The sequence below is a fragment of the Nyctibius grandis genome, chromosome 7 (assembly GCF_013368605.1).
Source record: "Nyctibius grandis isolate bNycGra1 chromosome 7, bNycGra1.pri, whole genome shotgun sequence".
NCBI lineage: Eukaryota > Metazoa > Chordata > Aves > Nyctibiiformes > Nyctibiidae > Nyctibius > Nyctibius grandis.
The window spans coordinates 23,704,201-23,776,289 of NC_090664.1; the positions used below are offsets into that span (position 1 = coordinate 23,704,201).

At 39.2% G+C, this 72,089-nt stretch overlaps 1 protein-coding gene across 1 annotated transcript; it reads right to left on the minus strand.

Moving 5' to 3' along the window:
- Positions 1–987: 987 nt before the first annotated feature.
- On the minus strand, positions 988–44,696 carry ITGB8 (integrin subunit beta 8). The gene is made up of 14 exons (XM_068405226.1): positions 44,567–44,696; positions 28,582–28,667; positions 26,120–26,294; positions 23,130–23,376; positions 21,145–21,310; positions 18,220–18,378; positions 13,144–13,239; positions 12,960–13,049; positions 10,191–10,325; positions 6,777–7,182; positions 4,317–4,542; positions 2,599–2,702; positions 1,302–1,465; positions 988–1,210 (listed from the first exon to the last, which is right to left on the minus strand). The coding sequence occupies exons 1-14, from the start codon at positions 44,694–44,696 to the stop codon at positions 1,088–1,090; spliced, it is 2,307 nt and encodes a 768-aa protein (XP_068261327.1). The 3' UTR covers positions 988–1,087.
- Positions 44,697–72,089: the final 27,393 nt, after the last annotated feature.

Here is a 72,089-nt window from a genome sequence, read left to right on the forward strand (position 1 = left end):
CATATTTCTCAATGCATAGTCACAAAAATTGAAGTGGTTACGTAAGGATTCATGAAATCTAATCCTGTCAACTAATTTACATAGAAAAAAAGAGCACGTGTGTAAAATCAGACTTACGTCTGACATCATACAAAAAGAACAAAGACCATATTTGGCAAAACTCTGACATGTAGCTAGCAAACCAAACTCAGCTTTGCTGTAATTTATCTGCTTGCAATGGAGTTGATGTTGCTGACTCCAAAGGTGAAGTCAACTGGCAGTGATCATCATGTAGACTATGCTGTTGGACAGAGGAACTCTCTCGTTTTGTGTAGCCAGTTTCCAAATACCTTAAAATTCATATATAAATTTTTATGTGGAAACAAGTAAAAAAGCTAAAAATTACTCTTTATTGGATATAAATTATCTTTAAGTCACATAATAACATATAAAAAACTATATATATAAAATTTATCTGTGTGCGTGTGCGTGCGTGTGCACGCGTGTGTATATACACACACAACTATACATCCACATCAGCAACTAAGCACTCATTTAATCCAGTCATTTTTATTAAGTAATAAGGAAAAGCTAAGAGGCTAAAGCAGGCAAATCAGTGGAATTTAGTCAACTGAGAGAACTAGAAAAGTACCATTTACTCTATTTAAGAGCATTTGAATAGTTTTACCTATTGCTATAATATACAGCAATGTTAATATTTCAATCACAGCTTTTGTCCATTCCCACAGAGCACACCAGTACCAGCTACATGTAGAGTGAGATCAGTGCTTTGTCAGACCGGTTCATGACTACATTCTAGGCCATAACTAAATAAATTAGAATATGCTAAAGTGCTACATCAACACTAACATTCCTGAACAGTAGTAACGCACATTTCTCTTTCAAAAATAAAAAAAAATACAGCAGCTATAGTTTCAAACATAGTCACATTATGTGAATATGCTTACATGTCACTTTGTTACAGTATTCAACAAAATGCACGACACAAAACCATATGGCAACAGTCAAGACTCTGACAAAGTACAAAAGGTAACTTTTTAAAAGTCGAGCATGATGGAAATAGACATTTGCAGAACACACACTGTCTTCAGAATTCACACTTGAAAGTTTCATTTAATCGTGATTTGCTGATGTCGATATTTATTTCCTCTGGTTTGTCATGTCTGTATGTTACTGTTCTTGTACAAACAGTAGGCAAAAACATCTTATCCTTGAAGGAGAAGATACAATTTTTGTCAACAATTAGCTACTTTTATGTGCAAGAAAAAGATTACTGAATATGATGGCTTTGAATCAATTACCTTCTTTGTTGAAGATACTCTGTAATCAGCTGAGGATTTAACTTTATTGCTACTCCCCTGCAGAATTATCTGCCTGATGATAAGGACAACAAGCAACCCAATCAGAAAGGTAACTATAAAGATTATGGAAAAGACTCTGAAGTAGCTTCGTCCAGAGAAACATTCTGCAATGAAAGGAAAACACAAGTGTAAAGCCTAATGTATGAAATAGGCACATCCCTCAAACACAGTTATATCTACCACTGCATAGTAATGTTGCATAAATGCAACACGAGCCTCATAAAAGTTAAGGGAAAATAACTTAAGGGAAGTTAAGGGCAAAACCTGCCATATGCCAGCTTTTGAAGTGGGGCATAGCAAAAAAGGCAATTCCAGTTAAGATTCACTGTAGAAAACTAGTGGAGATATTATTACTTTCATCGACAGAACTAAGACTTCACTGTGTTGGCCACTGTAAATTCTCTGTAAGCCGGTGAGTTTATAGCTGAAATAGAGAGGATGAATTCTTAGAGATGTATGGGGCCAAGACAGTTTAATCTTCACAAGATTACAGTGCAGATCATTGGCAAAATATGAAAGAAAATGTGGTTTCTTGAATCTTTGATCAGTTCTCTCCTCACTAGTAAACCTCTGTCACACAGCAAGCTTCCCTTTAATTAATACTAAAGTTATGAGAAAAGTATTCATGGTTAGTTTTCTCATTTATGAACAACTGTAAGATAAAAAGATGTACAAAAATATGAAGTGACAAAAGGTAACCATTTACCTACATTTTTGTTGCAGCGTGGACTGATTAAGATTTACTAGATTTTATTCAAAAAGATTTTATTCTTCCACAGCCCTCACAACTGTGCAGTTTTTTGTACTTCAGAGGAATATCTAAACATTACTGAACGTGAGGTAAGGATTCTACTTCATTCTTCCTCGTTTCTGGTAATGTCAAATAATGTAAGCACATCCAAAGTAATACAACATACAGATGACATAGCAGATTTTTATAAATATTCCTTTAAGCGTTGCTCAGGCAGGATTCATTATTATTAGATGTGACTTCTCAAGGAGCTAGGAAATCTGATTTAGCAATGCTTGCCAATCACATTTCCTGTTATTATTTATCTTTTACATTCCCTGAGGCTATGAGTGATTTTTCTCTTATTCCTGCTTGCTTTCTTTGTTATTGTGATAATAACAAAGAAATTGTGTCACTTTTGAAAGACACTGTAACAGTGGTGACTTCAATTATTAATCCCAACAGGTTTTCATCCCTTACTAAAATTACGTAAAAAATGTCACATACCTGAAGTTTGGTCAATATAATGCCGCAGGTAAGCGCATGAGGTCGTGCACTGATCAAGTTTAGCTTGAGATGCATTGTTAGAATGGCGGCACTGAACACAATTCCTGTAAAATAAACAAGTAATTAAAAGCCTATGTCTTTCTCTGCACTCCCCTTGAAGACATTGTATCAACAGGCTGACCATCACTTGCACATAATGTTTTCCTGTTGTTAGTAAAAACATTGCAACATTTATTTATTTTTTTCTGAAATGCGATGTCTCTCAGCATTTTATCCCTGTGAACCAAGTAGTCAAAAGTCATAAAGTAAAACATGTCTTTGGCTTTGAGCCACCTTCATTAGGCCCCTGCTCTGCATTGTATGATGTGTGCTGTTCAGGGGGTTTAGCTAAGGATCCAGCACCCTTTCTTCAGCTATCAGCCTCCAGTTCAGTCCTAGTCTTTTCCTTACCTATCAGTCTCATTGGGATGCATGCTGGAACTGAAGGGAAGAGATAGGTGTAGGAAGCACAGCTTTGTTAATAATTTTTTGGATGCTATGTTAAGACAAAGCCACCTAAGTTCCCACTGCTGGGCAGCTCAGAGGGTCAGCAGTGCAGAGGGAGGCAGCACTGTCAGTCTTGCCATCTTCACTTTTCAGCTTCCCAGAAGATGGATGTCACAAGTGATCCTGAAAAAGCCCTGACTGAATTTTTAATGAAGCTATGCCATCTTCTGAGTTTATTAAAGGCATGCATTTCACAGTGACTTTGAACAATTGTAAGCCAGCAAGGCTAACTGCATTTTATCTAGTAAAATCTTAGCAGTCACCTTTTCAGACACAGTCCGTCTTGTCTCTCCAGTATATTCACCAGCTGAGCTCTAATTCAAACGAATACAAATAAACAAAAATTCTGTTTTGATGACAATTCCCTTTCCAACTAAAGGCTGATGTCTCATCCCCTCAGCCACAGTGGGATGCAGAAGATTACATGTGCTGACGAGAGGGCGTAGAAAAGCTGTGCCCAAACACAGGGCTTCATTGACTTTTTAAGCCAGCACCAGTCAGTGTGCCACTGACAGCTTGGTCTAGCTTCGCTCCTCCTCTGGCTGCTGGTTTTGACCTTCACACTGTCCCTTCCTTTACATGAGTAAGTAAAAATGACATGCTTTAAAACTAGCACAGCAAAGACTAAGTGGTTTAAAACTTAGTAACAGAGAATGTTGTTCTCTGGGTAAGACCAGCTCTGCTGACCAATGGCAGTGATAATGCACAGGTGCTGCTCTTGTTCCACATCTCCTTCTTTCAGCCGAGAAGCACAAGGAGTGTGCAAAAACAAATTTGGAGAATATTATTGGACTTGGTGGCATTCAAGAGTAGGATCTACTGACCATTTTTAAAACTCCAAATTTATGGGCTTTATTTCCTACCCAGAAGATTTCATATGAAGAACCATCCTTTAATAAACATATGAAAAAACTATACTCATAGGACACACCTCCTTTGACTTCAGAAAGCTGCAAGTTGGACACAGACTGGTGAACACATATACGGACATGCAATCCTCTTAATTGCCAGTGTGAACCTCTCAGCTACATAGAGAAGTCTCAATACGAATTCTTTCAGTTTCCTAAGTCTAAATATACAAGAAATATAGCAGACATCTAGCCAAGCAGAAATATTTCTCCTTGTTTCAATGCTACAAAGTTAAAAAGTCAAGTCTAGCACATGAAACGTACCAGTTTTCTTCACAGTCTTTGTTACAAGTAGGGCAATATTCACACAAACGGCCAAAGCTTCTTGGATCTGTGCACTCACACTTTCCACATACACATCTTCCTCTTCCGCTGCAAATCTGGCCCTTTGAATTCAGGCAGTGCTTCGCTGATTGTAACGAGCACTGGCAACGGTCACCTTCCCAGCCAGCAAAGCATTTGCATTTACCAGCTTCACATTCACCGTTACCTAGAACATCAGATAGCCTTGAGTCATATGCCTTTATGAAAACATAGAAAGTCAATTTTTATATGCATACATTTGTATTGCTGGTGCTTTATGTTAAACAGAGCTAATTTAGACCTTGGCTCGCTAATTAGTTTTTCAGTTAATAATTCGGGCTGAAATTACCAGCATGATACATATTTATGGCTGCTGTTTGTTGTTAAGTTGAGCAAAAGTTGCTACCTTGATGTCATCCTAAAACCTTCTACTAGAATTTTTCCCTGTTGCCTTGGATCAAAGCAGTGGGGATTAAAAATTACACAACGATCAGGAAAACAGTCTTCAGGCAAACTAAACAAACTTCTCTTTAGAAAGCATTCAATTCAAATAAACAGCAAGATTCGGCGGAGGAAGGAGTAGCAAGGTTGCCAGGTTGGTGTTTTTCTTTTGTTTTCAGAAGCATGCATGACAGCACTGCTTTCCTGCCTTTCCAAAGGACAGACGACTGAGCTGGACCGGTGGGTATGCTGAGCTTTTGAACTGTAGGTTGTTTCATAAGAACTTAAAATGCACAGCCTCAAGGATTCAAAGGCTATGAAGAATCTCTGGTGGCTTTTACAATTTTCCAGGCAAAGGAGTGGGAGCCTTAGGACAAAACCCGTATGTTTTCCATGCTGTAGCACATTTAGGCAGGGGTACAACTGACATGCTGATAATGTTTAGCCACATTTTTACAGCGTGGGAGAGCATCTTTAGGAAATATAGAAATAGAAAGCTCATGAAACACAGGCAGGTCTAGCAAATCTCATGACGTCTCCTCAACTATGCCCCGGCAGTACCTAAATTTCACACAGACTGCGATGGCCCTTCTTGTGCTCCAAGGATCCACAGAGCAGATGCAGGGAGACAGTCCCATCTAACAGATGGGATACCCTAAATGTGAGTGACGCCAAGGTATAGGCTGCCTCTTTTTTTTCCCCTGGGCTGGGCAAAATGGAAGGGGGAAGGGAATCACAGGACACCAGAGCAAGGCTCTGCACTGGAAAACATCCCACAAAGAGGGATACTGCTCAGCCATGGCAGCTTATGGTACCCTAGGGCAGGATTCCCATCACGTGTGACAATCATCTCCAACACCTCTTAGACAAAGATCTCCCTGTCTCCTCTGCTGACCAGGGCACCATATCTCAGGCTTTAGGAGCTTATGAGTTTGAAAGGTCTGCTCATAGTTGAAAAATAGTAAATTTTCAAAGTGGGTTAGGAAGAAGAGTGAGAAGATGAACTGTAATTCGTTTGTTGGAGTGAAGTATTTAAAAGATTAGGTAACATGATTTCTCTTCATTTTATGTAAAGTTCACAGTCACCAGCAGAGCAAAATCAAAATAACTCTACTAAAGTCCATAGTATTACTCTCAAATTATCCCACTGCAGTCGAAAAAATTGGTCCCACAATTCACTTATTGGTCAGTATTCAGTGAAATGAAAAGATGCAGGACAGCAGTACGGATTTTAAAATATTTAATTACTTCTGAGAGGGAAAAATATTCTGGTAGAGATACAGTAATGATATTGATTCAATTCCATTTTTGCTTAATAACTTAAAAGTACATGTTTTGTACTTGGTCCATATACAATTTTCATTTGCATGCTTTCTTTAAAAACATAAAGCAGGCCACAAAAAGAATAAGAATGTCTAACAACTCCCCCTGTTCATGTTTCACTTCCACTGTCCTTTCTGAAGCAGGTGTTCTGAACAGTGTTAGCGTATATGTATGTCAGTATTTGAAATCAAGTGTCACTGTATCTCTGAAAAGACTGATTTAGGGTGTTAGAAAATCAGAACCTCATCTGGAAGTTATGGTTCCTCCTAATCTCTTAGTATCTCACATTCCTATTAGATTGCAAAGTATCAATTTACTTTCTGGAATAATGTTTCTGTCTTGTCTGACATATCAGTATAATTATCTCTGAAGAAGTTTGAAATTTAAATCTTAAAATAGCCGAACTTAGAAAAAACTCAATAAACTCCCTGAAATGCAGTGCTGAAGTTTAGAAGACAGTGTATACCTCTGTGGTGAAGAAAGCCCTGGAGTGTGCATTCCTACGAGGCTCTTCAGGACATTTCACACACTAATTCTGCACACAAAAGTCTTGTACTTGACAGCCTTATATCATTGTTTTCAGCTGCAGCATGCATATAAGTTTCAGAAAACAAAACAAAACAAAAAACCAAAACAGACATAAACGCTGCACCTTACCAGAACATAAGTTTCCCTGGTGATACGGGCAGGAAAAATCATCCATTTCACAGTACTTGCCATACACTGTGCCTAGCTTGTTTGTGTAGCAGAAACATTTTCCATCTATGCAATTTCCTTGACCACTGCAGATGGGCTGGTCCTGGTGTTGTCTGCACCTCTCAGAAGGAAGCATATCTCTATCAGAGCCACAGTTATTGTCACTGCAATGGGACTGCTTGCCATCAGAAGAGGTTTCATCAGCCCACACTCTTTTGTGCCTTGCACTGGCTCCATACTGACAGGCACAGCTTTTCTGCACATTAACGATGGCGGTTTCATTGAAACCAATAGGCCTAAGTATTGCATATTTTCTTCCTTCGGTTGTATCACATCCATTCATTGTAACTGATACATTGAAAAGTACCTAAGAAGAAATAAAGACAGATTTTACATCATTATTATTTCCCATAAATTGCTTAAAATTTTTAACACATAAATAAAGCAGAATCTTACATTGTACGTGAATGTGCACTAGCTAATAATAACAAAAAACACAGTGGCCATTTGTCAAATATGATATATTAATAACGACAGGCATCACAAATACAGTCAAAATCCTAACAATACAAGATTGACAACAGTCTACTTTTCAAGTTAAGAAAGCATAGTTGCAGAAGACAAGTTTAATACAAGTTAAATAGTAATAAAATTACCATCATCATCCTCCTGTTATTATTTGATGTGTATATTCTGTTAGGTTATAGAAACACTCAGATGAGAATTGGGACTAGATTGAGCAAGACAATACACAAACAGAAACAAAGATACTCTTCATAAAAAGAACCTATAATGAATGTTCTTGCTGCAGAAATGTTCTGTGCAAATAGAAACCACACAGGTTTTTTGGATGGCCCTACCTACTCCTACTTAAACACAGAAATGGCTCACACTTTAGTATCAGCTTATTCGGGTTTCCAACCTAAACCATTCTATGATTGTATGATTTTTCCCAACTCCTACAATGGGGATGGAGCAAGAGAGTCTTGCTGCTCTTGCTGTGCTCCTGGGCAGACCAAGTGCTGCTTCAGAGTGGACCCAGTGCCTCGCTCCTGGCCGTGTCATGGAAATTACCACCATGCCCCAGGTCCCCACCCCAGTAGTGCCCACCGCAGCAGCAGCCCCCGTGGCTTTCCAGAGTCCTGGCACAGGATGCTGGACCATTTTGGTGATTAAGGGACAGCCATAGCCCTTGCATCAATCACTACCAAAACTCTTTGACAGCTCTTGATGTCTGTGATACATTCACTGGATAGCAATCTTATATTTCACGATTGGTTTTTGTTTTTTTTTCTGACTGGGGGGCTTCTGACAGGGTATTCTCACTAACGCTATTTAGCCTGCTGACAGAAAACAACTCTTCCTCACCTCCTCACAGAGAAAATACAACCAAGAGGAAAAGGTGAGAAAGGAGACCAAGAGAAGCAAATACGTTTACTCTTTATCACCAAAGATTTCCAAGTAAAAAAAGAGAAAACCTAAGAAACTGGTTACATACAAGATTGAAACTACCCGCAAAGACTAAGACCATTCATTTCTCATCGCCATCTCCCCCTCCCGCTGCGCCCCCACACGAGAACAGCCGAGCCCTTGGGGACAATGGTGGCTTTGTGTCGAGTGGGGCTGCGGCTGCCTACACGGACAACAGGAGAAGAATGCTGTGCAGAAGCATGCACTTCTTAATGTCATATTGAGGGGGCACACAGGCTTTGTCTTGTCCTTTGCTTTTCTTCTTGTTTTTCCAATGTGTCACTACACACATAACCACTCAGTTGCCTACACTCTCCATGCATGAGACTTCTTCCCTCTGGTTATGGGGCAAAAGTGTGGCTACGCACGAATTCATATGTCAGGTGCGTATCACGTGGTGAGGACAGGCTGCAGTTAGAGAATGTGCTTTTTATTCAACACAGAGCCCTGCTAGAAAACATCATTTTCAAGTACAACACAGTACTGGAGGAATGGCAGGGAGATGGGAGGAAAGAGGAAATCACGTCTTGCGTATGAGTCGTGAAATTTGAAGGGTCTGAACACAGCAGCAGAAAGATTAAACATACTGCAACTAAATAATTACAACACTGTGAACACTGATGCTCGCTAATAGCCAAAGTTAGTTTTGCACCCTGAAGAGGCCGTAGGATTCTTCCAGAATATAACACTCTTTGTGTTTTGGTAAGAAAAGGAAGGAAGAAGGATTAGACAATGAAAGGAATGTGAGAATTAAGGAAAAGCATTTTGCCTGTAAACAAATACTGAAAGGAGGATTTATAGTTAAAATAAATTAATCTCTTGAGGATGGCTCATTTTCAACAGCAGTAGATGTTTAGGACCACATGCAATCTTTTATAATCAGCTGGCTTGGCTTTTTACTAAAAAGAAACAGATATAAATATTTGTCTTTTCATTAACCAGAACAAATTCCAGTCCTATGTCTTATGACATGCACAGGGAACAACACTGGAGAAGAGATGAGTTAAAAAGAAAAACATAGCAGATCTCCCTTAAACTGATCAGCAGCAAGTCATGCAGACAAAATTCAGAAGAGCATAAAACACATCTAAAGGAGCATATTTAAAATTCACTCATTTAATGTACTGATTTGTTTTGCTATTTCTACACACAGACACAAGTAAAATCACACAAGCTGAGACATGTGTACATGTCAAGAAGGAAAGAACTCCTTGACCCTGCTCTCCAGAAACACAGACCTCTTCCTGGCAAGCTAAATGAATTACTCTACTAGTCCAAGCAATTAAATAAATATATCAAGGCACAGAGAAGTTGTTCTGGGAAGAAAACCATGTTCTTTATATTAGCCAGACATCTTCCCCCGCATTTTCATGGTGCATGATGCTCCAGTTTTACAATCCATTTCATTCAGTAGGTGGCACTGATCCAAACAGGGATAAATGATTTTATTAATTTGATTTATAAAATAAACTAATTATCCACAACCCTGAGTGTGCATGAAGGCTACTGGAGCAAGGAGAGGGAAAGGTGGCATCTCGTACAGACTCAACAAACACAAATTCCAGTGATTCCTTTCCACCGGGTGATTATCTTTCAACCTCTTATGTACAGATTTCACCACAATGATGAACATGGCCATTGTGCCCAGTGGAGGACAAAGGAGGAGAGTTTTAATGGACGTCAGCTTTCAGGAAAAGCTTTGAGCCTTAGTTCCACGAGATTAGTGAGAATTAAAATAAGATTCAGGAAAATAAAACCAGAGAATAATAGAGAGTCTGTGATCATTAATCACATAAATCCATTTTCAGTTTAAGTAAATCCCTAGAAGATTTCACACCATTGAAACCCAACAAAACAGAAAAATAAGTATTCCAGTTCCTTGAAGAATGAGAACTATCAACATACTTCTTCATTATATCCCACATTTTTACATCCTTCCATGCCAGTTTTTTTACTTCCATCAGGACAGATTGCAGTGATATTGAAATGAAGACCTCGGATCCGGTTATCCACTTGAATTTTCACTTCAGAGATTAGTTTCTGTAACCAGAAAACAAGTTTTAGTCACATTGCATCTCAAGATACAGTGTGCGTTAGTGACTAACACCAACTACGGCTACTATGTCTGACTGAAAATGAAGCAAGCTTGTCTGTGTGAATAAAGGAATGAATCAAAGCATTGTTTCTCATATAAAGACCTGATTACGTTCCAAATATACACAACCAGTGAACTGGTAATTCTGATAAGGAAGATTACGTTTTCCAGATAAAAATGTTTTCAGCTTTTCTAAAATGGTTTTGAGATGGTATTTTTGGCAATTTGAAAATCTATTCTAACAATCGTGCACAACAAAACCTGCTTATTCTTTGAGAGACTATACTGCCTTTTAGCCACATATTTAAAATAAAACAGTAAACATACATACAATTATTGTTATCCAGCAGAAAAAGTTCTTAATTGACTTGACACTTTGTAAACTTCTGATATTTTGCATCTGTCTTGGAAAAGTTTCCTCTGAACAAACCTTAGCGTGATCTAAAGGCTATCAGGATTATTCTTACTGATTTATTTGGGTCAGCTAGGACTATATAAGTCAACAATTTTTTGATTCTCATTAGGCCTTTTTGCAATATAAAATAATAAAAAAGCCAGCTACTTTGTAACTTGTATTTACTGCATGCTCTAAAATTCTACTTCCTTCCAAGAGGAATATTGCTTCTTGACGTTTTAAAAATTTATTAAAGCTCTGTACAAACCTATGAGCTGAAAATTGCACAAAGAGATTATTAAAATTCCTGGCATACTACTATTTAAAAAATTAGTTTAGTGGGATATTTTTACTGCTACAAATGTAAATTTAATTACATGAATCTGAACACATGTTTATCTCAGTAACTTTTTGAAAATTAGTGACTCATCATTGGCTTTTTAGCCAGGGATTTTCAGCCAGGGTTTTCCACAACTAAGCCTAAGGTTTCCCTGCCCAGAACAAGAGTGCAGGAGGCCCACTGTCATCAAACATCAACACTAAATTTATTTTATCTAAGCACTTTTGCTTTCAGGAAAGCAAAACATTCAAGCCCTGTTCACTGTGTGTTTGTATATTACAAGCCCCTACAACTATGATAAAAATCTCAAAGTATCAAATCCGATGAAGTTTAGGATGGGAGGGAAGATACTGTCTGAAAAATGAAAATAAGGCAAGAGCAAACTAGGGGTGGCTGCAGCAGGAAAGTCCCACAGAATCTTCCATTGAACTAAATTATTGTTTTGTAAATTTTCATTTCCTCTCCTTGAATGTTTGCCCTGCATTTTGCTTTAGAAACTGGCATACAATTGAGGATGGACAATGTAAAAGTGGCATACAAAAGGACCAATATCTTCAATATTTATTGCCAGCAATTTCCTGCAAACCTTCATATTCAAAATGAGACTTCTCAATTGTATATGAGAAAGTACAATTATCAGTGAGAACTTCTCTGCCATTTGATTATACCTAACGTCCTCTGCTTTTTGCGTGTCTTTGCCTTCTGCACAATGTTTTCAACATGACAGTGAGAAAAATGTGTACAAACCCACATATTCTATTGCCTAGGAATAGACACGGGACTTGGCTCTTCATTATAGCCAGTTTGCTGAAAGCAAATGGCCTGATTTAGATGGTTAACCTAGTACAATGGATAATTTCAGCCTCCCATGTCCAATTAACTAAAAAGAATGTGATACACGTTGATACCTTGCATATAGCTTTGTAACCGATGTTTCAACTTTTGGGACTTGCATGTTTGTGTAACATGCACACCTTAACAGCATTCAACCATCTAACCCATCATGTTCATTTTGCTGCTGTTGTATGGGCTCCCTTTGTTCTATTACATCAAATGTATACTACTTGGCTTCATTTTCAAAGCTGTTTATGCCCTCTCTTACCAGGCTATCTTTCATTCATTATGAAGATGTCAATTTCCACTTTCTAGCTGCATTCACTGTCAACCATTTGTGAAAAACAACTTTACCCTCTTTCCCACACTATTACTTTCTCTTTCCCATACTGTTACTTTCACTTGAGAACTCCAGGCAAGAGTTCACAAAGCCATTTCATTGTTCTCTCCCAAATCCCTATCAAAACTCTTCTTCACTGCCATGCCTCAAACCCCCGAGTTATTACACTGCTTTGGGCAGTGTAAATCTTACTTTCCACAATATCCACTGTTGTCAAACTACCTCCTCGTAAATTCCCACCTGTTGTCCATTTTCTAAGAATTATGCTGCAAAACCCTCTAGACACAGCACTATCTTTTTGCTCTTAATTTATATGGTGCCTAGGCAGTGGTGTCTGGTCTGTAACTAAAGATCAGAGATGCTCAAATTCAAATAAGTCAGACATTTCTTTTGAAGTCACATGGCAACAGGTGCAGAGAACCAAACAGCATATTTAGGAGCATCCTCAGAAAAGAAAAAGTGCTAGCTCTTGGCTTTGAGACCCCAACAGCCCAGGAATTTGAGAGCTATCATGGGATAGTGTCACCCACCAACCTGGACATTCAGAAAAGTGGGGAACTTATCCTTGTGGACTTCAGATAGGAGCCAAGATCTGGGAAATTCCAACACTAGGCTACGAAAGGTGAAAAATCCCTGTACAAATATGGCATGCATCGTTACTCTGATCATACCTGATAGGCTTCTACCACCAAATCATTGAGATTTGCTGCTTGTGATTCTATCTGTCTTGCAACAGTACCAGGCAACAGAGGTAACAGATCCTATGAAAAATACAATAATTTATGCACATTTTTAATTTTTAGTATAAATATTGTGCTTTCAAAATTGGAAAAAGAAATCAGGTTTCTAACCTACTTTATACCAATGGAACTGGCTTCCTTGAACTGCAAAAATAACATTGATGTTATTGTCAATCAGTTTTTCAGACAGCTGCCCAAGAGATGGATGCTCCTGTAAAATACAACAGAGAAGACTGCAGATTAGTAAGGAAAAACCTTATATTTCATATATGACACAATACAGGATTGCAAAACCACCCCAATCCTTATTTCTAAATGTATAGAGGAATGCTAGGCCTACATCCAAAAGAAGGCGGGACCAACCAAATGAACAGATCGTGACAGAAAAAAATCATCAGGGCATCAGCCAGGCTGTGACAGGCTTATCTGTTTTCAGCTATGCAGTGGTGCTGCACAGTGGGAGGACTAACTCATACAGTAACATTGTGTTGGTTTGAATCTGGCACTTATATAACATGGATATGATGTTTTCCATGGTCTGTCCAGAAGAACAACAGGATTCTTGAGAATGATAGGGGGGTTCTTGTGCAAAAGTCAGGGAGAAAGTACAACATGAGGGCACTGAGATAGGGTGTGCTTTTGGGAACAGCAAAGTGAGTAATTAAAAGTTTGTTTCTCAGAAATGTATTTTGGCACCAGGGATCAGACACATCAGCTAAATGCAGCCACTGGGTCAGGTTCTAGCAATGTCAATATTCTGTACATATCTTACTTACAGCTGACAGCTTTCTCCTTCTCCGTATGTCCAAGACCTGCCTTCGGAGTTATGCCTCCAGTCCTCACTGCAACGACCTACTACATTTTATTAACCATGCTTGTGCTTAAGAAGGTAGCACGAGTTTCATGCCTCTGCCCAGTAACAGCATTGCTCTGTTTGGTGAAGCACCTACAACAACATGTCCTATGCCAGTGACCTGCCCTTCTACACTTCTCGTTGAGAGATCTGACACTGATTAGAGAACAAGAGGTGCGCTGCTATCCCTTCATCCAAGATCTGGGGAAGCACAAGATCGTCTGTGCGGTCCCAGTACACTTGGGCTATGTGAGATCCCTCCAGCTCCAGTACTCTAAAACAAACTGTATCTGAAAGTTACCATACATCTGTGAATACTTCTCAAGAAGCAAATTCAACATTTAAAATTAATGACTAAACATAGAGAAGTGACTGGGGCCTTGGCCTGTGTTTCCCCTTACAGAGGTTTCATCTGGACACCTCCACTTGTGTCAGGTCCTTCAACCTCTTTCCCCTATACACTTCTGCTGTCTTTCTCTTCCTGATATTTTTCACCATCTGCTCCATATTGTCTCTCTCTTGCAGAACACACTGTTTCCCTGCACAATTGATTTCTCCTCAGAGTGCCACTTGTTACTGAAGGCACCTTACAAGTCAACTGCTCTCCTAACAGTAATCTGAATGCCAAAACAGCTGAGACAAAGTTATGCAAGGGGGCAAAATCCATTTTCCATCGTATTGCACCATTATAAAGAGCCTCGCATAGAAAGAACAAAGGAGTTTCTTGCTGCAGTTTGATCTTAGCCAGGGTCCACGCCTCTCCACTTTTCTACCCTGTGGTAAGAGATTATATTGCTTAAGATAAGTGATGAAAGGTAGATAACACAGCAATAAATGGGTCTTCTTACAGCTCCGGCTGGGGAGTGTGCCATACGCGAGGGTTCAGCAAACATGCATTCCTACCACACAGCACAGCTGTAGGTGACCTGCAGCAGCAGTGGCCTTGTTGCCATTCTCAGTAGCCTGCAACACAGTACTACAGTCTCTTGCCTTCTCCATGACCACAGACCATAGCAGTGGGGCCTCCACTGTGCGTGTGGACCCTACAGTCCACACGCAACTGTCTGACAGATCACAGACACGCCAAGTGGTCCCAGGACACGGGCGAGTGAAGCCAGGTGATCTGCAAGTACCTCCAGCACTGTAAATGTGTGAAAGATAGGGGCAGTGTTGAGAGATCATGAGATGGTCAAATAAGTCAGTCTTCTGCTTAATACATGACACTAGACTAGTCCAAATTCCAACAAAGTGGCCCTTCAGCATCTGTGCAACTAATGGCAAAACTCTGGGATCAGGGGTATCAGAAATGGGTTTCCAAGCTCTCATGAAACAAAAACTTATTCAGATGGAGCTTACTGAAGTCAACAGACAACATGCATAGACACACGAGGGTTGCAGGGACTGGATCCCCAAATGACCTAGTCTGCTGACAAGTAAAGCTGAACTTTCTTCTACTTGTCAGCTTTGCCTCACTAGGGTGCCCAGCTTGGTTAGTAGCACATTAAAGTCTCACTTCAGACTCGAAAGAAAAAAGTTCTTTTTATTGGAAGAGATTTTTTTTAAAAAAAGGATCAACAGACCCACACTATCTTTTTCATTTTAAGCATGTAAAGAGATGACATAAGGAACTGTTGGTCACTCATGGAGCCTCGCTTTACATTCTGTAAAAACCTCTCTGTACTTCATGTACTTTTATCTTATCTTTTCCCACTACTGCTCAGGCAAACGTACTTTCATTTTAGATCATCTTTCTTGTTCCAATTACATCATTCATTTTATTATTTTAACCTACTGTGTTAAGCTGAGAAGATAACTACTACAGATGTTAAGTATTTCAGAAAGGGAGTTAACCAAGCACAGATCTAATTAAAACGGACTAGATTTCTTTCCTGTCTGAGGCTTTTTTGCTGACCTCCGCGAGACAGCTTAGCAAAAGTTAGAAAGAAACATGCAGAAAAGTGACTAATTGGAAACACTTCTGATGTAAAAGTTAAGCTTATGCAAATAAATAAAGCAAAGTCCTCTTAAGTGGCACAAGGAGGAAACAAAAACATGCCAAACTGCAATCTTCTCAAGACTACCAGAAGCTAAGAATCAAAGTAGGAAAACAATGTGATTATAGACAGCTCTTTAATTTAGCATAGCACAACAAAACTGCACTGATAAGGAAAAAAAAGCAAAAATATGTTTCATATGATGTATTTTTTAAAAAGATGACAGCCTTTCATGACATTTCATTTAAATATCAAATAGTCTTTTTTTCTCCCCCCAATTTTACTTGTTCATTTGAAATTTCATTATGGGTCTCTAAGACTAAAATAATCACAGGCTATATACCACTGAGAAGAAAAAAATGCAGGAAACCAGTACACCTACCCTTACAGACACTATTGTGTTATCACGTCAGATCTACTCCGGAAAATATCTAATACTGAGAAAGATTTACATTCAACCCCTTTTCTAGTACTAAATGCATGCCAACTATAACACCTGGAAATGCAAGAATTAGCCCGTGGTTGAAAAAGATATGGGCTATCAGCCAGAAAACACATGGGCCAAAATGTGCCACCACAGATCTAAGCATCTTTCAAGGTCATTTCATTTGGGTGACTGAAAAGACTACCTCATTTCACAAAAGGCATCACTAGCAGTAATCATGGAGATATCTTATTCTGTATGGGACAGTAAAATCATACTCTTTCAGCCCAGAATCCAGAAAACACTTTCTTCAGTCAGTCACCAATCTGTCATAGTTCCTTAGAAAGAGATTAATTAATTTTGTCTGTATTTTATATTGGTGAGGTTTTCCAGCTGAAACAGAAGTCGATTTCTCAAGTTGGACAGAAAATAAATATAGTTGGTTTTTTTTTCCCAAAACAGACAATATCTTTATTACCAAAGGAATCCTCAACACCAGAATAAGACTTGTACCTTCAGCAATTGTTAATAAGTAAAGCAAAATTCCCCTCATTTACAGCACTGAAATTAGGAAAAAAAAAAAGAAAGAAAAATAGAGATAGGGACACCATAAGCTGTAAGTATGCTCTGCTTTGGGAAAGGAAAGTTTTGGGATTATTTGCTTTACGTAGAATAAAGGAAAGGGTTGTTTTTATCTCAGGGACACTGTAGAAATACTGAAACTGAACAGACTGGCTAGAGGGAAATAAATAATCCTGACATCTGTGAGGGAATATCCAAGAGGTGACAGAGGGAGTATATGAATGCAAGAACATCAGATAACCAGAAATCCAAACAACCTCCCTGTTAGCACACGCTCAGCTCCCTCCTCCGCTCAGCAAGGTCCCGAACACCCACCGATTCCCAGAAACCTCCCTTACTTCATGATCACACACCATACGGCGGCTGCTTCCTGCTGCCCCATCATCCTTGCAAACACCAGTTGCTGGGATTAAACTCAGGTCTAGCCTAACTTACACGTAGCCCTCACTGACTTCACTAGCACATTGCTGGCTTGGGCTGAACACATGCTATATACTTTAACTAAGTGCAGCTAGCATTGAGAAAAAAACTTTAATGTGCTCTAACAACAGCACAGTTCATATTTCTGTTTTCTGATGATTACAGGGCAATTAAGTAGTGATTCATGTTTCTCAAATAAATGATTCATATTTCTTTAAGGAAATAGCCAAAGCAATTAAAAACTACAAATCTTAGAAAAAAAATGCCTGTCTCCAATCACTCGTGACTACTTTATACATTCTTGAAGAAAATATTTTGAAAGCTAAAAATATCTGCTGAGGGGTATTATTTCACTACAGCAGATTTGATGCAACTTTTTGCACAGGTATGTATTACCACACATTGGTTTTATACTGTGAGATTCAAATGCATTTAATGCTACATTACCACAGCAAAGCTTTGTGGCACAAGAATATTTTCTAGTCCATCATGGTTCAATTAGCTCATTGCTGTTGTACGTCTTCTGTTTTACTCTTACCAAGCCTTTTCAATCAATGCCAACTATGCATCTTCTGACCATAAAGCACAACCATTACCTTTGTCTCATTAGCAGGATCATGCAATTCTTACATATGCATGTAAGAATTGCTCATCATTATGAAATGGCAATAAAAAACCACACCAAACCCAGTAACATGTTCTCCTCTGCTATGTCTCAGACTGCAAAATATTTTATCTCAGACAAAAATAGTGTCAATATTTCCCAGTGACTGATTCTTCATTTCACGTCTGGCCTAGCTGGGAAAATACTATTCTAATAACTGAATTAAAAGCAATGCTTTGGCAGAAATCTAAAAACCTCATTTATGCAGTTTTACACCGCTTCTCTGAAGGCAGAGTGTATGACATATACCTTACCATACTCGTAGCTTTGATGTACACATTATCTTTCAAATGACAGTTTCCGTCATGGGGAATTACGATCCCCGCTAATTTACTATCAAGGGCCAGATGGGAAGTTTGATCTGTCATCACAAGAAGCAGTCGCTTTGCTTCTTTGCGCCATCCAATATGGCTCTAAAAAGAAAACAAAATTAAGCATAAGAAAGCAGTAACTACCTATTTTCTAAAATAATAAATAACAAAATGAAAAATGAATGTGAAAGTCTACTTTCAGATACTACACTGCTTAGCAGCACTGAGTTTAAACCAGGCTATTTAAAGCATTTTGTGTGGAAACATATTTCATGTCCTACATCTGAAAACTACTACTGTGAGTCAGAGATCCACTTACCACTTTCTTTGCTTTTTGAAGAAAGATCTCTCTAAAATATATACAAGTTATGCATTACATACTGGGCTTGGTTAACAGCTGTGGCCATCGTGTGTGTCACTATTACATACAAATGCAAATGCATAGCATTTGTGTAATTCTCTGGGATCCAAAAAGCATTACAACCAATAAATATGCATTCATTAATATTGGTACTTGGTGCCCTCTTCTATTTTTACTTTATATTTATTTACTTTATATTCTCATCATTCTATAATTTCCTTTTCCTACACAGCTTTCCAGAAAGGACATTGGCGTCTGATCAACTAATAAACTAAAGTTTGAGTGTCTTCATGCACCTGCAAATTGAGGAATTCCTTACTATGCAGCAAAATACTACATCTATCTGCCATCTTAAGGGATTAATAGCAAAGTAGCATCCACAAGGGTGAACTTAATGTGTTTTAGGAATTCAGTGATGTGAAGGAGGTAGCAGAGCAAGCTTATATCTAAACTGGGTTAGGTGCCAATTTGTATTTCCATAACATTTCTTTCCCTGCAAAGGAATAAACAGCTGCTTTAAATCAAACTTTAGAGGCACACATGAATCTCCTCATATTCTTTTTCATTATTCCCTCTCTCGATTATTCCATCTTCTTCTTCACTAATTCCATTTTTCCTCCTTTTTCCTCCTTCCTTGCTCCTCCTTCCTATGATGCTGTCTCATCTCTACCATTTTCCTTAATACTGGCAGGTATCTTTCATCTCATGTGAAACGTGTGTCTGCAATATAGTCCATGTACTCAGCCAGGCTTCGTGACTTATTCCCTACCTTCCTTTCTTTGCTTTGCAGAGAGGGATTTAGCTCCCTTCTCAGGCTCATTCCTGCTAGCTCTGAATGGGAAAGGAGTATCTCGTAACAGTAGGGATAAGTTCACAGGGGTGTGGTGTCTTTTCCAGATTACATATTAGGCATCAGCCTCCCTCAGACAACCCTAGACAGCATTCCTCTAAAGAAGGTGTATTTTAAATTTTATGTCTAAACAGGTTATATCTTAAATAATCCCAAATTCTCCTCCAGCACTGTAGAAACTTCTTGCTACCAAAACTCCATCATTTCACTTTGTCACCTCAAGACTCCTACCTACATATGTCACAGCAACCAAAATTTTAAAGAAGCTTCATGTCCTAACCAGCTGCTGCTTGCAACAGGGATGTACTAGTTACAGCAAGATGGAGCAAGTTATAAAGTTCTACTGCAGGCAAAATGAGTGCACATTAATATAAATTATAGTTCATGATGGTCATTATGAATTGCACATTGTTCTCATCCATTTTGGTTCACAATTCAGCTAGCAGGAAAGCCTCCTCATGCTCATGAATGTTTCCATTCTAATGGTTTTGGAAGCATATATTATTCTAGAGCTTACATGTCATAAGTGTGGAATGTGTCCAATGAAAAACACTGAATTTTAAGGAATTTTTCCGAAGCTTCAGAATAATTTTTTGTAACAGCTGTGGCCACAGTGTCTATGAAGAGTGGCTTTTATTTACCTGTTTTACAGCTCATCAAAATTTGAAAATAAAATTGGGACCAAACTATTCATTTTTAGCATACTTCAGATACCTTTTTGGCCTTGACTGATTCTATTACTCCATAAAAAAGAATGTGTACATGGACAAGATAAAAAAATTGTCCTGACATCATCCCAATGAATGAGAAACACACCAAATGCCTGTGATTTGGAGAGGAGTTGAATTACTTCCTTTAAGAGGACCAGAAAGACTATCTTATAGAGCTTTAGCAAACCCATAAATCAGCCAACTTTCAGAATTTCTATTGTACTGTTAGGCACAGAAGAAAAACAACATGCAAAACAGTCCTTTAGAACAAACAATTTCTTATTATTTAATATGCTTATAGCTTGGGAACAACTGATGTAGATCTTTTCCATCCCTTTCTGCATGGTAGAGATGATGATGCAATTTTCTTAATATACAAAAGTTAAGTTTTAGTTGATTTGTACTGTTTTTAAATATGAACTCTTCAGAAGCTGAGATAACACTGAAGTGCATTTGTTTTCCTTATCTACACGAGAAGGTATATAACTGATCCTTCAGTTTTCAAATGCGTTCCTAAGTAGAAGAAATGTCTAATGTCTTCACTTAGAAATGTCTTCACTTAGGAACACGAGGAAGGCTTTAATGACTTTTTAAATGAATTTTGTAATTGGCTGAAATTAATACATGTGCCTGTTCAAGCAAGAAGCAGTTGCTTTCATTGTCCATCCTATGTTGGTTAGGCTGGTTAAAGTCAGACTTCGAAGAACATTCCCAACATTGAAAAATATTTCCTTTTGCTCTCCGTTATCAGTTTCAATGGGAAACAGAAATGTATAGCTAAAGGGGATATAATGGAAAAGGAGGAAGAAATCTTACTATTATCAGCCCTATAACTGACATTTTGAATTCAGTAACACTGAGCACTGTTGTACCTCTATATATATCTATCTCTTTCTCTGTCTCCGCATCTGAACTACCATTTAGTCTTTTGTTAATAAGCTCCTTACCTGGCACACAGCTGCTTGGAGCATCGCATCAAAACCCCCTTCAGGTGTATCAATATTTCCAGAAATCTTTTGTTTATTCACTGCATTTCTGAATTCTGCTATATTGTCAGTCAGGGATAGCACGTGAATATAACCGTGAGGAGGCATACAATCTAAATTATAATCACTGTACAAAAACAAAACAAAAGTAAAGTCTAACACATTCCATATTTTCCATTTGAAGGAGAATATTCCCTATCAACACATAAAATCCTGTTACTAATGAAGATGTATATATCCACAGTAAAAAAATACTTAAGGAAAGAAAAATAACTTCAAGTGAGGTTAAGTTCAGTGGGGATTAGTTTGTATTTACTATAAGCAACAGATTTTTTTGCATGTTATAGAAATGTATACAATATAATTTAGTTCATATAGTAACAGTACATATGTAACGTTTCTGTACAGAATGAGAAGAAACATGATGTGAGCAATGGTGTGATCTCAGAGAGCATATCATCCCTTTTGGAACATCTATGAAGCAGTACAGCTTTGCTTTTCATTATCGTGAGAAAGGGCTGTTAAGCCGCAGCATTAAGATCCTTTAATAGCCTGATACGTGGGCTACTGGATCAAAACTAAAATAAAATTTAAGTTCCTACATCCACTATTAATAGGTAAATATACATAAAGCTAATGTTGAGATTAGTGACAGTTACCTCATTAAATGGATAGGAAACTCCATGTACTGCATCATCTTAGTTGTAAATGATACTTTTTGAAATTATATACAAGGGGAGAAAGGATGAAGTCTGACATAAGTAAGCTAATGCCATAGCACTTGTACAGGTTGCGGCTCTGCGACCCGTTGAGGGCAGTGGAATTTACAGTACAAGCTCAGGTGCTCATCTCATTCAGAGATGCTGAGCAGGTTTCATCCCACTTACCTTCCGTTGCATACAGTGTAGGTATCTGGACTATAACCTGCCTGCCCCCGACTCAATTTACAGTTAATGAAGAGAAACTGGCACTGTAAGGATTAATACCTCTGCAGATGTCTACTTTTAGGCAAAATGAATCGTGTCCTGGCAGTGCTAACTGATCTCCACTGACTATATAGACAGTCTAGAGGACTACCTCAGACATAGACATTTATAACTACCGAATGAATTCTACTACTAATACCCAATTCAAAAATCACTGAAATGAAAAAAGATACTTATGGACTTCACAGAACTTTGGATCATGCCTTCCCAGGAAAGATAATAATGACCCAAGCAGGTATGAATAGTTAGTATTCTGTTTTCCAAGTATTATATTTTATACAGATTTGAATTGATTATGATTAATCTTGTTCTCCAGAAGGTTTTGGAAGTGATCCCTCACTTTATGTAAGTGCTGAACGCGAGGTATAAAAGACGTGGCATGAAAAAAGAAATGCAAGCCAGAACACATTTCTTATTTAAAATGGGAGTTCATTCATATTACAACCGTGGAATTAGATCAGAGGATTGCTTTTGTTCATTAAATGAGCTGAAAGAAACTGCATCACGTCGACAAAAGTAGAGTGTTATGAAAAGATTTCATGAATACACAATCATACACCAAAAGAGAAGTCCTAGGTCAAAAAGTACAAAACTTCGTGATGAATCTAGGCAACGTATATCCAAAATAACTAAGAACACAACGGTTGACTATAAAATTAAATGCAAAATGTATTCAAATATACCAAAGCAGCATGTTGTTTGGCTTGTTTTGTGAAAGAAAATATTGCACATTTTTTCTGATACAGAAACAGTTTTTCTGAAATTGCTCACCAGATATTTCAGAAGTAATCAATCATTGTATAATAATTTTCAGCATTTTCTTAGGAACTTTGCTGGAGAACCAAGGTATAATGAAACAAAGAGAGATTCTGAAGAGCTTGAAAAATAAATACGCACAATGCATATTTGTGTAATTAAATAATTTCTCAGTGTTACAGTAAACATACAAAGACTACATACCTGCATTGGTTATGGATTCTACCTGGATGAATGCTAATATAGGGTGACACAGTTTTATCCACATAGGATCCAAATCCAAGTCGAAAATCAAGAGAAATATTCGCCATCTTTTTAGATAAGGCAAATCCAACGGAATTTAGTTTTTCTATATTGTTGTGCATAGAGGCTGAGACATCAACTAAATAATAAAGATCCACAGGGTATTTCTCTAGAGGACGAACTTTTAACGTAAAGTTTGCTTCACTTCCTGATTCAAAGGAAACAAATAAGTTTATTTACTATTTTTGAATGGACACTCTTAAAAATATATTTATTTTTGTAGCAACCTCAGCACAAAGTAGTTTCTGTCAGCAAATAGGAAAACAAACAAACAAGAAAACCTCCCAAGAGTAAATGAAACTTTGAATCATCATTAAAAAATAAGCCATAAAGGGGCTCTTTGTAGAACATCTTGCTTTTTTTTTTCTTGGAGCACTGTGTGATTTATTGTAAAAATCTGACTTCTCTCCATTTTCTTTTAAATTCCTGATTATGCAATCCCTTTGGCATTATACCAAAAAGCAGTTATGACTCACAAAGGACACAGATCTGCATAAAATTGTGGTCAGTCACTTCAAGGTTGACACTTCTAAGTATGTAAGTGCATCCTGCAAACTGTTTGTCTTATGAGTCTAAAACTACACGTGTACCATAAAGACAGCACAGCCTAAAAAACTCATGTAAATTATGCTTCAAGTTTACACCAATCTACTTCCAAAGATTCTATGAGAAAACTCAGTAGTATCAAAATACTTTTTTAAAAAAAAGGTTTTAATATTCAAAAAGTCCACCTTTTGGTGTATACAAAACAGAACTCTTATTTCAAGATGGCAAACTTCTGTCTCTCCTGCAGAACCACATCACGCTCTCGTATGTAATAAAAAAGTTAATGCTTTGGAAGCCACTAAAAGTAGTCCCCACATTTTTGCTTGTGTAATATTCTGTAACGCCAGCAGAGTGAAGTGACTGGAGTATGGGCAATGTAAGTACAGCAATGCATGACTTCAAATTGTTCACCCAAAGTGTGAGTTTACAGAAGAAATCATGGAGTAGGATCTTCACGTGATGAGTGCAGAACATAATTCAGTGTTATGCAATGAAGATACAGCAAAGGACAGGAGGAAGGGAGACATTATAGAAGAATTACGCAGGTTTTCAATAAAAGCTATCTGAACACATTCAGAAACAGATTCACTAAAAAAAACACCTGAAATGTGACTTATTTATTCATGACATTGACTAGTGCCTATGACATTGCTAGATAGCATAATTAAAGTACATGTAACAAAGATCTGACCCAGAGAAGTTAAATATGCAAAGTACTTTCTTCCAATGGTCTTTGAAAATAATCCACCTGAAAACTTCAGGATTTGTCTGTATCAGATCTTGCATGAAGAAAACAGAATTCCAGTGTGCTGTAACTTATGTGTTTCCTCTTTGCCAATGTAAATCGAATTACTTTATGCAAATGACCCTTGCAGGTCTTCAGTTTGCATGCAGTGAGATGTTGCGTGCAGCTTTTATTTTTTCCCACATAAATCCTGACAGTTGGGTATACGTAAACAGTGACAAAAAAAACCAGTATCAAAACAAAACATCTTTGTCTGCATGATTATACTGTATCAAATTTCTGTTTTGAGGCACAACTGTAGTTGTATCTCTGTGTACTTCCCTGGGGAATAAAATACGGGCAGGATGTCTACATATCAGAAGTTATTTTTCTGGAGTCTTTGGAATTTCATTCTTTTGTCCCCCTGATGCAAGAGCTTCAAGCAAAGCACATGGAACCCCGAACTTAATTTCACTATTTACTGGCAAAAAGGTTCATTAAACCAAATTTTAGAAAGTTAAGTGTTTTCTGTGAATCCAGTATGCCTTTGGAAATGAATGTGATTACAGACACTTCTAGAGCTATCTCAGTTCCTGAGACCATTTCTCAGTACAAAGCAGAGTATCAGTCATTTCTTTGGAAGGAGAGTAGGGAAAGGAGAGGAAATATTGATGTTACTTTCTTAGTTTTATTATTATAAAGATGGAAACCCAGAATTCCTTTGTGCTTTACACTCATGCAGATCCTTCCTTTTTTCCTTGTAATTGACAGAAAATTATCTTTTATACAGTGAAGATCAGAAAGATACTTTGGTAACTCAGACTTTTCCTGTTCACTTAATGTTTTTCTACAAAAGACTAATCCCTCTTAAATGACATATTTCTTTCTCCAACTATCATTAATTTAATATAAATTAAATTTTATGATATGAAACATACTCTGCATCCTTTATATCACCTTCCACTTCTGCTGTTGGCTACAGCTCTTTTAGAGACAGAGAACATAACATTGATTTAACTCAAGTTCAGCTTAGGCAAATAGAGATATACTAGAAAATCTCAGATCCATAAAGGGACTTGTAGATTCTATTAGGGCCAAGTGTCTCACATTTTATAAATGAAATGTTAGGCAGTGAATACCTAAGTCTCCTTTAGGAATTCAGTCCTTTCTTATACATTGGCATTGGTGTCTTCATAGTTGTCTAGTCATGCACTTAAAAGTAACCAAACGATCAAGAAGCTTATCAAATGATGAATTTATGAATTCTAACCCAATGTACTTTCAGTAAGGAATACAGTTTATATGCATGTAAGGCAAAACTATTTGTGTAAGTGGCTAAAGAAAAAGAATCAAGAAACCATAACAGAAAAGACTATCTAAAATCCCTTTTCCACTTATTACTTGCATTATTCTGACCTTCAGCTGTGTTTGACAGAAACACTTCTTGCTGAAGACCATACTTGAATATGGGAGCAACACCATCATAGTCCTACAATATAAGGTTATAGCATCATTCTTCAAAATTATTATTCCAGCTGCTTCTTCACAAAATATTTGTACTTAATATTATTGTATTTAGTTTAAATTGACTATAAAATCAATGTGTTAGAGACAACCCAACCTGGACGCAGTTGGACTGAAACTTTTCCTGGTGTCACTTGTGTATTTGTTTCATGGTCACTGGGTATTGTGACATGAACTGTGGGATTTTCTACAAAATCTGATTGGCAGCCTCTTTTCATTAAGTTGAAAACAGTGTCACAGCGTCCCTTCTGTGTTGTGTCAGCCATGAAATCCTGTTTTATAAGAGACAAAAAGTACAAAACAATCTGAGCTGAGAAAAACAACTGTAGTATCTTCAAAGGAAAGAGAAAAACAAAATAATAGTCTTTGAAACAATAAAATATGCTACTATAATTGCACAAATTGTAGAACAAGTTCATGGAAGCCATATGTTTTTAATAAGGGCAATGACAAAATATTTAAATTAGAAGTTAAACCTAATTGCCACAATGACTTTTTTCTACAAAGGACAAAACTTTTGTATGAGAAAAAGAATCTTGCACAATCAGTACAAGCTGACTTTGGAGAAAAAGGAAACCACGTACTGTCATTATGTCACTAAAAAAAGTTCTGTGCTATGCTATGAGTTAGTTATACCAATAAAGTGTCATTCACACAACATCAAAACAGGTTAGTTTTCAGAGGAATCCAAGGGTAATGTTACTTAGGCTAATATTTAAAAGTAGCAGCAGAAGTCAGCTTTAGAGTTATCTAACCTGAATTTGTCTATCCCAGATGTTTACATTTTGCCCCATACCCTACACCAAATCCAAAGTACAGCTGGCCTATATCATTTCAATCCCCAGTAAAAAGGAAGCTATGTAGTACAAGACTGGGCAGTTTAAGATGCCACCAACATAAAAAAGCCCCTGTAACAACAGAAAAGTGATTAGTAGCGGGATGATCTTAGAAGCAGCACATCCTTTGTTGCAGTGAAAGGGCAAATTTGCCAAAATTGTGCCAACGTGATCCAATGCAAAATTTCTTCCTGACCACAAATCTGATGATTAACATGATTCTGATCATGCAAGGAAAAAAAGGACAAGATCCTTTGTACTCTTTCAAAGCATTGGTCCATCCCAGCCACAGCTGGAGACCAAACAATGGACAATCTCTGATATTTCAGAGGCAAATGGGGAAAATAAACAATCAAAAAGTGCATACAGCCAACCGTGTATTAGAGAATAGTCATCCAGACTCTGAAAAGACCAGAGAAAGCCCCTGAAGAATGAGACTCAACAGTCATGTATCTTGTTTTCCAAGTCCCAACTCATTTTTGTAGTCTACCTCTGATATATTTTTTCCATAACCTTCTTTAACGTAGACAACAGGGACAACTTTTTAGGTTACGGCTATTTATATACTCTTTTTGATGTATATAAATTTCAAAAAGGTGGATTTTTAAATGTATAAAGAACAGCTCTCACGATTGACATGAGAAGTGAAGAAAGAGAAGCAGGGCAGAAGTGAAACCTGGTCAAATCTGAGCACCTAGTTAGAAGACCTACTGCAGCTTCATAGCACTGGAAAGCTAAGAAGTGCTGTTCCATGATAAATACAGATGTAGCAGGATAAAATTGTGCCCTTTGTAAGATGACAGCAGGCCACAATAATGGACCACTCCACATTGTAAACTATTGTGCCATCTACACATGCCGTAAGGCTTCTCTTGTAAAACAAGCTCTCCATGCCTCTATTGCATTACTTATCCTTACACTTTTTGCGGCCTAAGTTAATCATTCCAAGACACAGTATCTCAGATAAAGTTACACCAGTGCCTTACACTCTTTATCTCCTCCAGGCACACCCTAGGAACTTATCTACCTTCTCTGCTAACCTGAAAGCTACTACAGCTAATTTGCATGTGACCTTCATGTCAGTGATATTCTTCAAATCCAACTGTTTTTTTCTGTCAAACAAAACCAGAAATTCACATATTCTTACAGTTTGCAAAGCAATAACAATTTCAGAATAATTCTTGCTACCTAAGATCTATCTTCTGTGATAAGTGTCAGAACTGATAGCTTCACGTGTCAAAATAAGAAAAGTATAATTTTATCCATTTGTGACAGCAGCAAAATATATGGTGAAGTCAAAGTTAACTCCACTGTTAGTAAAATCTTTTGCTAAATGCAATAGGCATATATGTATAGACTTGCTCTGATATATAATGAGGACTTAATATAAATTACTGATAAGTAATTTTGCTTTTGAAGCCAAAAACCGTTGAACTCTCAAAGCTACTATAACTCTGCCAAAGCTGTCTGCAAAGCAGATGGAATGCATTAAAAAGTTCTCACTTTACTTAAAATTACTGCAATTTTCCAAATAAAAGATGGTATTTTCTCCTTTGGAAACAAAATATATTTCACATGATTTCTCAGGTTCTGTCTCCAGAGATCATTTAAAGATTTTCTTGCTATTTCTCACTACAATTTTCACAGTTTAAAAGTTTTTACCTTTATAAAGATCAGAAGCAGCTAAAATATAAAGTCAAAAGTAAATAAGAAAATGCCATACCTCTTGAGCGCACCATCCACACTCTGGACCCAAAGCAAGACACTTTGTGCATGTTACTGCATTTGAAGTGGCACATCTGTTTTCCGCTGCAATGAAAAACAACACCAAACATTCATGATTTATGATGATATATGGGAATTGTAAAATACCTAATTTTAAACCAAGATTTCAAAAATTACTTCACCAGATTAAGAGTGGTGACAACGTATCCAAACAGAAGTAAAACAGAACAAAGGCAGCCCAGTAAGGGAATACTTGCAGCATTTTTTTTTATCTACAGTCTAGAACTATATGTACAAATTGAATAAACTCCATTCTCAAGGCCAAATTTTTAAGATCCTGATTTAGCATAATTTTGAAGTGAAAGTTTATCTTTGGCATGTACCTTGCTGATTTACTGCCTAACAGAAAAAATTTACCAGGTAGCTTATCTCTTCATAGACATTTTCCTTTTAAGGCATTTACACTTGACTGAGTTACTCATTATTCACTCCACATGGAACCCAAAATATTTTCTCACCTTCTATAAATATTTCCCCTCTGCATTTTCCGCAATGAATTGTTTCCCAGAAGAGACAGTTTTTTTTTTTTTCCAGAAGCAAATACAAATTTATCCAACATTATGTGTGTCACAGATTGAAGACACATCATTCTGTACTAACAACTGCAGAAATTGTGCCTACTAACAGGTCTATCAGCAAAGGCCTTTATACCCTTTTCACAGCTTTGTTTTATAGGCCACTGCTTAAGTTACTACTCTTTGCTATGAAATTTTGGCAGTCGGAATTGAGAAGAAGAGATAGACTTTTCAAGGGACCTGGTCAGCTCAACTTGAATGTCAGCATTAGCGTATCCTTTCAGCACGCTCAGCACAAGGCCCTTGCAGACCAGTGTGCCTCTACATGAGGCAGAATTCTCCTGCCAAGAGCTATGAGGAAGGCACGTAATATGACTTTTCAGTGCACAGCACAGTAGTAGTGCTGTTTAACAACACTCCGTAGTGGCATATTCAGCATGGCATATTATATGATTATAAAATATACTGGAAACAAAATAAAATTCATTATTGCATATAGGAAAGGCTACATCTCTTAATTGCTCCATCATGATAATGCACGTATCATTGTACCAAAGCAGTTTGAAGAAAGGTTTGTTTATCATCCAAAGTTTTGGCTACATGTACTGCTGCTCAGATTCTTTCTTTCCAACCTGCAATAATGCAAACCATCTCTCTTTTTAGAGTAATGAGAGCAACTTCTCACAGTGAAAAGCTGCATTAGAAAAACACATACTAAAATATCTTTTTTATCTTTATTTAACTGATTTCAGCTATGGGTTCAAAGATGAGATCCTGTATCACATGAACAGCTAGTCCTCAATGGGTCACTTTGAATAACTGATGATCCAAGGAGCTAATCACAGCTTGCAAGTTATTAGTATCAACAACATATATACCATTATCAGTATTAACAAAATAGAAAAGCCTAGTACAGAACGATTGCAGCATTATACTGATAACATATAGGTTAGTGGCAATTTCATTAATTTCAAAGGTCAGATCTATATTTCTGTTTCATATAAACTGCTGTTGACAATTTTTGCCATGCAGACAATGTGAGAAAATAAATGTATACGAAAGGGAGAGAAACTCTTATAGATATCAGAAACGATAAACTGAAAAGCAGCCCAGGAAGGTGCTGGAACAGAGGGAAAACTGATTAAAGGGTGGGAGAGGTGGGCAGGGATAAATAAAGGAGGAGTTGCTAAGGAGAGAGAAAAGAACAAGACAAAATCCAAAAGGTTTTTGTTTGTTTGTTATAAAAACAAATACAGCAAGTTTGACTTGGATGTGAAATGACAGCAAGCTCATTCAGCACTGACACAATAAAACTTCTTTGCATTTATAAGAAGATGGCAACAGCGCTTTATGTTCTGCAGTCTGAAAGAGCAGACCTGGAGGCCACAGAAAAAAGTTACCACAAACCGCAGGAGAGGAGAACAGGGGTGAGGATTCCAGGTAGGTACCTACATGCACAGGGCTGTGGAGCTTGCCACAGATCCCTTTCTAGACAGTATTGGTAAAGTGCAAAGACACAGGATGAAAAGTTGTTGAAGGAGTAAAAATAAAAGGAATGTAATTGTTCTTGGCACAGAAACATCACTCCCATCTTCAACTGGATGCCAAAGACAGTAAAGATGAAACACAACACAAGAAAAACAGAGTAAAGTGATGGATTCAGTAAAAGTTTAAAAGGACAAGAAAAGATAAGAATTGCTGATGTGAAGTGTGACAGTGGGTAAAGACCAGCATGGGACAAAACAGGGAGGAGATGACATGAACTTTGAAGTTACCGATCAAGTAACGTCCCCTATAAGAGAATGAGCTGTTCTGACAAGAATAAATAGTTGTCAGGAAGAAATCAGAGATCTGTGTATCTAGCTATACAGATAAGGAATAAGCCAAACTAATTCCTGGCCATCATAATCAGTAAACCAAACTAAACCAAATAATGAGTTTGGCCTAATTCATTTCCTGCAGTAATTTCTGAGACTCCTTTCTTAAAACGTATAATCCTATCTGCATCACACACATTTCCCAAAACTAAATGCCAAAGACCATGTAACAAAACATTCCATGTCTTACTGTAATGTGCACTTGCTAAAAAAAATACTATGTGTCTATGACTGGAACAACTGTACCATATTTCCAGATGCTTTGGAAAACTGACTGAAAAGTAATTGTCCCGAATTTTTTTTCTGTATGGTTAGTTTAGGTACTGAATCTATTGAAGCTTGATTTAGTTTATTAATACAACCTGTGTGATAAAGTACTGGGGGGGAAGAGTATGTCTTTCTAAACTGCTAAGGCAGAAGAAAAGATCTTAAAATACAGTTTGGGTTTTTAATGTGATCATGGCAGATGAAATGCTTTAACAAATGAGATATACAGTATTGCTGGATGGAAATCTCTTTGCTGATAACTCTCCAGTCTCAAAAGCCCCATTTTTCACAACATGAAGTCACGGACTGGCAGTTGACAACCTTGGTACCATTGGCTCAAAAAGCTGACTTTTTTTGGCTGAAGAGAAACTTGAAAAAGGTTTATTAATGCCCAAGACACATTCTGGCTACATCACTACTGTAGTTCCCAAGTACATAGTCCCTTATAGCAGTAACATTTATGGACATGCTTTCATTCAACAAATATTTATTATTTAGTTATAAGCCTACTCTAAAACCATATTGATTTAGTATAAAATTCTCAGTGTCTTTTAAAAATCATATGCTAAAGCAAGAAACTTTTTTTAATGAGTTGGCTGAAAAAAGAACTGAGATTTTTCCTGCGACTTCACCAAAAACCGTCCAGAAAAGACTGAGTTACTGTTCAGCCAAAGCTAAGGGCAAGTTTCTACTGGCTTAGTTATAATTGATGTATGCCAAAAGGTATTTTCAACAAGGGCCAAATTTTGTGCTGGGAACTGCAGAGGCATATGCATATAATAAAAGTGAGTGCAGCAGGTTAAACTGCACTTTTCCAGCCTCCTCCACAAAATACAACCGCGCTCCAACGACTGCAGCTATTTACATTGATCACAGGTGTGGCAAGCCTAAATTCTCACCAACAAGAGAGATTAAGGCAAGACAAATATATATGTTATAATCTTATCCTGCCTCCCTGTTATGAAAATAACTATCATGATCAGGGTATTTATCTCAGAGATGGAATAACAATAATGCACACTGGTGTTCGAGAGGGGATGTTAAACAGGTTTTCAAACAGACAGCACTTTGTTCAAATACAGCCAAGAATTCAGATTTATATCAACTTCACTGTTGGTACATGTTTTGCTGTTTTTGGAAGGTGTACCATTTGCTTTCTTAAAAGAGAAAGCCAAAATGTAACTACAGCTTATATTCCCGGATCATGGTCCTCAGACTGTTGAACACTAGTTAAGGCAAGAAGACATGAAATTATCTAGCCTCTACAGAGCTTTCTTACTTAAATTCTGTATCCAATCTTGTTCTAGGGCAGCAATCAGCCAGGCTGTCCCTCTCCACAGATAATGTGGCCTTCAGTAACCTGCGTGTAGCATCACTTCGGGGGGAGAGTTGCAGCTTTTATGCAGTATACTGCAGTTATCTTTTCTGTCTGTCTTCAGGAGCTAAACGTGACTCCTGCAGAGGGGACAGGCAGTAATTGTCCCCGCTAACCCACAGCTTCTCAATTCGCTTTGCCTGAATGTGCAGATACAATGAAAAGCATTGTAAAAACGTTAGAGAGGGGGAATTTTTTCCATGATTATTGTGTCTGACACTTACTTGCTCAGATTACAAGGAAAAAATGAGTGCCTGTGCTTTAACTGCCAATCCTAAAACCTAACCTGGGAATTAGGGTTTTTTCCCCCCTTTTTCCAAACAAGCAGCAATTCTCTCTACCCTTTGTGCACAATGCCCAGGCTTTAAAAACACGCTTTGTCACCACCAGTTTTTCCAAGAGGGTTACAAGGTACGCCTCAGAATCAGCTTTAGGAGGTCCTCACCCTTGCCCAGAAAAGGAGATTTCAACTTGAAAACTGTACATCTCTTATGCTTTATAATAAATTCCTAAGATTGCTTGACCAAAAAAAACAGACAACTTTTCTTCCCTCTCCCTTTTTTCTATTACATACTGGATTTGTTAATTGGTTTCATTTCTCTATTAATGGTTGTCCACTTCAGTTTCACTATTCACACAGGAGCTAAGCTGCACACTGGATTTGAAAATATCCTTTACCAGCAAGAGAAGCAGCACTAAACTAAAACTCGGCATGTACGAGACACATGCGTTTGCTAAGAAAAAGAAGATGTGTAAAAGAAAGGTGCAAAACATGACTGGCACTGTTAAATCCTGAGCCCTGGAAAAATATTTCTGTTAACCTGGCAAGTGAGTAAAAGGAAAAATACTTCTGTAAACATGGCAAGTGAGTAAAAACACCTTTCCGTTAAAAAATCCAAGCAAACAAAAAAACTCCCAAACCAAAAAACACCTTAGACTTTCTTTTTCTCTAGTCATTAAAAAAAAATAATTATCAAGTGTTACAGTGTTCCTAAAAAGAAAAATGGAGTATACTGGAAGAGATAAACCAGAATGTGGTTATAGAGAAGACAAGAGATATAAATGAGACATAAATAAGAAGTATACATGCACATCTGGACAGTGAAAATGCAGTGAAAAGCATCACTAGCGAACAAGTCCTGATGACTGATAATGGGCTCCCATTCCTAACCCTGACAATATCCCCCTGATGCTTTTGGGATTCCCCAGTTAATCTGCATTACTGTATGAACACAGTATCCTATGAACATGAGGGGCATTACTGAGAGTGACACAAATGATATAAAAAGCCATCAAAATGGAAAGTAAGGCAGCAGTCTGCCTCACTGTATGAGAGTTCACGCCTTTGCAAACTATGCAGCAAAATAACCAAGATCTTCCTTTTTTTGCACATTGTGCAAGGTCTGAGTGATGCCACTCGAGAGAACTGATGATGGATATCAGCTGAACAAGACAAAGGCAAAAGGGAGGAGGAAAAGGGGGAGACCTCTGTCAACACAGCATTAGGAAAGCTCTGGCAGAAAAGGACAGTCGTAGCTGATGCTGGAGGACGGCAAATGTATCATAAGTCTGCTGTGCAACGGCACGTGGAGATGGAGTTCCCAAGCAGTGTATGGACACTTCCATAATTAGGGAATCATATAGACACTAGGCTTCAAGGGAGTACTCCTCACACCTCTCTGAGCCTACATGTGTCTTTCTTAGCCTCATCTCTCTGAAAAGTTCTATCAATCACTTATATGAATGTTGCACTTCATTCAAGAGGCAAACTTGGAGAACAGAAGCCTCAAACAGATGCATATAAGCTCAAGTTTTTCATGTATATATATAAATTTTAAGGATTTTTTTTTTTTTATTTTGTCAGAAAGATGCATACAGCAGCGTTTTGGAAAAGGTACTACCCAAAATAGCTACTGGTATAGCAGTTAGGACTCACAAACACAGCATTCAAACCATAGCCTCAAGCATGACCTTGACTGTGGGAGACAGAGCTATTGACTACTCCAGACTGACTTTGTTCCCAAGCCACAATACAGAATGAAAACAAGCAATGTAACCTTGAAATTTTTCACAATACAATTTTTGTTTCTTGGCCAACTTTACTTGTAGCCTCTCCTTTCTATGAAACTTCCTGCGTTTACGGGAGATAGATAGTTAAATTTTGTTGATGCAACGCATGCCTGCAAACAAGGAGTCAAAGACTGGTTTTTGAAACAAACCTATTCTGTCTCTTGCAAATAAAATCATACAGGACAATTTACTGCGATTATATCATTAGAAGAGACTCATTTCCCACAGCCATTAGCTTTTATTGCACAGGTTTGATGGTCCTGTTTGCACAGCTTTTCACCAATAAAAATGCAAAGCATATGGAAACAGAGAGCTTAAATCTTTTATTATTAAATGCCTTGATTTAAAGGGAACTTCAGGATGTGCAGAGCTGTGTTAATTCCCTTGTTTCCTAGGATGGAACACGGGCATAAGAATCATTATACTCTAGTCATTTCCAGCTGCTAGAATTACCCTTGGAGTTGGCCAGCTTGGACACAGTCATGCTGCTTGAGCGAAGCCTGGAACGGCTACTGCCGTATTTCATTGCTAATACAATTTCTCGTGCATTAGTAAGCACAGCTAGCAACTAGCACATCAACAACCTAGAATAGTCAGTATATTCCTGTGTATACTATAAAGTCTTTACCTAAATATGAGGTCATGATGAATATAAAGGTAGACACAAGTGACTATTTTTTGCCTGCTTAAGATGTTCAACCTTGAATAAAAGAAGTCCAAGGTGTATCTCCCACCATCTCCTATAGCTCCACCTCCTCAAACCAGGCTCTCAACCCTTAATTGCCTCCCTAATCTACATTTCTACTGCATATCTAGTCTTCTCCAAATTCTCTTGTTCTGCCCCATAAGAGCACAACTTCTTCCTGGCCCTGTGTCTTCATTCACAAACCCAGAGGCAGTGCAGAGGATGGGCAACAACTCAGAAGTATTTCTTCCCAAGGAGTTTCACCATAGACCACCCAATCCACAGGTTCGTAGTCCATAGCAATGCAAACAGCACACTTCACTTACTTTTATCTACATACATCGTGAGTTGGAACAAACTTACTCTGCATTTCAGACCATAATTCTCAAAGCTGAAAACCTAATGGAACCAGTCCCTCAATTCTGAACAAAAAATGGTAACTGAATTGTGTTTTTACAGAAGTTTTCCTTGAAACAAACCAAAAGCCCCAAACCAAAAACTGTGCCTATGTGTATATTAGGAAGACATATCAGGGTTAAAACAAAACATTGAACACATAATAGTTTACACTTACAATGAGAAAACCTCAAGAATATTAAATAAAAGCTAAGACTGGTATCAGAAAGGATAACCACCACTCTTCAAGGACTTGTAGTTTGTAGCGCACAAGTTTGGGAGGAGCATTTATTCAGCAGGGCTATTTTAAAAATGTTATTGCCTTCTGGAATATAAAGCGTTTGGTATTTATTATTTCAGTAATTTGCTTTTCAATAGGGCTTTCAATCTTCAAACATGATTATTGGCCCTGAGACAAATGGAATGTGGTAAAAACTTTCTGGGATTTTCTCCTAAATTATTTTTGTTACTCTTATGCTCTTTGAATTCAGAAACAGTTAGATGTCATATTTTAATTAACTGTGAGATAACACAGAACAAAAGACTCTTTAAGATCCCATTTGGTGATTAACAGATGAATTAAAAGTCCTTTGAAGGTGAGTTAAACTACAGTGCTTTTCTGGATATATAGATCAAAAATGGATGAACACAAAGATCTTCTAAAAGAATACTGAGAAATTAGTTTCTCAAATAGGAGATACATGCATTGTTCACAAACAAAAAAAAAATGAAACCCAACCATACCTGTCTAGGAACAGACACTAGCCAACCTCCATTTTAGGTTTATATAAGCCTGTTTGTTAGGTTTTTATAATATGGGGACAAAGATTACACAAAACATGACTGCAGGCTATAAAATATGCAGACTCGCATACAAACGACAATTACTGGTGCACACACACTGTTTGAATGCAAGTAAGTATCCACATACGTGTATGGTCTGCAGGTGCGCTTTAAATGCTCTGTAAGGGACAGCCTTCAAACACACAAATTCAAGATTTTCAACATGTAGTGGTTTATTTAATGTTCTGAAGTAATGCCACAACATTTCTGACAGTAAAATGCAATCCAACAGTTTTGCTTAGCTTGGAAGAGCATGCTTGTTGATGTCATTAGTTTCATTTAGGTCATTTTGCACCATTTGTGCCAGAGTGTAAGCTATTTCAAGTTTTCTTATTTCCTGGAAGTCCTGTTTGTACAAGAAGATGGGATCTTGGTTCAGCTTGCCAGCAAGAAGCTCACATCTGAAAGAAGTTGTCCTCAGCGCAGTACTAAACCCTGTCACCCTACAGAGATGAAATGGAAATAAATCATACTCTTAAGTACAGTAGAACAAGTGGAGTTCACTTAGTCTAATTCCCTTGAACACCAAGAAGGAAGAGAATTTATTTTGGAAAGGGCAGTTACTGGTTTAATCATACTTGGACTACTTTTGTGATGCCACCATACCTCATGCAGCTGTATTCATAACACAGCTACAACAACAGCAAAATACCAAAATACTTAAGTTTTCAAAATTTGAACCCAATGCAATATTGCTGCTGCTAACAACTTAACTCCCAAGTCAGGGAGCAGAGAAGGGGCCTGAAGAAAAATAAAAACATCATTCCACCTGCCTGAAGCTACAGAATTTTCCTCCTCCAATAATTATAGTTAAAACCTCTGTGTTGATATCTTTTGATAATTATAAATCTTTCAGACTCATTACTGTCACCAACGGGTAATAGCAGGCATATGACAATGAAGTCATGGGAAGCATAGAAATATATGAAGAAAAAAGTCAGTTACGAGCTTTGCAAACTTCTCAATTAAGGCAAATATAGCCTCAGCTAGAAGCTGCTTCTTTGGCAGCTTTCTAATGCTGTGAATTCCAATCATCCTGAAACACTTACATTTTGCTCAAGGGGTTATTCTTGTTCTGCCACCAAAACAAGGGGGAATCCTGAATGGCTGGCAAGAAACTTACTTTTCTTCTTGAAGAAAGGTTCTGTTACAGTAGACAGTGAAATAATTCATTAGACCCTACTTCCTTCCCAAAAGCTAAACTAAATAGCCCAAGTTCATTTATGTAAACTGTCAAAAGAAAAAAAAATATCTTTTAATAAAGTTCAAGAGCTTAGAGAAGAATAACAGACCATATCCTACTTTGTCCATAATAAATTATGCCTATTTAAGCAGATCAGAAAGAAGTATTACATGTTTCCACTGGTTAGACAGAAGTCAGCAATTAGTAATGGACACATACAGGAGCTTTGAAGACAGATTTTGCTGGAAAGGAGGACATAAGTAGAAAAAGAAACACCAAGGCCTTAAGAATTTGATTAAAAAAAAAAACAAAAGTTTATTAACACAAAGGAATTTATATTCTTCTCCAGAATTTTGTTTTCAGTACGTTCAACTTGAGAAGCCAGCTTTATACCAAAATGTCTGCACTACCAGTTACAGTAAAAGCACAGGAGTGTTCACATATATGATTCTTGAAAATACAACATATGATTTTAGTGTCATTAATGCATTTTAAGAACACTGAACAAACTTTAAAGCTCAAAACACAAAGCCATTCCACCTGTCCTTCTTACCCTGACAGAACTCATTAAATCCCAATCACTGCCTAAGATACACCTATCCCAATACTAAAAAAGTACGGTTTTGCTATATACAGCTTTTAAAATGTACATTGGTGATAAATAAAATACTTCATGTATGTAGTGTAGATTTTATTTGTACCATAAGGCTAATGTTTCTTATGTCAGGCCTGTTCTAAAGAAGTGAGATCCCTAGCTTCTAAGGACTTACTCCCATAAATAATGATGATGAATCTGATTTTCTGAAAAAGTCTTGATAAATATCAGCAGCCCATGTCAACTTACACAAGTTGTAAATATAGTATCTTATGTTTCTCTTCTCATATCTCCTACTGTAGATTAGTAACTAATATAAATTGTCCTAAATTCAAGACACAATTAACATGGACATGCCATCATGAGTTCTTTCTAGAGATTTGAAAAATATTACTAGTATTTATGCACTTTGTGAAGTATAAGGGAGATTATAATCTTACGTTTTAATGCCCCCTTGTTGAATATACAACCAGATGAGGGCTTAGTTGATGAAGATTTTCTTAAGCTCCCATAAAGCTCACATTCTGACATCTTTCTGATTCTCTGGGGAGGCAAATTAAATTAGATTGTACTTTAATGGAAAATCAAATTTATTCATTCAGGCCTCTTGACTAATGGGATATAATTCCTGCTTACTCAGCTGTTAGAGTTCCAGCCCTTGAAAGTTTAAGGACCAGAAAAGAAGCTACTGCCTCTTCAAATTGCTGTACAGAGCATTCCTGTCACATGCAATCTTCAGGCTGCCTTCACAACTTCCTTCAGCAACACAGCTTCTTCCACTGAGCCCCAAAAGGAAATGGGCCAGCGCAGAAGAGAAATCAACAGACACCAGTAAAAGATATCGTGACGTATCATTTATTTCAGACATTTTTGTTCTGTGCAGTGACATTTCCTAACCACCTCTCTTCAAAACCAGCTCTTCCATGGGTGGTTTGAATGACTTTTCCTATTCATTTGAGAAATAACACAGTAATGATTTATGAAACTTTCTAACTAGAGGCACATGAGAATCTGACAAGACTGGCAAAACACCAAAGACCCAGATGAGGGAACATTAATGAATCTGTTTGGCATCAGAAGTCATGCTATTGGGATAAATCAATTAACGGTTTTCCCTCCCATGATCACAGATCCTCTGCTTTCGCAAAACCCCTAACTGGTCTTTCCAAATGACACTCTAAAGAAGACTGAAAACACCAACTTTTAAAGGGTCAGGAGATTTGTCAACCACGATGATGTAACAGAATTGTTGTGTGACTGTTCTACAACTCTTAAATTTGGGATAAAGATTTTCACTCCATCCCATCCCTGTGTGCACATCAGAAGTAAACTGTTTACTTGACGTTCATACAGGAATGATTACCTAGATATTTCTGAAAGCACCAAATACTCTAGTTTTCAAATTTTAATATACATAAAAACTGTTTTTGAGACACTGCTGAGATTTGAACCAATGTCCTCTGCTAACCTTGACCAATCAGTCATTCCTCAGTATTTAAGCCCTACATATTCCGTGTGCTTATACAGCAGATAAGAACTAAAGAGTTTCAACAGTTTAGTTTCTGAACAAGGGAAGGGAACTGACTGTCTGCACTGAAGGGAGCACTTACTGGTTAACACAATGCACACACGTGCTCTCGCTGTAGAATCCAGCTTTTATTCAGTTCACTGGTTTATGTCTTTAGGAGTTTGTCAAGTTCTAGTGTTCAAATATAAATTTGGGATCTGTAGAAACCTCTGTGGAACTAGCTCCATTCTTATATCAGGTATTTGTTTTAGTTGGCTTAGTGAACTGCAAATTTCCTTTGGTAAGACTTACTGAACAAGGCACCCGTTGTAGAAGGGGGCAACACCAACCTTTTTATCTGAGCTTATAGGACCTTTAATTTGGGACTTGCAGCTTTACAGCGTGGTGAGATTTCCTTTTGTGCTCCTTGTAACTCTGAACCCGGGGCCAAATTCTAACTTTACTTATCCCCAAGCAGTAACTACCTCACATCTTAAACTGCAGTTTGCAGAACAAATACCTCAGGTAGCATCAAACCATCCATTTTTCAATTAGAAGACCCACAAACGCTCCAACAAGAATGAATAAACTTGAGTTCCATGTACATCAGAGCATCCCAACAGGCAGGAAGTCAAGGAAGGGTACCAGGAGACCTGCATGGTTAAACAGGGAACTGCTGGGCAAACTCAAGTGGAAGAAGAGGGTGTACAGATCATGGAAGGAGGGGCTGGCCACTTGGGAGGAATATAAGTCTGTTGTCAGAGGATGTAGGGAGGCAACTAGGAAAGCTAAGGCCTCCTTGGAATTAAGCCTTGCAAGAGAGGTCAAGGACAACAGAAAGGGCTTCTTCAAATACATTGCAGGTAAAGCCAACACTAGAGGCAATGTAGGCCCACTGATGAATGAGGTGGGAGCCCTGGAGACAGAGGATAAAAAGAAGGCGGAGTTACTGAATGCCTTCTTTGCCTCTGTCTATACTGCTGGAGGCTGTCCTGAGGAGCCCCGGACCCCTGCGGCCCCAGAAGAAGTCAGGATAGAGGAGGAATCTGTCTTGGTAGATGAGGGCTGGGTCAGGGACCAATTAAGCAATCTGGACGTCCATAAATCCATGGGCCCTGATGGGATGCACCCGCGGGTGCTGAGGGAGCTGGCGGAAGTCATTGCTAGGCCACTCTCCATCATCTTTGCTAAGTTGTGGGCAACGGGAGAGGTGCCTGAGGACTGGAGGAAAGCGAATGTCACTCCAGTCTTCAAAAAGGGCAAGAAGGAGGACCCGGGTAACTATAGACCGGTCAGCCTCACCTCCATCCCTGGAAAGATGATGGAACAACTTGTCCTTGGTGCTGTCTCTAGGCACATCAAGGATAGGGGGATCATTAGGGGCACTCAGCACGGCTTCACCAAGTGGAAGTCATGCTTAACCAACTTCATAGCCTTTTATGAGGACGTAACCCGGTGGATAGATGATGGTAAAGCTGTGGATGTGGTCTATCTCGATTTCAGTAAAGCGTTTGACACGGTCTTCCACAGCATCCTTGCAGCTAAACTGAGGAAGTGTGGTCTGGATGATCGGGTAGTGAGGTGGATTGTGAACTGGCTGAAGGAAAGAAGCCAGAGAGTGGTGGTCAATGGGACAGAGTCCAGCTGGAGGTCTGTGTCTAGCGGAGTCCCTCAAGGGTTGGTACTAGGACCAGTACTATTCAATATATTCATTAATGAGTTGGATGAGGGAATAGAGTGCACTGTCAGCAAGTTCGCTGATGACACAAAACTGGGAGGAGTGGCTGATGTGCCGGAAGGCTGCGCAGCCATTCAGAGAGACCTGGACAGGCTGGAGAGTTGGGCGGGGAGAAATTTAATGAAATATAACAAGGGCAAGTGTAGAGTCCTGCATCTGGGCAAGAACAACCCCTTGTACCAGTACAAGTTGGGAGCAGACCTGTTGGAGAGCAGCGTAGAGGAAAGGGACCTGGGGGTCCTAGTGGACAGCAGGATGACCATGAGCCAGCAGTGTGCCCTTGTGGCCAAGAAGGCCAATGGCATCCTGGGGCGTATTAGAAGGGGTGTGGTTAGCAGGTCAAGAGAGGTTCTCCTCCCCCTCTACTCTGCCCTGGTGAGGCCGCATCTGGAATATTGTGTCCAGTTCTGGGCCCCTCAGTTCAAGAAGGACAGGGAACTGCTAGAGAGAGTCCAGCGCAGAGCCACGAAGATGATTAAGGGAGTGGAACATCTCCCTTATGAGGAGAGGCTGAGGGAGCTGGGTCTCTTTAGCTTAGAGAAGAGGAGACTGAGGGGTGACCTCATTAATATTTATAAATATGTAAAGGGCAAGTGTCATGAGGATGGAGCCAGGCTCTTCTCAGTGACATCCCTTGACAGGACAAGGGGCAATGTGTGCAAGCTGGAACACAGGAGGTTCCACATAAATATGAGGAAAAACTTCTTTACGGTGAGGGTGACTGAACACTGGAACAGGCTGCCCAGAGAGGTTGTGGAGTCTCCTTCTCTGGAGACATTCAAAACCCGCCTGGACGCGTTCCTGTGTGATATGATCTAGGCAATCCTGCTCCAGCAGGGGGATTGGACTAGATGATCTTTCGAGGTCCCTTCCAATCCCTAACATTCTGTGATTCTGTGATTCTGTGATTTCATATTCTTTCCAGCCTCTTTTAAAACTGGAAATTCAATGCAACAGATATGCAGGTTCTGCCAACTCTGCACATAAATAAATTGAACTTGCTGATGGCATGGGAACAGCACAATGCTCTTCTCCATGCCTAGCACTGTGAAGACAGAAGCAAAGAGGAGTGGCTGCCTGTGCTGCCAAATAACTGTACACAGAGCTGCTGCCCAGAGTCTCTCCTGGAGCAGCCTGCAGAAGTTCAAAGAATACAGGTGGTGCTGCACTGGCTCATAGAGCTATCGCAAATAAAAGTAAAAAGCACACAACAACAACAATAACAATAATAATAATAATAATGAAAAGTTTCATGTGTTCATTCACAGAAAAAGAAAACATTCCTCTTTAACTGTGGCTCTAGCCTGTAAAGTGATTATGTATGAAGGAAAGAATTCAGTGTGACTTTCAGCTTTCATGAATTAGCAGAGGTTTCAGATGAAGAAGAAAAGACAAGGTCTCTCTGAGTTACGGTCTGCCCAATCTGGGAGCTGTTGTCACAATAAATACGTAACCCATGACGTTATCACCCATGTATATTTTCACTATCAAGCACAACAAAGACAGTAAGTATCCTTTGGCATAAAAGCCTCATGCACAATCTTCCCCTATGGCATTCTGTTCTGATGCATTATTTGCACTAGGGCGTACCCAGGAGCAAGCTCAGCACTGCATTCAGGCACAGAACTGTCCTCTCCATAAAGTTTCAATTAGCCTTTCAACTCAATTACACTGCATAAAAAAGAATCTGGGATACTAAATACAAGATGTCATGTTTCGTAAGAAATTTAATAATATTATATTTTATTTTTCCTATTGACATTTAGTTTGGTTTTGAATTCAAAATATGAAGCCAAAAAAGCAAAATAAATTATCCTATGAAAGTTAACAAATTATTCCATTGTTTTTCATAGCACTGGGCAAACCCCACTGAATTAGGCATGAATTTGTCACACATGCGATAAAGAACTTAAAACTAATACATTGTTCCCATTGTAAATCGTATTTTTAGAGGTTACATGTTAACGTTTTAAATTAATTCCAGGCTTAAACTTGGAATATGTATTTATTCCACAAGGAGGGGGGGGGGGGGGAAGGAAAGGTGATTGACAACTTGATCTGCTTGTCTGACCACTACTAGTCAAATAAGATCCTTTATGAACTACTGGACAAATCTGATAGCTCTGCCTGATCAACTGCTGTATGATCCAAGGTACACTTGCACAGACTCCCCTCAGCCTGCACGCATCAAAACTGATGCCCGGAGGTTTGGGAAGCCCTTCCACAATTTGAAGGGTTACCCACATTTACCAAAGCCTTTGCCACTACTAGTACCACAGCTCCGGGGGACTGTCAGCATACACGTTACCCCAAGCTAAAGAGAAGACAATCTTCCCGTAACTCTATCCCTTTTAAACCCTGCCACCAAATGCCTTAAAAACGTTGTAGAAACGAGTGTTTTCACCCCTAAGAACTGTCCATCCGCAGCTTGTGACCTCCCGGGGACTCTGTGTGCCGCTTCTCAGAGGCTTGCAGGGGGTGACCGGGCACTTCAGGACCCACAGCAACCTGGAGCGCGACACTCCACGTGGGGTCCCCACGCTCCCGGGGAGCTGCCACGGCTCCGTAGAGGCTGGACGCCCCCGGGATGGACAATTATACCACGGGCTCGCACTAGCCGTACTCAAGCAGCGTGAAGTTTGGGCAGGGGCCAGCCGTTCCAGCCCGGCGCTCCCCGCAGGTACCCTCCGCCCGTCAGCTCCGCCTGGCCGGCCGGGGTGGCGTGTGCCCGCGGCGCCGGGCGGCCCCAGCTGTCAGGGCTGTGCCCCGGGAGCAGCCGCCGAGCCCGGCCGTGCCCTCCGCCCACGCACGGCCCCCGCGCCAAAACCAAACCCAATCCCAACCCCAAGCAGCCAAGGGCACGGCAACTTACGGCGCTGGCAGAGTCCCGGCACGGCCGCCAGCAACCGGGCCGCCCCCAGGAGGGGTCCGGGGCCGCGCTGGCACTTGGGCACGGAGACGATCCCCGCGGTGAGGCACGCCAGCAGCGGCACCCACATCATGCGCCGCGGCCGGCACCGTTCCCGCTCCCTCGCCCTCTCCTCGGGGCCGCGTCTGGGCGCCGCGGCGCGCTCAGTCCCGGCCCCCGCGGGGGCGGCGGCGGCGGGGCCGGGGGAGGGGCGGCGGCGGCGGGCCCGGCACAGGTAGGGCGCGCGGCGGGGCGGGCGCGGGCCGCCGCATCTCAGGGGCAGCGCCCGCCGCGCCCCCGCGCCCCGCCAGAGGCGGCCCAGCGGAGGCAGCGGCGGCGGCGGGGCCCCGGCCGAGCGCGGAGAGCGGCTCCCTCCATCAGCCTCCAGCCCGACGCTCAAGGGGCGCCCCGCTGCCCGGCCGCGGGGAGGCACTTGGCACCGCACCTCCCTCAGGGAAACAACCGCCCCGGCGGCTGTCCCCGCCCCACCGCGGCTGCCGCCCCCCGCCCGCCCCCGCCGCGCACCCCCGCCGGGGCGCCGCGCCGCCAGGTGGGCGCTGCCCGCCGCCGTCCCGAGCCGCCGCCGGGGTCGCTTCTTCGCGCCGCGGGGCCAGAGGGTGAAACGGGAGCGCGGCCGCTGCCGCCCAGGCTGTCCGCAGAGCCGTCGGGCCCCGCCGCGGTCGGTGGGCGCCGGGCCCGCGGGTCCCCCCGGTTGCTAGGAGACGGCAGCGGGGCAGGTTCCCCGGGCGGGGGCGGGCGGGGGCGGGGCCGGGCCCGGCGATGAAGTCACGGCGCCCGCCCGCGCCTCTTTGTTCGGCGGCGGCTCGCGGCGCCCTTTGTTGGCACCGCCGCGGGGAAGCGGACGAAGGCCGCGGGCTCAGCGCCGCGCCGCCCGCCCCCGCCGCCCCGGCACGGCACGGCCCGGCCCGACGCGGCGGAGGGCGGCCCTGTCAGCAGCCCTCCGCCCAGCCGCCGGTCGTGGCCCTCTCTCCCTGTGAAGCCGGCCGCCGCATCTGGGCGCTCGTGCGACCCTAATCCTCGCCTCCTCATCCTCATCCCTCGTCGCTGTCCCCGACCTCAGGAACACTCCCGGCCCCCACCGGGCCGTCACTTCGCCCCGCTGCCGGCAGCGCGCTCGGCCCCTGCTGCGGGCCGCCAAACCGCCCTCCCACGGCGCACCTCCTCACCCCCCCTCCGCCGCCACCGATTACTTCACGTTACCTAAAAATACCTCCCCTCCTTTTACCGCTCCTATCGCCCTCCCCGAGTAATTTCTGCTCGGAGTTTCCACCCCTTCGGGCGAAGTGGGAGTAACGCAAAGGTTAACCGTGCACTGGGCCGGGCGGAAAGTACCTCGCAGTGCAGGCCAGGAAAGCCCCGCCGGGCCTAGGTACGTTCTCCTGCCCGGCCCCGCTCTGCTCCCTGCCTCTCCTGTCGTTAGCTCTGTTGTTTTCCTCTTGAGGGCTCCGCTCCCCGGGGAGGCCTTTTCCCGGCAGGTGAAACGTACCAGGGCACCTCGTCCTGTCACACCGGGTTACGGCCCCGCCGCGGGGGTAGGTGTACCGGCCTTGGGCCTTGGGGCCTCTGGGCTGAGCACAGAGGCAGCAATAGCCGTCACTGTGTCATCACTTCGTTTCTCTTACTACCGAACAGATGCCAGTGCGTGCAGGGTCCCAAAATAGTATCTCAATGCAGCGTCCAAGTCTGCCTGTGCAGGGTACAACATTAATAAATAATGCAGATGCAACCAGTGTAAGTACTGCGCTCTCTCACGCAGTCTTCACGACTGTGTCTGTCAAAGCATTTCCAGACCCTGCACTAAGCCTTGTGGCACTGAGATAAGGATGGTTTATCATCTGCATGTCAAAGGTCAGAAACTGAACACACGCTGGGTTTGTTCAAGATCGCTGAGGAAGAGATGGCAATGGAGCAGTCCTATACTCCCACTCTTGGGAGTTTTTAGACACTATCATCTTTCTGCTTCATCTTGGAAAAAATCCCCTGTTTCAGCCATTTGAGTGTCATTCCTCAAGCGGCCACGGCCCAAATGGGGATATGGGATGTGAGAAACCCATATGCAGTGATGGTTAACATGAAAGGGTAGCATCTACATGACTGCAAATATTGTGGCATTCTTGACCTAAGAGCTCTATGATTTCAGTGGTCACAATTGCAAACTGTGTAAGCAGTGAACTACCTGTCCCATGAGAGCTCAGCTGGGTGCTGAGCTAGTTCACCTGTCACAAGTGCATCTCATTTCAAAGAACAGCACTAAACTAAACTCGGTTTACTCCTATTTGACACTATAATGTCTAACTCCTGGGTCATGATGTTGCAAATTCACAGTGATTCAAATGTATCTGGAAAAAAAAGGGTCCAGGATGAGACATAAAGAAATTCAAGGAAATATCTTTAAACAAAATCCCAGCAGAAGCAAAAGTTGCTGAAACTGAGATCTCTCTACTTTGGGATTTTTACCTTCATAGCGATGGGAGGAAGAATACAGCTAATACTCCACATGGATATATTCTGTATGAATCTCTTTACCAGATCAGAACTTAAATTATCATAAGAATCATGGCTCTGTCCTCAAGAGCATGAATTATCTTGTGAATTTCTAAGCATAAGCTGTTCACCATATGAATAGGAAACGGGGTCTTTACATGCACTGCTCCTGACGAGAACAACATCCAAGGATTTGGCATTCTGGGCAGTAAGACAATACCTACAGTCTAACGTGGAAAAAAAAATTAGATAATTTTCATGTAAAATCTGAGAATAAGGTAACCAAAATGAATACACTCTAGTCTTTTAAACACTGAGAACATAATGAAAAGGATGCCTGTATTGGGTGAGAACTATGCACCCTGAATAGTAAAAGTCACCAGTATCAGCAGTAACAAAGCTGAAGAAGAGAGCTGAAGGTGCCAATAGTTGAGGCCTCTATCAGTTGAAGCTACTGTGACTGTTCAAAGTATTCTGCTGGTTTGTGTAAAATGCATCTTCTCCCTATTTCTTTAGCTTCATTCCTCTCATGGTGGAATCCAAAGACTTAAAAATACTTACTTTGAATATATTATTGTTTAGACAGCATTTATAAAGCAATAATATAAGCCGCATCTCAAAGAACATTATGCAGCAGATGTGAATAATAATTCTAGTTTTGCAAATGGAGGACTGAATCATCTAAGGTCACATAAGAGACTTGTAACAAGGAGTTTAAGACCACTGGAACTGGATTTAAGTCTCAGTCCTTTGTCCTATCCATAGGGCTATGAATGCCTGAAATAATGCGATTGTGGACTCTCCGTCCTTGGAGATATTTGAAACTCAGCTGAACAAGTCCCTGAGCAGTCTGATCTAGTTGGACCTGTTTTGAGCAGAGGGCTGGTTGAGCCTCGGAGGGCTTTTTCCAACCTAAGTTATTCTATGAATTTTTATAGTGGAAATTGTGTAATTCTCTGTTCTCTTATTACATGTATACCACATTTCTTGAAGTGTTATAACTGTGGTTTCTTCCCAGTGTTTACATTTGCTTTATTGAAAACAAAAATATAATTTTCTATCACAGTGCTGGCGAATAGCCTCTCTTTTCAGGAAACAGTTTTGAAAATGTTGCATCTGCAATGAATGTTCACCAGAGCTGGTCAAAAAACCCAAAGCATTTCTTACAAAAACCATGTTCCTTTTTTGGTTGAATATTTCAAACCATCTTTGATGTGCAATTTCATGGGGGAGAGTCCAAACCAGATTGCAAAGGGAAGAGTAATGGTGTTTTACAACTTCTAATATCAAAACTTTTTTAAAATGAAAAATGCATTATGTGTTCATTAGACTGTCACATGATTTCTTACATTATCATGGCATCTTAGACATGAATAAAATCTCCATAGAAAGCATTTTGATATACTTAAATTAATTGCACTTTCTTCCAACTTCCTTATTTTATTAATTTAAAATCTTGCTGGAGTACAGTAATTGTTTTGGATTTGGTGGCTTCACTTGGTCCCACTGACATGCAAATTGTATTTCCTTGCTATATAACTAAATAAAAGGATCACATGCTTGTCTGTCAGATACAATTGCATTTGCTATAGCTTGGGTTCTTTTTTTTACACAACATTTGAATCTAAACTGCATTCTGTTTCATATAAAAAGTGTATTTTGCGAATCTTTCATAACCCGTCAATTTAAAGTGATGGAACAATTCAAATTCAATAGCTGTTCCCAAGAAACAGGTTGCCAAGGAGTCATAGGCCTCTCCCCCAGCAGTGCAGACTATGAACAATCCACCTATTCTGGTTTTTTATATTCAGTAAAATTATATATAAAATTCCAACTGCCCTGTGCAGTACACAAAATTTTTAACAAAATGTAATTTTGTCATTTTGACAAAGTTGTGATGCATTTCCATACAAGATATTAAAGCTATGCACGTTGTTTCTCATTTCTAGGCTCAGGTTCTCACTGTGAAAACTGGTACTGTTAGCTTTCAAATAGAATATTTACTCCCCAAAACATTATTTTTCATTATTTTTTCCATTAATGCCTACCTTAGTTATCAGTCCACCCTACTGAACTTCCTGATGCATGTGGCTCAAAGAGAAAATGGTGCATTTTAAGGAAAAGCAATAATCCAAAATGACTGCTACTCTGTTTAGAGTTTTTCATGAAGGCTTCCACTGATTTCACATGGGCATTTCATGTGGGCTTACAAATCTTGCTTGGGTTTGCAACTTCAGTTGCTTCAGTAGGCCTGCATGAAACAATCTGGCAACACGTGAAGTATTACCTTTTTGCGTTTACCTTCTCGACACTAACAGTTTGGTCAATGTTATGCAGAGACAGGTGGAATAACACCTTCTATTTTCCATACATTCAGCCTGGTGATTTGTGTATTCTGTGCCTAACTGTTGTTCTTATTCATTATTTATTTGTATGGGTTTAACTCTAAGATTATTTTTTTTCTGGTCTAAGTGCCAGCAATATTCCCTCCCTTCTGCTTTTCTTTAGAGAATTACTTGCAAAACTCCAGCTGTACAGTTCTCTTCCTTTCTTATATAACTGATCAAATTCTCAAATTTGTGTATCAAAAATGGCATATGTAGTCCTCTAGAAATCCCAGATCTTGATCTTGTGTGCTTCAGTGCTTGCCAGAAACCCAATGAAGAAGGGTGTGTTATAAGACAATAAACCTGAGATATTTCACACCATTGCGAGAAAAAAAATGGCAACGCAGATGGATTCTCAACCAAAATGGTCAGCATGCAGTTGAGACAGGGACAGCAGTGGCTTCTCAGGTGAGAAGGTATCAGTCTGTTTAGGGTTTACTAGGGTTTACTAGGTCAAAACCAATTCTTTAAGCTCTATACAGAGAAAATACACTCATTTTCTAGGACATTTGTACTACAAACAGCTGATCTGTAAATTAGCATTGAGGGGGGCCTTGGTGAAGGTGCCCTTGTTCTCTGCTTAAGAAAGAGTAGGATGATTTTTCTAGAGACAAGCAAGCATAAGAAATTATCTATATAATCCAACTAAGATGCTCAAAAGCATAAAAACATGTATTGTAACAAGTGGCCAAAGCTTAGGGTTGTTTATTGAAATACTCTAATAATCTCTTTCTGGAAGTATTTACTGAAAAAGCCCCAGCAGCATATTCAGTTGAACAGATGTATTCTGAAAGAAGAACATTTTAATTGTTGTCATATGCAGAGTTTTAAAGAACACTGTTACACTAAGATTTTTCGGTACTTCCACTGTGCTTTTTTATGCGACAGAGCTGGTATTTCAGATAGAAGTGTTTTCTTCCTTTTGACAAATAAACTTGTGGTGCACTTTGAGAGCCTTTCTGACTTCAGACAGAAGAGCTCCTCTGTGGCCTGTCTTTAAAGTATAAAATTTACCTGGGGTTCTTCTAAATGCTGTCATTAATATTTTCCATATATTACATCACAGATTTACAGGCACTGCAGCTTGTTTTCTGTAAGGAATAGGATAGAAGAGCAGTAAGCCAGATAAGTTATTTCATTAAGCTTATTTCAGTGGCACTTTTGCCAGAAGGACTGAAGATCAGACCCCGTGTTCCTAATCTTTGTGCCGTATTCCTGTTTTCCTTCAATGACCAACAGAGAAAGAAGAGCACATCATTTTACTTAGGTTTATATTCACAAAGGACTGCAGCCCACCCCAAAACAGTCATTACAGTTTTGATACTAACTGTATGGTTTTCCAGCTCCATGGAAGATGTGTGAAGGCCATGTTTTTCTCTTGGTAGATGCAGGTGTAGATCCATGGATGCTAAGGCTGGTGAGCTGCTCTGGAAACATACATTTCAAAGGACAGTTTGTGACATAAACAAATAGCATTTTCATTTCTACAGAGGAGCAACAGCCACTGTGATGTGCAGCAACAGTCATGCACTTTTATCAGATTTTTTTTTGTATTGTTGCAAGCTGAAACTATCCACATTACACTGGCACTCCATGTGTTTTTCTTTCTTTTACCTCCACCCATTTCCTTCTGTTCTTGTTGCCTGTCTCCTACCTTTCTCTCTGGTACTTGAAAAAGGTATGTAATCTCCACTTAATGCTGAGAGCCAGCTTAGCTGCCAATCCAGTGACCGTGTTACACCTTGGGTTTTTTAATTTTCTTCTTCCTCAAAATTTAGGTTTTCCTCTTTTTTTTTCATTGAAGACTATTACTCCCATTCTGTCTCCCTCCTCATCTGCATTAAAATTAATTTTTTACCCTTTCTTATAATTTTTTTCCCCAGTCGCTTTGAATGAGTCTGCAGATACTTTACAGGCGTCTTGCTTTCCCCATCTTCCCCCTCTTTGCTTCTCTCACTTCCCTAATGGAGTCCCAGGGTCATGATTGCTGCTGCTGCAGCTATCTCAAGCAGCGCTGCAGTGTCTTCCTCATCCTCTTTCCATGATGATTTCAGCCCTTCTCCATCCCCAGGATTTAAGATATTGGGTTACCAAAGGGGGAGATGAAATATTCCATAATAATAGAGAAAGCCTGACATTTTGGAAAGTTTTCAGAGAAAATTCCCGGGTAAGCCCCTGTCAGCATTAGCTCACTCGTATTTCTCAGAGGTTTCCTATGTAATGTTTTACAAGGAACTGGTACAAAGAAAAAGGTAGAATATAGTGGAGAAATTGTAGGAAATATTTCTTGGGACTTCTGAAAGATTAAAGTTCCTCCTGAGAATCTATTGAGGAAATTAAGTGTTAGAGGATGAAAGGGAAAGTTAAGTTGTGGTTTAGAAACAGCACTAGTACTGTTTAGCAGAAATTAAAGTTCATTTTTAACACAGTATAGCCTCTATAGATCAGACTCAAAAATATCTTACAGTGACAATGCAGAAGTTTGTAACTGGGTGATTGATGACTACAAATAATTTCTCCTGTCCATAGCTAAGCTGCTCAGTCTGGTGCATTCAGTGGTGGCTGATGAGTGGAAAAATCCCACAGGCAAACTCTGTGTGTATGTGGGGCACAGGGGGGAAGTGGGAGGGGTGGGGAACAGGGGCAGGGAGGGTGTGTTTTTCCAGAATTATCAAATGTTTTGGGCCTCTATGATAGGATTTCATCTGCTCTTGTCTTCAGTCGTGAAATGTGGTGTGCATATTACAGCCAGGATGTGTCTGTATGTATGTCTCCTTGCCTCTCACATCCTGCTTATCCTTAGATTGTTATCACTTTGGCATAGGAGCATCTATGTTTGGGCAGCACTTTATATAAGTTCATCCCTGCTTCTGAATTTTTTTTTATTCATGTCAATAACTCTTCCCTTGTCTAGTTCCAGGATCCAGTAGAGCTGTACTTATTGGGTTTAATTTTCCTTCATGCTATACTAAAGCTAAGATTCTTTTAAAAATAATGCATAATTAACTTGTGGAATTCATTGGCTCCAGATAAGAACTTTGTAGAATTTAAAAATAGATCTTTATATGAATTTTATGTGCCTTTACACTAGCCAGGATAGAAGTTCATAACAGAGGTAAGCTTTCATGCTTCAGAACAAGAACCAACTGCTGTCTGGGGCTGCAGAGAAATTTCCCCTGCAGTCATATAGTGATGTAGTCCTTTAAAGATGATTTCTGGCTTTGGTGAAGCATCTGGTACTGACAGTTACTAAAGTCAGAATAAGGCAAGAGAGGGACTATGGGATTCATGTATTGCTAAGGGACAGACACCACTTTGTTTGGGACAGACACTTCTAGCCCGAGCTGAAGCAGTCTAGGAATAATTGAATTGTTCAACAATATTTAAAGAGTCATTATAAACTGAGGACCAAAATTAAGGTCACGCTGTTAGCATATACTTGATAGGAGTACACAGCTGCCTTAGGATTTGCCAGGCCTTATCTTTTTATCTCAAATGGAAAATATTTTACATAATTAAGTTACAGCCAGACTAGTAATTTGTTCCTTTAGAATTTAGTTAATGTGATAGTTTACAAGCAAATAATCCTTGTGTGACATGATACACTAATGAACACTGGAAGGTGAGGGGAAATAGAGGTTGCAAAATAATTTTGTAAGCCTAACTTGTGTTTGAAGAAAAATGTTTTTCATTAGACTACTTTGGCATCATTTTCCATCATGAGTGGTTTTTAATTCAAGATGCGATGGTTGTATAACAGACAGACTATAAATCAAACAAAAGTGTTAATGGATAAATTGCTAGGTGATGTTGTATAGCCTATATAACATGGGAGCTCAGAAAAGATGGTCATTATCATTCTTTCTCGATTTAAATTCTGTCAATCTTCTAAGTGTCCACGCTTCTACAGGTAATTAACAAAACTGTATGACTTGGCCTTGGAAGAAAATGGAACACAAAATATTAATTTGCAGGATATGTGTCCTGGCTGACTCTGAAACAGGTAAGGATTACATTACATCAAATTAAACTAAAATTCTACCATATTCAACAGAAAAATAATGGTGCAAAACTGAAGTAAAAGAGAGAACAGCCAGCACCATGAGCAGTACAAATACCAGTGATATGCACCTTACCTATGCACAAATTGTCATAATAATAAATGCCATGGAAAGTTGTGATCTCAAGAGATGTGATCAAGGTAATAAACTCAAATATAACTGTGTGTGCCACAGAAGACATAGACACATGGGCCACTCAAAGGGACAGAAGAGAATGACTACATCTTTTGCTCTTCACCATTAACTGTCTCCCAGGGAATACCACAAATACACTATGATCACAGCTTGAAAATGCACAGTTATGGATTTAGTGATTACTTGTGGGTTTTCTTTTTTACATTGGGGGCCAAAATGATGCTGTCACTAAGCTTCTTCCCATGTGTGGGTGGAAACCACTAGTTCTCTGTAGACTCTTGGTTTATTTTTTAGTGCATCGTTGTCAGTTGGTCAGTCCACTTCCCTATACGAACATGAGAGGTGTCATTCCTGTAGGAGGAAAGGGTAAACTGAAAATAAAAAAGATCAGATCCTGTGGGGAGCCAAAATGGAGTTGGATGTGTAAATCAGGATTAAACTTCAAAACCAAAACAAGCAGAAGTACAGTTCTTTGTTGTCCAGAAATCCTTTGAGCCTAGGATAGTATATTTTTTTTCTCTTGAAATATCTCCTATTTAATTTGTTCCTTTGTTTGCTGTTTGTGCTCTGGGATGTAAGACATATAGGATGAACATATCACAGAAATGATACAAAGAATGTGTATTAGTATTACTCTAACACTAAAAAGTTGAGTACAACTTTATTTCAAACCATAGGTTGATTCTCTGGTATTTTTACATTTATACTCAGTGACCACATGACTTCAGAGTCCTCTTTCTCCTTATTCAGATCCTTACTCTATATTCTACAGCCTACCAAAAAGTTTTGATGAGATCCACTTATATAAGGAGCAAAACAAAACATTCACTGTATAATTTAATGAATTCTAGATACACAGATACATTAGAAAAAGGTTTCCTAACATATGCTTTCATTATGTAAAATTGATAGTTCATTAAAATTCAGGTTTTTATAATAGATTCAAAGTATCTCTGCAAGAAGTCAGTATTGGCCACCTAGTACAGACACCATGAGTAAGAAACAATGGTTTTAAGTTAATTGATGGAAATTATAGATAATTGTAGCTAAATAGAGAGTTGAGGCAGAATTCTGCCTGTTGGTGCAAAAAGAAATCGGTGGCCAGGGTTTTCTTTTCTATCTGAGCTCCTGCTATTTTTAAGTAGCTTGAATTTCTAAAGAGTGCCCAGAGAGAGCAACCTCTCCTCTGTAGAGAGTATAAGACCTACACAACCTGCCTGCTGCCCCCGTTGCATTACCCAAATGGTGGCTGGGCACACCACCCTCTTTTTCTCCTGAGCCATCCATTGCTCAGTAGTTTATGCTTTCTTTTATATTGTTTCTTTGTTCTGGCTTTCTTCTTTTACCAAAAACAAGTAATGTATTTTTTAGACTGGCTTTAAAATCCAAAGTATATGTGGGGAGAAGAATTCATTCTTTCTGGAGCGCTATTGGAATAATGTGGGGTTTTTTGCCTTTTGTTTTGTTTTGTTTTGTTTTCTTTCAGAGTAAATTTGGTTTTCTCCTTTAATCTCTTTCAGCCATAGCGACTGTAGAGGCTGCCTGTAACAATAGTAGGCAACCATTTTTCCATCCAAACACAGGAATGTAGTCTGATGGTATCCCTCTAAAGGAGTATATGAAACCTTTAGGTGGCAGCCAAGGGCTACAGTTTGAATCCCTAGATTTATTAGTTGTGTGGTTTATGGTCTCTGCTTCAGGTGGCAAAGAGGATATGATGAAGAACTAATTTCTAATCCACCCAAAAGTAAAGCAGAAGGAATTTCACATGGGTGAAACAATTATTAAAAAGCTGGATGTGTCTGGATATGCAGGAATGCACCTGGGAGATCTCTCTGTGGTCTGTTGCCCTTCCACTACCCTCTGCCTCCTTCAAAGTACTCTTACAAGAACACCCTAAAATATTAGTCCTATTGATAAATTTGTTATAAAAATGGCATTTAATATAGTGCTTTTGTGTTGGATTCAGAACGTGAATGATAACGTGTCTGGACCTGGGAGGAGGTTGGAAACACTTGGCAGTCCCCTGGCATGCATGTCCTCTGCCCCAGGGCCCATCACAGCAGGGAGGCAGTGGCTGCTGTCCCCTTGCCTCCCTGGCACTGTAATGCCTCTGCAAGTCTCCTGGGCAATTTGGGGCATGCCATGGGAGACTTCGTCTCCAAAGGTTGTCATTCAAATTGTATCTTCAGGAATTGTATCTTCTGGAATTATATCTTCAGGCTTATTATCCCCACGCCACTCTAAAACAGAGCTTTGTGAAAATGTTGTGTTTTTTTTTCCATAAAATGGACTTGTCAAAATCCTGAGGTTAGTTTGCTACAGTTATACAGTAGATTCATTGAAATTCTGCTGAAATATATTCTTACAATATGTTATTAAGTCACCTAGAGATGTTAAAATGTTTGTTAATGAAGATAAAACTACTTGAAAGAAACTGTAGATGCTAGAGACTTTCTCTTAGGGAAGAAAATGCATCTTTGTTTTTACAAATAACTGCACAGAGATATCTTTTGATACAGAACTTACTTTTTTTTTAACTTACTATCATTTTCGTGCAAGAAAACAGGGCCACATTTGTATTATGTATTTTAGGAGTTAAAACCAGAAAATGAGAGATTTACAAATAACCTCATCTGTTTATTGTACTGTTCCCAAAGCCTTTCTTTGTGTAATTAACAACCACATGCAGCTACAAATCACGTTGTTTACCTCTGCAGTCTAATGCAGCATACGTTGTCCCACAATCCCACAGATAGGCTGAAGTATTCAACATTGCAGTGCCAGAAACCTACATACGTGCAGGACAAACTTTAAAATTCAGCAGCGAGACAAGTAATTGTGTATTCTGATTACAAACCAGATGTTAAAAATCAAGTAGTTTAACTTAAATGACTATTGATTCAATGATTAATGAGATTGGTTTACATTAAGATTTGCATTAGAAAATACAACTTTCTTTTAAACAGCTTGTAAATGTACAAGGTCTGTCTGAGTATGTAGGAATTTATTAGTTAAGAAGATTTGATTTTTCTCCCCTTTTCCTTCTCTTTTTTATTTCACTTTCTCTATTTTGTGAGTACCCATGTGAATGACTGGAGACATATGTAAGCTCCATTTCCAGTATTTCTGTCTCTTCAGGTACAAGCAAGGGTCTCTCCAGAACACTTACAGCTGCTTTAATGCACACCTGGACTGAGGCTAATACATCTCACTCCCTGCAGAGCCTGTTCACTGGTTTGTGTCTAGTTAGCTCTGAATGGAAGCAAAGAGGTAAGCGAGCCTGGCTTTCCCACCTATGGAGAGGTACCGTGCTTTTCTTATTAACGCTGTTATCCCCGTACTCCCCTACGTTGCCGCATGCTAGTTCACCTCCTGTTGCATAAAAAAGGCAGGGATCAAGCTTTACAAATTCTTTGCATTTTAATTGTTCACTCCCATTATTTGCCCAAGACCTCTCAGTCAGGTCCCTGCTTGATTGGCTACAAAATGTCGGCCTCCACCTCCAGGAAGCAAAGAATAAGGCATCTAGTTCACATGGTTGAAATTACTTAGTAAACAGAACGCTCTGAGCTGATGTGGAATACAGCCAAGATGGTACAAAAGGTGTCCTTGTTATTCAGGAGGCACCAATAGATGTTTACATGACAAAAAAAAGGTAAAGACAAAAGTTTTCCACCCAAAAGACACCCACTCGTCTTGAGTGTGTATTCCTTATTACTGGCATTTTGTTTGTTCATATAACAAAACATTGAAGGCTGATTTACTAGAAGCAGAGTTACTGAATGGTTCAGTTACTTTTTAGTTAAATAATTTATTACTGCATAAACATTTTTTTCAATTAAAAAATGCCCATTCACCTCCTATTCTGCCATGCAGTCTCTCCGGGGGTAAAACCTCTTTGGAGGCTCTGCCTCATAATAATGGTTTTCTAAGTGACGGTGACCATCTGGGCATTTATGCTCTGTCTTGTGCTGAGCTACGCTCAGTTGTTTTGTGACACATTTCCCTGCCTGAGGAATATTTGGGATACGGGAGTGGTTTTAAAATGTTTAGATAAGATGAGAAATGATCTCACAAGTTGCTGGAAAGAAGGGGCTTAGTGCAGCGGGAGGTAAGAGAGGACGTGTCCAGTATGGTGAAGAAGGAATTACACATTAGCTCATATACATAATAATAGCAGGTGTGGGTAATTGCACTTTAGTAAAACCGTATTTGAAAGCAGTTAAGTTGTAGTTTCTTAGCAACTGCTGCTGACAGCCACGTTTTAAGTGGTCGAGGCTTTCAAACTAGGCAACACCCATAGAGTGCTATACAGCAGCATTAAATAGAGAGAAACACTAAAGCAGCAGTGTTTCTGCTCTCTGAACAGAAACACAACAGAGGGCCAGAGCCACAGAGGAGGTGATGAAATAAAAAAAGCAGAAATTACGTGTACATTTCTAGGTAGCCTTTTCAGGAAGAATTGCTTGTGAAGAACTCTTATGGAGAAAGACATGATCCATCGCCTACTCAATGCAATGGGTAGACTTCAGGGAATGTTGGCAGGGGCATAATTTGTATTTAGGTAACTTTGTTATTTTGTTAACACATTTTGTTATGTCTTTTTATGTATTTGTCATGTAAAATCTATGTGTGTGCAGGTAAAGGATTTTATTTTATGGGAATGAGCGCATCTATGTTTAGTGTGAAACGTAAATGTTGTAAGTAAAGTTATTCACTTAAGACCATGCTGCCAACAGGATGATTTTGGACGTTGGATAAGAACATTTCATGGAAGAAGACAGTTAGCTAAAGCCAGCCAAGAAGAGATGAAGGATAAAGAGAAGGAGTCTGAAGGGTTCATGTTTTTGGCTAGTTGATGCAAATTTACATTTGGCTAATTAATCCTGTAGCGTCTGAGTTATTTTCAATTCCTTATGGGTGCTATACAGAAAGCACTATTTCTGATTGTTAATACTATCCTGAGTTAGCTAGGTCCTATCCTAGCAGTCGATAACATGCTCTTAATTCATTTATCATAGAGCCATCAAAAAGTTCTTAACTATAATTTTTTGCCTCTTTTGAAACCAGAATATTTTCTGGCAATACATAGGGTTGGATACATTTTCCTGGGGAAAAGTTCTCCAACCCAAGATGGAAAAGCTAATGTATTAGTTAAGGCACTCCCTGGATTAACAAGCTTCAAATTCTGGGCAAGTGCCCTAACTTCTGGCTTACTATTTTGATGAGTGGGCATGTCAGTCTGTTTCTTACATGAATGGTATGGTATTGTGACCTTATTCCAGCTCTGTAAAACATTTCTTACTTTTTAAAAGTAAAACTTATGTATGCAAAAGAACAGTGGAATTGCCTTCTACAGGTTTTAAAACACCTTAGATATTTCCATATTTTCTTCCAAGTGCAAAGCATATTTCTCTGGCCTGACTTTCTTTAATATAGATATATAGAAAAGATGTTTGTGAAAAGAGCCTGTTCTAACATGCCATGTCACTGTGTCCTTCACGAGGACAGTGTAGTATTTATTTAGAATGAAATGAGGCTATACAAAATATACACAGTACCAAAGACTGATAAATAGTAATATGGTTCATTTTGTTCAGTTCTCTTAACTGTTTAACTTTTATCCTATGTATCCTCATACAACCTCTAGTATGACATAGATTCCAGTATAACCACAGTTAAAAGTCATTTAGTTGTTATGTGATCCAAAACACATCCAGTATTCCCAGGGGCTTCCTACGATGTCTCCACACATTTAGAGACAGTCATTGGATATGAAGAGAACAGCTTATTTATCCATGACTATTTGCTATTAGATGGCAAGTCTCCAAGTATTCCTTTGTCAGGAAAAGGCTTTTAGCATTTTAATAACATCTCAATGAAATATCTGTCTACCAGCTTTTAATAAACTGCATATGAGACTTGCTGATCACCTTAATTTATTGAACTGAGTCTAATGTTGGTTTTATTTCTCACATTTCAGTGTTTTATTCCCAACTTGCTTGTTAATTCTCTTATTTCTTCATGTGACATAAAAAACATCTTTCAGTATTTCACTGTCTTGTTTTTTTAATTTATATTCCACAGAGCTGATGAATGCCCATGATTTTCACTGTGGGATGGTAAACAGATGTTACACTGCAGGATATATTTATCAGCTTGAATTTTAGGACAGAAAACGCTAAAACTGCATGAATCCGAGTAATAATTTAAGTTGTCTTCAGTACCTCTTATTCTGATGAACATGATCTTTCTTTCTCCTGTTTTAGGTAGATTTTTCAAGCAGAAATACTGAATTACAAAGACGAGTGGACTCTGCAAGTGAATACAGTCTGCTGTACATTGAAACCCAAATTTTCACAAATGGCCTGGGATTCAAAGTACCTTGCTACTGAGCAACAGAATTTTAGATACTTGATTTAGACAAGAGCTGATTTTCCCTCTGGTTCCCACTGAAATCCAGTGGATTGCAATCTGAAATCTGAAGATGGTTGACTAGTTCAGTGCATTCATTGCAATAATAAAAGCCGCACGTGCCACATGGGATTTTTTCTTACAGAAATTCAGTCTTGGTTCCAAAGAAAGCTGCCACCCTTTTCTATGTTCCTTTTTTCCCTAGCTGAACTAAAAAAGGTTGGCTTAAATGATTAACAGATACTGCCAAATTTCATTATTTTTTTTACTTTGTGGAATAGGAATGTATTTCTTTTGATACTTTTATTCAAAATTAATGATCCCATATTTCTTTACTCAGTAGATATTTCTCAGATATTTTTGTATCATGCAAGTATATTCAGAAACCACTTTCATAATTGTATATTTACGCCATGTAGGTTTTTAAAGCTGTCTTCATTGGCTGATGGCAGGGCACCTATCCTGTAAATTAGCATGTTCTCGTAGTTTAAAAGAGATAATGCTGTGTCTCTACAGCCTTTGTCTATTACTGGCAATTAAATCATTGCCACTTAATTTCTCTTTTTATTGTCCATAGTCTGTGATTGAAATGCAGCAGTGACTCACTGTTATATAGAACAGGTCCATATTTTGCTTCTTAACTTTATACTTCTTTTCAAAGTATGGGCGTGCCAGCTCTAATGTGCATGTGGCATCATTGGAAAGGAATTTGGAGGCAGAATAAAAGTATTCATTCCTTTCACCAGAATATTCCATCTATTTAAGATCATAAAGCAGGCAGATGGGAAATGCCTAGAAAAATACAAACCCAGGGGAAGCAGAAAAAGAACAGGTTGGAAAGGACCATCTGTGAAAGCTTTCTGAGCATCAGATATAAGACTTGAATAGCTGGCATAGAGAATGAAAGCCTCATTACCTCCAGATGATGCAGATGCTGGGTCTGCCTTAAAATATTGCAGTATTGTTCAAACTTCACAGCAGTAATTCTGGTAAATTGGATGAACGGCATTGTCTGAGCTGGATTCAATAGGGTGATACCACCTGAGCAGTTAAATAAAACAAGGGTCCTTCCTTTTATGTCAGCTTATATACAGGATTTTCAGTCTTGCTATATTGTGCAATGCAGGAAAGCTAACTTTGGTCAGACAAGTTTCATAGAATCATAGAATGGTTTGGGTTGGAAGGGACCTTAAAGATCACCTAGTTCCAACCCCCCTGCCATGGGCAGGGACACCTTCCACTAGACCAGGTTGCTCAAAGCCCCATCCAACCTGGCCTTGAACACTGCCAGGGAGGGGGCAGCCACAGCTTCTCTGGGCAACCTGTTCCAGTGTCTCACCACGCTCACAGTAAAGAATTTCTTCCTAATATCTAATCTAAATCTACCCTCTTTCAGTTTCAAACTATTCCCCCTCATCCTGTCACTACTTGCCCTTGTAAAAAGTCTCTCTCCTGCTTACCTGTAGGCCCTCTTCAGGTACTGGAAGGCTGCTATGAGGTCTTCCCAGAGCCTTCTCTTCTCCAGGCTGAGCAGCCCCAACTCTCTCAGCCTGTCTTCACAGGAGAGGTGCTCCAGCCCTCTGATCATCTTTGTGGCCCTCCTCTGGACTCACTCCAACAGGTCCATGTCCAATTTGGTAATTCCATGAAAATTCCTAAAATTATTTGAGTGAAAAACTAGCTGTATCATTTTACTACTAGACTTGAAAGACCTACTGGTCTATGAAAACTCAGGATAAAAAAACATAGTATATAATTAAGGATAATTTTTTCTTAGTTTCTTTTCCTCTGTTTTTTTTTAAAATTTATTTTATTTTCTGGTAGGTTCCCATGGAAATATCCTCTCTTTTTTTTTTTTTTAGATTTCTCTAGGTGCTTACATTTGAAGAAATGAAGAAACAATTGTTTCATTAGCATTAATGCTAAAGAGCAGTAATCTTTTTTTAAAACTATTTTTAACACTGTTATCTTGTAGTAATAAATAGTTCTCTGCTGTAGAATCTTTCCCTGAGATGAAAGAGCGAGCACCTACAAATATGAGAAGGAAGTGATACTGGCTATAATTTAAAGACCACCTCTAAAATGACCTATATTATCTTGAAAGTCATTTTAAAGTCATCTTGCCCTGTTCTCTTCCTCCCTCTGCTCATGAGATTTTTGTTTGTTGGGGTTTTTTTAAGTGAAGATCCCAGTTTCTAAGCAAAACTTGGAATATGTGTATATGACAACATAATTAGTGAATACAGTAAGTGAGCCGTTCAAATTGGAATGAAAAATTCCCCACCAGAGTTTATAACAGCTGCTGAAGTCATGTGGATAAGCCTGCTCTCAGTCTGAACGTCACGGGAAAGAAAGATCAAAGGATTGTTCAGAGCTAACCATGTCTACAGTAGGGTGAAAGAAATAAGGGCAAAATTATGGTGGGGTTTTTTTTGAGGTTTTTGAAAATTGCTTTTGTCCATAATTATTTTATAGTGAACAGAAACCTTGTTTTAAAAATTTCAGGCTCAATTTGAAATTATCCACCTGGATTCTCCCTAGGAACAAACATGTTGCTATGGAGATGGACCAGAGCAAAGACAAAATATAGATGCAGATAGATTCCCCAGAGGAATGTAATTTGAGGCGTAAGTACACTGCTTTAACAGTATAGACACTGTCCTGATATGCCTTGTTTACTCCATCAAAAGTGCAATAAAATATCCCTAATCCTAAATGATCTGTTGTTGTTTTAAGAATAGCTTTTAAAAGATTAGTCATTCTTCTAATATTTCTTTGCCTTTTTTGTTTCCATAAAGGACAATACAGAAACTTTTTTTGTTATTGCCTAAGTGCTATTAAAAGAAAAGGGGAAATCAGCAACAGAATGGATAAAACTTTACAGAAAAAGCAGTGGTGAGGACTTTGCTGATGTAAAGAGGTCTTGCTTGCTGTGAGTTCAGTATTTATAACAAATGTGTAAAAATGTATTCCTTTTTCTTCATTGCTATAAAATATGCTGAGCCCATGTGGAACTTCCAAGAGAGAAAGGAAGTGCTTCTGCTCTGAAACCCAAGCATCTGCCACTTGGCATACACAAAAAATCTTCATTACGCTTTTGGATAAGACCACCTCTAAACATACAGTTATGGAGATGCGATTCTTTCCCTGAGAAGTCAGCACAGTACACATGAGCTACAGTACACATGAGCTACTTACCTGGATCATTTTACTCCAAAAGTAGTATCCATGAAAGTGACACAGTCTCAAATAAACAAGAAGAAAATACTATAATGATTTTTTCTCCAGTAACCAGTAATTCAGCAAAGGGAAAACTCATGCCAGGGTCAGCACTATATTTATTGAAGTGCACTATTTTACCTGCATATGCTGCCTAAAATCATAGCTTCTATTTCAGATTAAATATCTCATTGTATTATCACTTTCCTCTAGCTCTCTGTGAAAATAGTAAGACTACTAGCACATTGTATCAAAAAGGATAGGTTAAAACTGCTCCTGTATTTTTTCTCATAAGCATTATTTTCATATTTTCATAGGCCTCTCATTTTCTACAAGTAGCTTGTGGAATTCTATATACATGGCCTTTTATAACATTGCATCACTGTGTAGTACCACAACATGAAGAAGAAAACATTCAAGCTATAAATTAGATAGACCTCCTTCGTGGGTACCCTATTCTTAACGTTACATCTGGAAGCTATTAAAGCATGTGGACTTCTTTTCAGGGATGTTTTAGAGACAATAAGACACAGATTTTGAAATATTTATCTACAGCTGTGACCAGCAGCCAGGTTTCTGATTGAACTTGACTGTATTTTATTATAATTCCCCTGTATCATATGTATTACCTAATATAGATGTATATGTACGCTCAGAATTAATCTCATTAGAGAACTAAAATATTTGGAAGACCTTCCAAATAACTGCTGGATCGCGTGGGAAGTAGGCACCAAATTCCCTCCTCCTGTATAGGCAGAAATACCTCTTTTTAAATGAGTTCTAGTTCCTTGAGAACATAATGGTTCAATAAGTGTTTTCTGAATCTCTTATATTTTCATTTTAAAAACACATTTTTGGAATATACTGATACTGTCTTCAAAAATGGTCACTATGTTTGATTACGATGGACTGTCACCTCCTCATTCAGTTCTGGAGGCAGGTTGTTAAAATAGTTCCCTTAGAAGTTCAGAAATATTATTTGAGCCTGTTCTTTATCTAAACCCTATCTGGGGTATTAGGGGCTCACTCTTAGTAACTCTCTCACTAGTAAGTTCAGGTTTAAAAGAAATATATGTGTGCTTGTGAAGGTCAGTAATAGGGAAAGTTTAATTTCCAGGAACTACAAATGTTCCCAGTGCTGTCTGAAACAGGCTAATTTGTGTGTATGACATAAATGGTATGGACCTTGGAAACAGAGAAGGAATTGACTGAAGCTTTGGTGAAGTTTAAAGGGTAACCAAGCTTCTGTAACCAGGGTATAACTAACTTAAACAGGAAGGCAAAACATGAATGCTACGTAAAAGGTAATTAGTTTGAAAGTTTTTCTTTTATTGGAAAAGGTATATATATGCTATAGACAGTCACAAAAAACAGGGATCAAAAAGAAACATGGCAAATCTAACCTCTGGGAACTAGTAAGAGTCACAGTTATATTAAAATCCCATCAAGAATAGAATGCATGCTCCACGCTACATAGATAACAAATCAGTGGATGGTGGCCAGGTTCTTCAGGCAGAAGCAATGCTGTAAATCATTACAGTGTCAGGCAAGCTGAGCTACTATTTTCAGAACAAATGCACTTTCAGTGTTAGCAAGCAAGACATTAAAACCAGATGCTTATTTCTAAATAAGCTGTGGCACCACCATGTATTCTGGATCATGTAAAATTCTTCTGTGGTGGTAGAGCATGGCACTAAAGTGAGATATTTGGGTATTGACAACATAGAATAAAACAACTGAAAGCCCAGGAGCCAGGAATGGAGAGGTAAGAGACTATGCTGGAACGTCTCTTGCACTGCACAGAATGAGGTCCCCTTTTGGGTACTCTGCTGTCACTGATGGCACTGGTCTCCCATAGGTGAGGTCTCCAGGGCTGATCCTGGGTGCTGCCAGGGTGCACGAAGAGCCTGCCAGATGTTTGCACAGTGGCACAGCTGGAATTCTTGGGCTGTTTCAGCAGGGCCAGGATAGTTCCTTACCTAACTTGGGTAGTGTTAGGCTAGAAGCTTTCTGGAATAGGTAGCCCTCTGCCCCTCTTAGGCAGATACATAGAGACAACCATAAGCTGGCATACCCCCTTCAAAACAGACTTTAGAAGCCAGTCTGGCTTTTGTTGAAAACTAGAACATGAGAAGCATAGGGATGGCTGCCTTTCTGCTCTTGCATATTCATTTTCTGCTTCCTCTGTAAAGTTTCAGCAAAATATGTAGTTTGGTACATACGAAACCTAAAGCAAGTTTCCCAGAAAGCTAGGTATGAATAGTCTTTTTACGTATTCTCAATGGGGAGAGAATTTTTAGTATTTTAGTTTAAAAAAGCACATTAAGCTACTACAGATGGAGATTCTTATGTTACTTGGAGCATGTGAAAACAGAATACTTTATAAAAGCAAACCCACAAAAAGGGTTTGCCTGCTCCCACACACAGTTATACGCAATGACCAGAAAAGCTCCCCCGCACTGGAGTGTACAGCACATCGATTTACACACAATGCAGGTGATAAGCAAGGCGACCAGAGGAGACAAAGTCATATCTGGAGATGAAATCTAAACTAATGAAATATAAATATCTTACCAAATGGAAAACAATTAAGCAGAACCTTTGAAAAGGAAATGACGGTTTAGTGACATAGAGTGATATTAATGCTTGTCTAGATTTTTCCATCAAAATACGACACGAAATATCAGTTTGGGGGAATCCATATCATATTTTAAAGGAAAATTAAGTTTGTGCAGGTGTTCAGATTTCTACTGGGGAAATCCAAATTACATATATAACTTTGAGGTTTGGCAGTTTAAAATTTACATAAAAGTGAAATACAAGGAAATTTTGGTTCATCTTGGAATAATGGAATTGAATAAAACTGAGCAAAGCAAGACGTAGGCGAGTACAAAAAATGAAAAATGTAATTGGAGCATGATTTTACCATGAAATAAATCCCAAGGGGAACCTTACACTCTTAAGCTTGTTGAAATTTGATTATTTTAGTTGTTCAAATATTTTATAAAGGCAAGCACACATACTCCCTATTTTCTAGATGTAAATACCGAGGCCCTGAACTGACTATGGCACATTTTCATGTTAGTGACAGTCATGAAATGAATGTAAGTGTTTCTATTCTCTGTCTCCAGAGCCCCAAGGACTAGAGGCTATAATGAAAACTCTGAAGAAAATAAGTGGTATCTCTTTTCCTTAAGACTGAACTTTTGTTAGAATGATGAAAATAATACAAAATCATTTAATTGAATTTAAAAAAAACAGAATTTAAAATATTGCTAAATATTTAGAATAATTAGAAGATTATTTTCCTACAACTGCTCTTTCTCTTGCATGGGAGCATTAGCCAAAAAAACACTGTAAAATATCTGAAGCCATATAATGAAGTATTATTTCAAGGCAGGGGTCCAGTGACAGAACAGACTTGACTCAAATCAAGTAGTATAACTTCCCATGTCATAAAAGGGTCACGAGACTGAAGCCACTAAGAATATTGTTCCAGCCATATCACTGCTAATCAAACAGAAGACAATTAATGTGTCACAGATATTTTGTAATTAGATGTCCTATATGCAAATGTCAGATTGGAGTGTAAAAATATGAAAATCAGGAGCAATGAAGTCAACCTTTTTCACGTTACAGGTTATGCATATTTCTGACAGCAGTCTACTACTCATAAATAACCAGCCAGCCTCCCCAGAACTTTCACATCTCTCCCCCATTTTTGTACTCAGCTTTTTGGTTCCTGATCTACCTCAATTATAACCTTTCCTTCTTGTCTCTTTTAGGTTTTAATGGTTTGATATGTTACACTTTCTTTATCAACTAGGTTCAGTACCATCTTGAAACTTTTACATCAATAAAAATCTTTCATTTTTTGCTAAACCAAGGGGAAAAACACAGTTCTTTAATATCAGGCCATAACTTCTCTATTCCAAGAGGAGACTCATTAGTCTACTGCTAAGGAACAAACATGGTAACTAAACAAGAAAACTGAACAGCTTTTTTCTAGTTCTTTAACCGCATTTTTTTTTGGGGGGGGGGGCAGTAGTGTGTTTTTTTTTCCTTTCATTTTGTCTAATGCAAAGCTGTCACCAAGAACCACTGAGCATGACACCCTTTGCCATGATACAAAATATGAGCTGATGATGTCCTGCCCAAAGAATTTCCCAGGAAGAGCAAGCTGTCAGTGTGATTACTGAATGCCTGCTTCACAATGTTTTGACAGGGAAAAGCTCATATTTCCTCATACTATCACAAAACCAAAAGCATCTAGATCAAGGACTATTGCAGAAATCAGAAGGGTTCATGTATGCCACAATAAAATTGGTTTCCAAACTGTCTAGAAAGGTAAATGCAGATTTGATGTTGGGAAGAGGTCGATGTATGATCAGTGAAGCTGGAAGCTGGAGCCAGGATGAAGTGCTGTATTTTGTACGTACAGGCTCGTTGTGCAGAAATGCAGATAAGGTGAGAATGACAGCTGGGCATTTTCTGATGTGAAGTTTTTCCATTGGAGAAAAATAATTTGCTGAAAATGGAAATATTCTGGGGGATATTGATCTCTGTAGACACTTGTTTGGCTTTTCTATAAAGTAGATTTTATACCTTGGCAGCTGACTTAGGCACCAGGATCCCAGAGTTTTCATCATTTGGTTCTTCAGAAACTTGCTGGTTCCTGAGTCCCAAGCGCTCAGTCTTTCCATACCACTGCAATGCAGTGTGTGAAAGGACTGGGAAGCTCAGAGCCCCTGGGAACTCACTGCCCAAACACCCACCCACTTAGAAGCCCAGGCAACATAGCTGGCTTCAGAAACATGGACTCAGCCCTTGGAATGTTTTGCTTTTTTTTTAATAAAATTATAACTTCTGGACTCCCATTAAAAAGAATGTAAAAAAATCAGCTTTCAGAATTTCATCTTCATTTATGATTCTTAAAAAGTAGTAATATTTTTTTTATGGGAGCAGAAGCATATTTCCTGACCAACTTCAAAGAGAAATGTTGCCTTAAAAATGCCCAGAGGTGAGTGATGGGAAGATAAAATGAAAAAAAAAATGTAATATCTGAAACAAAAGATGGGAAAGCTAAGTGGAGATGGACAAGCTGGAAACTATTATTATTACAATTGATCAGATGGATATTAAATGCAAGAAAATGTATTAGTACTAGCATAGCAATGCAAGCCTTGTAAAATATTCACATAGCAGGCAAAACACAGCAATTTCATATCTGTATTTTCTTTTTGGCTTTCCCCTTTGCTTCATCATTTGTTGCATTCAGCCTAGAGCTGCATGTTCACGTAGCATTTACTAGTATAACAACAAGGGTAAGACTATACACGAAAAGATAGTCCTCCTAGGGTGCATCTCAAGATTATCAGGTTTTTGGAACACAACCCAGGGGTGAAATTCTGGCTTGATTTATATCCGTGACAATTATTTTTAATGAGGCTATTATTGCATGGTATTTTCTTTTATCAAGTGTTATGCAGATCTATGAAATTAAATAGTCTTCTTATCCTGTTTTTGGAGTCAGCAGATCTCATTTGTTACCTTCAAGTTAACCACAGTTTCTTTCAGTTCTTTCTGTTCTTTCCTGTGATTTCTTTAAACTTTTATAAATTGTTTTTTTTGGCCATGACGTAATTTTTTATTCCACACAGCTTTTCTGTGAGAGGAGTTCCCTAGGCTGTAATTATAATTTCTCTGCATATCTGCCCTTTTATGCAGAACTCTCCTCAGAAATCCCATTTTCATTCTATGCAGTAGTCATTCTTCTGCCCTCCTTGCTGGCCACCAATTTGACATGTACTTTGTGACTTGCTTAATCATCGTCTAGTTCACTTGACATTGCAGGTTATTTAGCTTATTCTTGTTGCGGGGATTTTCCAGCTTCTCATTCTATTCTTCCTGACCACTAGGATTTAAACCAACATTGTTATTCACAGTCATTACCCATGAGCTGAGGTATTTCAGTTCTTGTGGGATCTTTATACATCAGCTGAGGTATTTGAATGCTTGTGTGATCTTTATATAATTGAATTTTATTGGGCTCTTTTTGTTTTTCTCATCGTAACATATGATTCTTCTTCTGCCAACCAATTTTTAAGCCATTTTCTTCCCATGTAGATTTCTATCAGTCTAAATCATTTTTTCAGTTATTTACTTTCACAGTGTAATATAATCATAGACTCAGAAAATTCTGCTGGAAAGAAACCTTAGGAGGCATCTAGTCCAACGTCCTGCTCATAGCAGCTATGAGGGCAGACCAGGTTGCTCTAGGCTTTATCATAGTCTTGAAAACAAAGGATGGAGACAACACACCCTCCTCATAACCAGGCAACCTGTTTCAACTGCCTGTCTGTCTTCATGGTGAAAGTTTTTCTTTACATCTAGTCTGAACTTTTCTTGTTTCAATTTACACCCATTGTCTCTCATCGTCCCCCCATGCATTGCTATGAACAGCCTAGCTCCACCTTCTCAATTCCACTCCATCTTCTTGTAGGTAGTCCCTTTGAAATCCCTTCAGCAGGATATTCTTCTTTTCTTTGGACACGAATGGCCATTGAACTGAAACCTTTGTGTTGTTTGGTCATTGACCATCATCTTAAAAACCTAAGATAATGCCAGTAGGTGTGATTTTTCTACTGCTTTACCCTTTGCTGCAGTCACATTGTGTCCTTTGCTAGCCTTTTCACACAGAAGTCAATTAATTTACTCCAGTCAGCTCTCACAAGATCACTTTGCCATGTTTTAGACCAATCTCTCTTATCACGGGGTAGTCAGATTGGGAAATGATGGCACTGTTGTTGCATTTAATTAAGTGCTCAACTCCACCTTTCCAATGTGTATTTTGGCAATAGTCAGGCGCTGGACCCTGACTGACTTTCTCTGGGCAGTCTCCTTTCTTGTTCTGAAACCAAGACATTCACTGCAGACCTTGCTGTGTTTTCCTGGGTAGCCTATTGAGATCTATCATCAGGCGCTGAACATCTGGGATTTTATTACTCCTTTAGTTCAGCTCTGTCTTCAATTCTTCCTCTTTCTTTTCAATATTATGTATTTTTGGCATTTTGTTTTGATTTTTTCCCCAAATAACTGCAGATAAAGATTGAGATATCGCGTGTAATATGAACTTCATCAACTAACCAAGCATAATATTTTTGTTTGGAAATCATAATTGTTGTTCTCTTAGGCAGATGATGTGCTGTTCCTGATATGTCACAGCTGCCCAAACCTGGTTATAGAGGTTATATTTTTATGCCTTCACCTTAGTTTAGAACACCTCCCATAACAGGGAAAGTAATAAAAACACAGTTTCTATATGTAGTTTGCAACATTTTCTATACATAGAATTATTCTTTAAACTTCCTTAGGTCACCTTTCTGAGGCATAGCTAAGAGACTAAATAGCTAAGAAAACCTAAAACACTTTATAAAATTAATCTCCTCTAACGTCCCCACCTAAGACAACAGTCTGCCTTTCTTGTCATGTGCTGTGAGTCTCCCCACTTCAGGAATCCTGGAGTTAGGATAGCAGAGTGATATGTGTGCACATTTAAAATACACTGCTCGGAAAAATTTGATCCATCTCATCCATTGGCTTTTCACCACTATACTGAGTGAACCACAGAAAATTCCTACAGAATCTCCAGGGAGACTCAGAATATTTTGTTATTGACTTTGATTTGCGTAGGTGTAAGACCTTGTCAAGAGCTGATGGACAGTTCTTTCTTTTCCTTTGTGTATAAATACAACAGTATTACACCTTAGAATCAAACCCTAAGATCTGTGAGAAATTTAGCAGGCAGGTAGATTCTGCATGCTGGCTGCTGAAAAGCTTCTTTACACATAGAGCAAGTTATGATCAGCTCTACTGATTTTTGACCAGCATGCCAGAAAACAATGACTAAAAGCAGCAGCAAGCTGGTCATGAAACTGTAGGGGTGCTACTTTAAGTGCAATTTGTCCTTCTCACCGAGTCTGATTAGCCAATTCATTAATTTTAGGCCCTTGCTGTGTTTTTTCTCTGTATAAATTCCTGTTACAATTATCTTAAATCATAAGCTAATGACTTACTTTCAGAAGGTCACCCAGTAGGTGGCACTCCCCATCTGACTTAAAACTGACCCAGAAGCCAAGAAGAGAGAACCCATGGTGGAGACAGGACAGGGTAGACCTGTCAGGCGTCACATCCTGGGTGGTAGACCCGTGCCTTCATCACCGTCCCCACTTTCCCACACAGCACAGATTAGGGCATCTTTCATGCATTTTCTATTGCTCCACTTGCAGAGGAACCTTTTCAGATTTCACATCCCTCTCTAGAAGATTTATGCTGTCGTTTCTTCCCTATTGCATGGACTGCTGCGTAGTCTAGAAAAAGGCTGAAAAATCAGACTGGTGCAAAGAAAACTGGAAGGAGCAACGACCAGAAAAGAGCTGGAGAACTTAGCTGAAAAGTGACATGGAAGTCTGTAAAGTGCATGCCTGAAGAAGGCTAAGATAAGCTTGGCATTTGAGTGAGTACAGATAGATTGACATGCATACCCATGTGTCCCAAGATGTATAATTTACATCTCACTCTTCGGTAGGTTTTTGTGACCTTTTCAATATTTCACGTTTTGCATAATTAACATATTTCTTCTCGTTAGAGAGGTTGAAAGGTTAGAAATGTTGAAGTCAGAGATAAATGGATCTCTCCATTGAGTCAACTGATTAAAAAGGCACAGTGTGACACAAATTAAAATTGTAATTAATGGAAAATATG

Excerpts from the sequence above, each read along its gene's own strand:
- ITGB8 (XM_068405226.1), bottom strand. The coding sequence starts at position 44,696 with ATGATGTGGGTGCCGCTGCTGGCGTGCCTCACCGCGGGGATCGTCTCC. Across the intron at positions 4,543-6,776 it reads CCAGGGAAACTTATGTTCTG|GTAACGGTGAATGTGAAGCT; the intron begins GTAAGGTGCAGC and ends CTGATGTTCTAG. Across the intron at positions 1,211-1,301 it reads GAGTATCTTCAACAAAGAAG|GATAAGATGTTTTTGCCTAC; the intron begins GTAATTGATTCA and ends TTCTCCTTCAAG.